A 72,089-nucleotide genomic window follows, 5' to 3' on the forward strand; every position below is an offset into this window, starting at 1 on the left:
TGTTTTTGTATTAATTTAAATACTTAACACTTTAAATAAAACATATTTGTATTTTTCATTTCTACTGCAATGTCATGACTCGAGAATAACAATAAAGTCTTATATATATATATATATATATTATATATATATATATATATATATATATTATACTATAAAACTATTCAAATTATTTGAGGTAAGAAATAAACTCTATAGGTTTTACAGTTATTGTGTTGTTTGATGTGCTGATAGGGATCTTCTCAATTACCTAGCTAGTTGTGAGTGTAAGCTTTTTAGTTTGGAGGGATTCCCCTGGTATAATAGCAGTGATTAATATACTTGTGATGTAATACAGATGACATAACCCCAGGAGACCGAATATATAAGGAAGTGAGGCTGGTCAGTGTCATCATTGATCTATTCTCATCATGAAGTGCCTGGTGAGTTAACAGTAGAAAGTATTCTCTTTTAGTAATAGATGTTTTTCGTAGTTAAAAATGTATTAACGAGTAAATACAGTCGTTATATTTAGGATTCAATCCAATCATATCGTCTAAATTTCTTCCGGTTTGTTGTTAGAACACAATAGAATGCAAAATGAATAACCTCAATCTGTGATACTAAACTGTATTTTATGAACGACTACAAGCTTAGGAATAATGAATTAACGATAGTTGTTTATGTGTTTATAACTTGACTGTAATATGTCGTCTGTATTTTGTTTACTTAAAGCTATGATAAAGATGTTTCTAAGTAGGATTGAACTACTGTGGAATTTTAATTACATGTTTTATATAAACTCTTATTTACGGTTATTTGTTTTATGAATTGGTATTACCTATCATTTTCATGATATTAGCTAACTAATTGGCAGGGTTTCGGTAATACAATAACATTTTAAAAATATTGATAGTTATGTTAAAATATGGTAAATAATAACGACGTCAAAACTTCAAATAATTGTGTTATAGGACACTAATTATTGTTTCTTAATTCAAGAATTTAGTCAAGTAAAGTTATGAAATAGTTCTTAAAATAACTAAATAAAGTAAAAATCGAACGTACCAGAAAGTAAAACGTTAATTTTATTTCTATAGACTTTTTCAAAAAGTTCAAGTTTTAAAATAATAAAAAAGATAGTAAAATGTGTATATAACATTATATTGCACTTTCAGATCCTTCTTGCCCTGGTTGCTGCGGCCTGCGCCGACCCCATCCTCCTGAACTATCCATATGAAGGAGCAAGCACCTACGTGCCTGAGACGAGGGCCGCTGTCATCCCTGCCGCTTACCAGTACAACTACCCCGTCTACGACTCCGTCTACAGGAGCTTCCCCTACCAAGTGGCGGCCAAGACCTACTACCCTGCCGCTGCCCCAGTTGTGACCCCTGAGGGTTACCTGGCTGACACCCCAGAGGTTGCCGCCGCTAAGGCTTTCCACTTCACCCAACACGTCAAGGCCCTAGCACGCAACTAAATGATTTGTTTACCTTTTTATCTTTTAAATATTGTTTGTTTGTTTATCAATTAAAACCCAATCTTGTTCCAACCCTGCACTGAGCTAAAAAGGCCTAGTTTTCAGGATTCGAATAAAATTGAGTTTGTCGTCTTTTTTACTTGAAAATAAAACAAAAACTAATAAAATACGTTTCCTTTTAGTTAACCTTCTTGGTCTTTTTTCTTTAAATTTGATCTTATTTTGTAACCACTGAAACACTGTTATACAAAGTTTTAAATCGGATATATTTATTCGATAACGTATAATTAAGGAATTAGTGTTCTTATATGAACTGCATAATGATTCAGTGTATAATTAAAATAGTAAGTATTGATCTTTAATTAATTTAAAATGTGTTTATTGTCGTAGGTATTTCTCTACGGGCAGTCCCCATTCTATTTCAATATTTGTCTAGTATAATTCACAGATAAAATCCTTGCTCTCGTGATGTTTTGTGAGCATTTTGAAGTGTAACACTTTATAATTAGATTTATTTGTATATGTTTTAAGGTTCTCCTTTTTAAAATACAGGGTGGAGCGCGGTAATTTGCTGATTTGGAAATGAAATAAAAAAATTATGAACCTTAGAAAAAATTATTTTTTATTTTAATTATATTGAACAGTAAGGGAATTTTTAAAATTACATGGTTTTAAAATCATTTATCTGGCAAATGTCGACCTTCGGCACCCACATACTGCTGCATACGTTTTCTGAAGTTTTCATTAACTCTAACAAGCATGTCGACTGGTATTCTGCCAATTTCTGCCTCAATATTGTTCCTTAGGTCTTCCAAGGTGTTGGGACGGTTGATATACACCTTCGACTTCAGGTAACCCCAAATGAAAAAATCGCATGGGGCTAAGTCTGGTGAACCTACCATGTTCTGGCCAGTTCACATCACCCCTCAAAGAGATAAGCCGTCCAGGAAACATTTGCCTCAAACAATTCATGGTAACGCTCGCTGTGTGTGCAGTGGCACCATCCTGTTGGAACCATGTATCCTCTAATTGCATTGCCTCAAGAGCCGGCTGAAAAAAATCCTGTATCATAGTCAAGTACCGTTCGGAGTTCACAGTTATGGCACGACTGTTATCCTGAAAAAATTAAGGGCCAATGATGCCTACTCGTGATATGGCGCACCACACAGTGACGCGGTCCGAATGCAGAGGTCTCTGGTGGACTTCTCTGGGGTTTGTTTCACTCCAGTAGCGCATGTTTTGCTTGTTGACACACCCACTGAGGTGAAAATGTGCCTCATCAGAAAAGAACACAATTGCGTCACGTGGTATAGTTGCAAGCATGTCTTCACAAGAAGTACGCTGTGTCAAATAGTGTGACAATTGATGGCCCACGCACATTTTATACGGGTGAAATCTCAGTTCATCATGAAGAATCCGGTGGAGAGAACGTCTTGAAATGCCAAGAGCAAGTGATTGCTTCCGAGCAGAGCGTTTTGGAGATTGCAGTACTGCTGCTCTAACTCTATCGATGTTTTCCGGTGTTGTAATCCTTCTCTGAGTTCCCCTTCGTACACATGACACATTCCCTGCTGTTCTGAATGCAGTTACCCAATTTACGATTGATTGCCGACCAGGAACACGTCCGCATGGGGGAACAGCGAATCGTAAACGAAAAGCACGCTGCACTGCAATGATCGAGTGGGCATTTGAAAAATACGCTTCAACACAAAAACGACCTCTCCTCTCGTGTCCACTGCATGATGGCAACTGGAACGCGGAGGAATACAAATCTCCCGTCAGCCACTATAAGCCACGACCACTCTCCCCTCTCTTTCGACCAACAGTGCCGCCACAGCCTGCAGTGCAAAAAAGCAAATTTTCGCGCTCCACCCTGTATTTATGAAAATCCATGAAAATGTTTCCATTACGTCTCTAGAAACAAATTTTCTATCATTATGTCGTAACTCCAAAATATATAATTAAATAAAATTAATGCAAATTGGAATTGCATATTTTACATTTTTTCACAACTCAGAATACACATAAGACCATTTAAATAAATAAATTTAAAACTTTAGGAGTACAAATAATTATCACATCACAATCAACTCTACAAATTGGAGATTACACATAGATTATCAACCCAGAATATGTACATATAATTGTACCGGTATAATAATTTTGTAATTAAATTAAATGGTAAATAAATATATATAAACCTCACCTTAATTACACTCAAATGAGATTTTCAAAATGACTACCATGTACCTCTTGACAAAAATAAAGCCTGGATTGAAAACTGCGTCTCACATTTTGGAACATTTCAGGTGTGATGAGGTAGCAGGCATCTTTGATCCTTGTCCTTAATTCATTGAGGTTTGCGGGCTTTGTGCTATAAATTCTACTTTTGAGTAAATCCCAGAAGAAAATATCCAGAAGTGAAAAGTCAAGTCGACCAATCTACCATAGCACCACGTCGACCTATCCATCTTTCCGGAAACATTTGGCCTCAAACTTTTTGGACAATCACATCGTAGTGTGGTGAAGCACCGTCCTTTTAAAATACAGGCTCGTAAGCACCTTGTAAGAACTCATTTATTGCTGGAGTAATGGCGTTTCGTAACATTTTTAAGTATTTAACACCAGTTACGTCACCATTAATAAAGAACGACCCAAAACTAAGTTCCGCATAAGTCTGCCCATACACTTATTTTTTGTGGCTGTTGCGTATGGCCTTCAACCATTTAGAGGGGGTTAACGTTTCCCAATAACGGCAGTTGTGCCGATTGAATGTTTTATGGAAAGAAAATAATGATTTATCACAAAAACATATATATGATATCAATTATCATTCTCTTCAATCTTGTGCCACATTTCCTCACAAAACTTCGGTCAGTATCGCCCTCAGTTAATTCCTAATTCAGGTGTACTTTGAATGGGTGGAACTTGTGATGATTTAACACCTTATGTACAGTATAATTTTGAAATTCCAACATCAAGCGTAGTGGAACGTATGAGTCATGTAGGTTTGGGGCATAATTTGCTAAAACTAAAAGTAAAAATTTGAACCTATTCTGTCGTAATAGCATTACGACTTGATTGTGGAGCATCTTTGATACTGAACTTTGTTGAGAAATTGTAAACTAAACTCCTAATGTATACCCTGAGTACTGTTTTTTTTTGCACAGCATTAAATAAACTGCTTCATGAACATTTCTCCTGGCTTCGCCATAACACAATATCATTTCTATTTTATCTTCATTTAACCGAGCCATGTTTATTATATACGAAATAACAATAAAACCTATAACAGTAACTAGACTGAATGCGTCTCACATAAAATAGTAATGTATATTGGCGTTGTTAATTGTTGTATCAGCTGATTCTTAGTATGATCCGACGTGACGACTTGCCTCTTTCCGGTTGTTTACATCTGTTTTGTTGTTCGATGCGGCGTTCCATTATTCTCTGGGTTTTTATTAGAATTTTTGTTCACTTTCTGTGTCGCAGTGTAAAACACTTGACAGTTTAATTCGTCAAAGTAAATTATTTAGGATGAAATAAATATGAACAATGGTATTGTAAAAACAATCTAATGGCCTCTTGACAGTTGAATTCAGTTGATTTAGTAGTTATTCTCCCGTAACAGTTGGCAACACCGCGCCACAACCAGGCTTACATTGGTATGACTCGCACTATAACTCGTTACCAATAAAATATAACTTAGCAAACCCAGCCATTGACAAAACACGATCTAGTGAATGCTACATTATTCATGATTGTTTTTTTTTCTGTTGTTTCTTGTAATAACTTATTTTATGATTTGGTGTTATAAGTTCTGAAAATAACTAGTGAGTGAATATTAAATCTGCCTTACAATAACATTAATTGTAACTGCGGGAATTTTATAAAATTTTTAACTTTAAATAGCCACGCAAACCTTAATGTGTTAAGGACAAGGACCTAAGATACCTGTTACCTCAACACCCCAGAAATATTTCAAACTGTGAGACGCAGATTTGAATCCAGGCTTTAATAAGAACATGGTAGTTATTTTGAGACTCTCATCTGAGTGAAATTGAGGTGAGATTCAAGATTTTTACCATTTAATTTCGTGACAAAGTTGTTCACAAGCAATAGGGGTTTATAAACCAATTCAAAATTTACTTAGCCACCAAATTTAATAGTGTAACATTAAATATCTCTAGTTTGTACCACTCTTCTTCTTTTTTAATAACTTTCAAAGGAGGTGTCATTGCTAATGGTTCGTATGTTATTATTTTGATTTAACCCCAAAATACCCCATTTCGGGAGGACGGGGAGTCAAAAGATTTCATACATCAAGAACTTCCTTATTTGGTCATATAACCACTCAACCTCCAAAGTATATTAATTCATCTTTATTGATAAGAATATTAATACGGCGTGGAGGGGTGGGAATTTTAAAACACCTTGTATATTATATCAAACCCGTAATTGCATACACCTTTTTTTAAACTTAAAGTTTGTGGGACAAACTTTTATTTCAAGATTAAGATAACTAACTAAACTCAAAACTCATTATCAAATTATATTGATACTGTAGTTGACATAATAAAACTGTCAATCAAGAAACAAAATCGACTGACCAAAAGTAGTGGCAGCTTACTTTTTCTACAGAACGAGGAGGAACTTTGAGGATTATTTAAGCTTAAGTAAATTACCAAACTAAAAAAATATTTAATTTTTCAATCAAATTACCGTTTTAATATATTGAAATATGGAGTTATGTAATAATTACAGGTTACATTATGTTAAGTATTTAACGTTGATCTCATTTTACTAGTGGGTTAATGACCTTCATAAGCATTCCAGCCTATGCTAAATCACGTAATATAGATACTTCTACATAATATGTTATATAATATGTTACATAATATATATATATATATATATATATATATATATATATATATATATATATATATATATATATTATATATATATATATTATATATATATAAATGCAAATTTGTCAATGTTTTAATGTATTCCTTAAATATATGCAAATTAACAATGTTTTAGTTATTGGTGTACGGAAATAAATGTAAAGACAAAGCCTTCACTCACTCATTTAGTTACTCACTCACTCATTTAATCAATCCACTAATTTTCTAACATCCAGATATCCCAGAAAGTTGAGATTTGACTCATGTATGCCTTATCAATAAAAAAACTAAAGTACTGTCGTAAAGATCAAACGCCAAAAGGTTGAAAAGGGGTTGAAATCCCTAAGAGAACTATGTTTCGTATTTCAACTTGCCGATGTCCTAAAACGACGAAATTTGAAACAAACAAGCTTCTTATGCTGCCAACAAAAAAATAAAGGTTTTCAACGAAGATCACCCACCCATTAGTGTTGAAATGCAGTTGCTACCCAAGAATAACTATGTTTGTTTTTAAAATACAATGATTAAATTTGACAAACAAGTGCCTTATCCTTTAAAAGGCAAAAACAATATTTTTCATGAAGAAAAACCATGAAAGAGTTTAGATTGCAGACTATTAGCAATTTAACCAGTAACAACAGGTTACAGACAACTGCAGTAACATCAATACAACATCTTGAAGAGCAATATAGCTCGATCCGTAGGTGTATTATTTCTAGTGATTTTAATGGTGGTGTTATTCCTAATTATCCATGAGGTAATTTCCATCCTTCCAGTTGACTATATGTTACCTTCTACAAGGTAAGGATAACGGTTCGTATAGAAGCTTTATTCTCCTTTATGCATATTAGTAACAAATACAATAGTTAATTGAGGTTACCGAATATTATATTGCAATTAATTATAAGTGGGATTAAGGTTTTCCACATTATAGGGGATGATTTATTAAGGATACCATTTGCTTGAAATCGGGTCATTGACCGTCCGACTGTGGGATAACTATTTATAATATAGAGGTTATTTGAGGTCAAAATAACTAAAGGGAGTCCGTCTATCTATGTGTCTGTTGCCAGATTCTGCAATAACTTTTGATAGAAAAGTCCTAGAGACCTGAAACTTATCCCTGTTTACCAAATTTGTCCCTGATCATTCGTTACTCTTTTGTATTTGCTGATTATTTATTTATATTGGTTTGAGAACTTAACGGCACCTGTTTTGTTATCATCGATTAGCCTTTATTGTGTTGTGTTTAACAGGTGAAAGTGGTTGTTCAGATTATCTAATATCATTAGTTCTGACTTCCGTAACCACTGGTTTTACCAGATTATGGGAATCCCTCTATTAAAACAAGATCGACTTGTACTTGACAATGTGGCCTTGGGTAAAGTTGTTTGAGTATATATATACCAGGGTAAAATAGTGTAGGATTATCTATCACTGGTCATCTCTCTCGACATGAAGTGCCTGGTGAGTTTTTCTCATCGTTTTAAAAATAATTAATTATTTTATTTGCATTTTGATTGATTAGAAAACAAAACTTTATATATTTTAATCAATACATTAATTTTATGTTACTTTTATTAAGTAGCTGAATATAATTATTTAATATAAGTAAAACATCATTTTTTTTGCAAACGTACAATTTAAACATACAGATTAGTGTCTACATTTATGTAGACCATACGTTCTATGTTATGGTTAAATGTTTAATATAATAAATTAAAATGAACCATCATACAATATTCTGTTAATGTATCAGAAAACAGGCGTGTATTTACGGTTTTCTTCACGTAATTAAGCCAGTTAAGAAGACACTGGTTTAAATTTTAAAATGAAGCTTATATAAAGAGGTCGAATTATACTTATCGAAAGATCGAACACGTTATTAATTGAAACGGTTCATGCAAATTTGTAAGATGTCTCACACTAGTATAGTTGGGAAAGTGTTTAATAAAATATTATGTGTGCCCTATGAAAAATAATACTGCATTTTGTGATGAAACAATAACATAAATTTCTTTTAAACCATCGATACCATTCGAATCAGTACCTTATAAAAGGTAAAAGTGAATTTTATCGTATTATGCACACAATGAGTTACATACCTAATAATCAAATTATCTAATGCAAAAAACTAACCAACGATTATTAATTTAAAAAAATTTTAATATAATATAATTTTACTATAACGCATTTCAATTGCTTTGAATCCAAATAACATTTCATACGCCACTTATTATTTTAGAGTATCCTTGCAGCTCACTGTGACCCATTATTGTAAAACATAAGGCATTATTTTTTTGGTAATACAGCAAATAAATTTTTGGAATCGGATATTTTTAAAGCGTTATAAACGAAACTGTTATAGCGTAATAAGTTTATTTACGACTTAAAACTTTTACCCCTCTTCATTATTGTTAATAATCTCCATTGCTAAAGTATTATAGTATAAATTCCAAGCTGTTACAGTGCCAGACCATTAAAATTAGTATATTTTTAATTTTAGATAAATTTTGGTATGAGTACTATGAAATAATGAATTGAGTATTTACAAATGTATTCTTCTGCGATTACAGATTCTGCTTGCCTTGGTAGCGGTGGCTTGCGCCGACCCTGTCCTGCTCAACTACCCCTATGTAGGAGCCAAAACCTACGTGCCACCAGCTATCCCTGAGGTCGCTGTGGCCGCTCCTCTGCGTGTCGACTACCCTGCCTACTCGCATGTCTACAGGACCCTCCCTTACTATGTCGCTCCCCAAGCGATCCCCGCTATCACCCCCGAGGGCTACTTAGTAGACACCCCTGAGGTTGCTGCTGCTAAGGCTCATCATTTCACAGAACACGTCAAGGCTCTGGCCCGCACTTAATTATTGAACGCTAAATCGCTGATTGCTACTTCTAAAAAGACTTTCGACTAAAAGTTCCGAATTTGTTAAAATTTTAAAATTATTATTGTTAACTAATGTTAGTTCCATTTCCCTTTTTTATACTTGTTGTTTGTTAAATGCCAATATATGTTTCCTCAACCATCATATTCTGCTTTTCCATCACCCTACATCAGCCCTGCTATGTATACAAGGTAGAAAAACGACACACAAATTTCAAGTGTATAACTACTATAATTTTCGAGATGTCCAGTGATCAGAATGAAAGACAGATAATCATGCAAAAAAGACATTTTTCCATCCATTTGAATAAGAAAAAAATTGTGTCAGCCTACTGAGTAATGAGCTTTAGTGTACCACAGAAAATCAAATGGTTGGACATCATTCTTCTCAATGTAGGAATGAAGTTTCACGTAATATTTAAAATCTACAGATAAATATTTCACGAGATATCTTTCAATTTGACACATTTAAATTATTCTTTATTAAGTTAGTTAGGGTTTATAATAGTGTACAAATAACAAAGGAGGCGATTTCTACAACACAAGATTACGCTAAAATCTTGTCACCGACTTTAATATTGACTTTGTTCTGTATTAGTTTTTTGCTAAACTCAACGAAAAAAATGTGAAAAATTCTCGTATGATTGTATTTAGTTTGCTTGAAAATTTATTTACCCTACAATTATTCGTTCCATTCATGGTTACCCATAACACCAATTTAAAAAATTATGGTTGCCTGTAAAGTCGGTTTTACGGGCGAAGATTTTACGTGACAACGTCTTTTTCTCGGTAGAATATTTATTGATATGAATATTATTAAATTGCACAATAGGAACAAGGAATTGAATGAAAATAAGAATTGCACAAATTTTAACTATAGAAATATATTTTGTTTACTAAAACATTGTACATAATTTGAAATTAATTAAAATTTGTTATTGTATATGGTAAAGTTGAATAAAACATTTACTAAAATTGGAATTTGAAATTCTTGCTAAACACAGTTAAATTCTAACTCCGCGCGTGTTTGACTAGCAATACGCGCTGTTTCTTCTCAATCGACTGAATTACGATTGATTGCAGAGTGATTTAAACTAATAATTTACTTAACACTATCAACATTTGTCAATAGTATGACATAACCTATAAACTCAGTTTCTCAACTTTTGTGTCAATCTAACAATTAATCAATCAATCATAGTTTACGATAATGATATATCAGTGTACAATTATTTACCTTTATTGTTGTAGTTGTTGTAAATGACGAATCTAAGCACTCCACATTTTCACGAATAAACATAGTTATCTGCTTTATCCCGTGCGGCGGACCCATTGGACGGGCATCGTAACGTTACCGGGCGTTACACTTTTTCATGAGTGACTCCGAGCAGCAACCTAATTTAAGACGTTGTCACGTCAAAATATTCACTGACGCTCAATCACATTCCATGGAGTGACTCGATGTTGCGTATGTACAATAAAATTTCACGCAAAATTTCTTGTATATACGTGAAATTATTTTCGAGATATCCTGCGGACAGACAAACAAAATACAATTATCCAGTCCCTAAAGTTATAGGTTACGCTAACGATTCAGCTAATAAATGTTTAAATTACAATTAAAAATAATTTAATTCCTGAAAAATAAAACTTGATATCTTCCAACAATATATTTACGTAAAACTTGATTTTAGAATATAATAAAATTTTAAAATTTACTGTCATCATCTAGAAGATAAAACATTGAAATATTGGTTCACATATACAAAAAAAATGGAGTATTGATTACTTTTAATTTGCACACTTATAACATATTATAATTTGCAATAAAATGCTGTAAACTGTTATGGTTACAAATAGTTCCAAACAAATATTAATTGTTAGTTTAGAGATATTAATGCAGGATTGAATGTTTATATTATATAAACATTAAATATTTCAAAAATTCCCTTAATTGTTGAATATAGAATGTTTATTATAATGTAATATTATGAAATATTTTAAATACACGTAAATTAAGGACGCTTTGTGTAATGACTTTGGTATAAGATATCTCAAGACATTCCAATAACTCTTGTAAAATTATATAAATACTATATCGACTGTACGTTACACTCGATAGTGTAATTATCGATATAGAAATTAATGTAACTAAATCAAAATGACCTACGAAGTAATAATTTAGATTGTTTAATGTACATCCATAAAAAATCAATCGTTAAAGTATATAGATTTTATTTTATTATAAATTATTATTAAAGTTTTATTATAAATTTAAAGTTAATTGTTTATTAAATGTGTAAGACTATATATCGACAAAAGAAAATATATACAGCTTTGACTTTCATTTATTAAACTGTTAACATAGATTAAAATTTAAAGCTGTATATATCTTTGGTATATTTTTAGAATAATAAACATTTCATCACATTCAACAATACAGTAAGTTTTGAAATTATAAATACATTTATAAAATGTATTAATATATGTATATATTTATTTAATTATTTAGAAGAAGAGTGTTTACAAAATTGTGCTACAAATTTCTTTGACTTATGTACTCATCATTTCAAACCAAGAACATCATATAAATATAGGTCGAGAAATGTCTCGATTAGCTACTAGCCGTTATACTTTATAGTCTATTTACTATAAAAATATTATTATAAAAATATTTATGCCAATGGAAATACATTAGGCAAATAGGATTCAAAATATAATATAAAAATGTTATAACTGTGTTATTATTATTCTTTATTACTATTAGTTATTATTATTATTCGTTATTATTCTTTATTACTAACAAATGGAGTTTATTGAAGATTTTTTAATGATTCATTTAATAAAGAACTAACCATAACGACGTGACTTCAAATAAAACCGCTATAAGTTTAGCTGTGTTCTAAAAAAAACGTACAGAAAGATGGTAACGATATTAGTTAGAGCACGTGATCATATTATTATGGAAGTCTTTGCTTAAAATGATATAAAGTAGAGTTTTATGCAATTTGGTTTTATAATATAAACTTCGCCTTCAGGGAGAATAATACTATAACCCTACAAAAACGGAAAGTTGATAGCGTCGTTTAAATTGAAGGGGTTGATTTAAGCTAGTCAATATTTTAATAAGTATTAATTATTAGGAACTGATGGAGAAAGAGTGTTACGTTCACAAAGATATACAAATAAAATTAAGAAATTAAAGATATTGACTCGGAGGATCAAAATGTTAAGTTCACAACGAAATACAAATAAAATTAAACTATGGAGACATGCGTAGAAGGAAGGACGGGTAAGACATGTGGTATAAGGGTTGCATTTTAGGATATATGCCAACTCACCGATGTTGATCTTGGTTCTTGCCTCGCTTAATTCGAGAGGAGCGGGGACTTCCACTCGGCTACGGCCTCTAGGGATGCAGTGGGATCCACGGAAGATCAAGTTACTTTCACTACGAATTTTCCCTGGCATCGGAGTCGGAACAAATGTAGAGCGGAACCAACGGACCATGTCGGGAGCAACGAGACACTATACAATGAATACGAGACAATAGAGAATATATATCCAAGACTGCATTACTTAGCCCGAGAGATAGAAAAGTTTGAGACTTTGGAATGACCGCGACCGGACCATATCTCCAGAACGGCTCCGACGATACAACTGAATGTTTGGGTGTCTATGGATGCTCCTGGACGGCAGACAGACATATAGATGGGAACACGCGGTCCGCAATGAGATAAGCTTAGATAAGCTTACCCGTATTGATTTTGGCATAAGAATACCCTAAACTAATTTAAAGATAGCAAGGAGTCTTATCACATGATATTTTACTTTAAGCGTTAGTCTATATGTTTTTTTTATACATATGTGTATTTTTATATGTTTTTGGAGTTAACAGTGGCGTATCTAGATATATTCTTTAAAGGGGAGGAGTTTCCAGGAGCACCGGGAATTCGGGTGCATTTAAAATAATCCAGTTTGTTAGGGGAGTTTAGGGGCCCTACGCGGGAAATGTTTGGAATACCATGTCCTAAAATCGTTATTTCATAGTAACTCTGAGCTAAAAAAGCAGGGAAAAGGTTACCTTATGTGTATAACGTTTACAGTAAAACCACTTTACCACCAATTGTTAGGAGGCTTATACAGGAATAATTCAAATCTTTCACAACAAATACAGTTTATATGGAGTATTTTACTAAACAAAATTGAATCAGAACTATAACAAAATTGTTACGTTTAAATCACAAATCAAGTTCAAAACTAAATATTGTTGTCTAATCTTGAAGCATAAAAAGTATAGATATCCGACTTTGAAATTTGACCTCAAGCTAATAGAGCTGTAGTAATGGGAGTTATATTAACATTTTACTTGTGTATTTCTACGTTTCGACATATAAAACTATTTATTAAGAATAACTCTCAGTTTTTATATCGATGACAACAACAAAATACCTGTTTTTAGGCGCTTTTCAATCAAATAGCAAATTTGAACATTCATAACTCGGAAACGTGAGATCCTATTAAAACCAAATGTTTATAAATTGTACAAGGAGGTGATCATGAAATTTTATAAAAGTAAGAAAACTAATTTTTATTAAATTATTGTCTTAACTTTTAATTTTGACTGGCGGTCGGCATTAGTTACGTTATGGAGATCTTAGTATATTCAATATCTTGATCGTATATTTGTGTACATCATTATTTAATTGTAATTTAATTTTTAATTAATTAATTTAATTTTTAACACAGTTTAAATTGAAGATCAACTGCTCGTTTTAACGCGCAAATTTCCAAACTAACCAGGCCGGTGTTGTCTCATAGTGACCACGAATAACAACAAACTGAAACAGTTCAGAACTACTCAGATCTTGGTACATATTCACTAATGTGATAACTGATCACATTGGAACCACTTTATCGGATACTTTGTACTGGGTTCTCGTCTGTACCAAGAATACCGGTAACCGCAAATAGAAAGTACGCGTAATAGGTTACTGTAGCAGATACTTTATACTGTTACTGTCTTTCCTGGTACAAAAAAATGGAATTGGAATTGTTTAGCAATGGTAGTAACTGCAAAACGTAACTGTAAAATTTTAGAAGTGCTATGTAACGTTTCGTTCTAAATCAGTACAAATACTTTTTGTATTCTGTTAATGGAAGTAGCGGGTACTGTTAGAAACCACAAGAAATAGTAAGAACTAACCTCGCTTTTTAAGTTGCTACCTGACGGTAAAGTTCAAATGTTGAGAGTTTTTAACAAAAAAAGATTTTATTTTCAATGCTGTGCATTTTGTAAATTAAATTAGTTATAGATTTTGAATGATATATTTCGTTATGATTAGTTTTTACAACATAAGTGTTATTTATACTCAAAAATAGATTATTATGAGATCGATTATTTTTAAATAAATTCTCTTGGGACGACAGGTCCCGTTCGTATCCTCCTTCGCGTCAGTTCTCAACAATGAACGCAATATTTCACATTGTTATCTTATATTCAGGTGTATATTTTGGTATTATTTCATTTTAAAATATATTATGTTAACGTTACATGGTACATATTTGAGGAACTATTTTGGTCCACACAGATGAAGCTGTTTGAATGCATGGACCTACCATATTGTGTATTTTGAATTAAATTCAAAATTATGTAAAATTTTATGTATAATTAAAATTTATGTGAAACAGAAGTCAACGATAAATTATTTACTTAGTTAAATGTACTGTACTTGCAAGTATTTCTAAACTAAGTAGATAAAACTTATCTAGAATATCCATTTAGGATTATTATTTTAAATTGCTGGATAACCTTCACCTCAAGTTGGGACATCCCAAGGTAATTGAGTTTTCTTGTAATTTTCTGCCTTCGGCAACATCTTCTTTACTCTTCCTTTAATCCTTATACAAATTTCCTCCGCATTAGACCCCAGAAAATATTTGTGTTTATCACTTGTGAGATCAGATAAGTAATATTTCGTGTATTCCACCTGAAAAACACAATATAATATTATTTTTTGGGTTTTAATTACCAAGGAATCATTTGTTTTTGTAAACCGAAAACATATTTGCTTTAAGTAAGACATTTATTATATTTTGGTAATTAGCTTGAGTACAATAATTAGAACATCTACATTGTTTTGTACCGATGTTCAGGAATTAAGTTTCTGGATATATGTCTATGTGTTCGCCCAATATACGGAAATCGATCTTAACTAGAGACTTGCAACTGTGCACGAAGCTTCATTTATATATGAGGTACATTTATACATGAAACTTCTTACGATTACGTTAAGCATTATCGAGTATTTTAATATTTTTATTACAGGTAACCATGACGTCAAAATGAAAAAAACAGCATAAACTAATTTGTAAGCAAACACAGAATACTTACATTAACACGTGTAGCCTAATTACACTTACAAATACAAATCTATAGTAACTTGTTGTATAGATTTTTATACACCAAAACTTAAAAAAACTTTTGAAATCAAATTTTAAAAAACTTAAAAACTAATGTAACATTTCGCAAGATATCACGAGAGAGACATCGTCTGTATACTTGAAATATTGCATGAAATTTAATTCATACATAGACAAGAATAAGCTCTATGAGGCGTATGTCCAACAATTGAATTTGGCTGATTGTCCAGTAGGTTGACACACTTTCTTTAATACTTGCCTAAATATTAAAAAATTTATATTTTTGTGTGACTGTCATCCTATCTGTCAATAATTAATTAAGCTTCAAACTTTAAATATTGCATTTAATCTCAGTAATGGATCTTACATGTCGTAATAGTGAATAACCATTTTGTAAAAACTTAGGTTAGACGCCTTTTAACTAGATAAGTTGTATCAAAAAATGAAAATAAAAGTTCTAAAGGACAAATAATAACCAGGAACAGCTATAAATTTAAATTTTTTAGTGCACTTCTACTACATACGCCTCTTGGTTGTCTTTAAAAAAAATTACATGATCGTTTTAGATGATAAATATTAAAAAATGATGTTATGTAGCACCCTTTGAGACAACGAACCATAAACCATTTTTGCCTTAGAATAAAAATCATTGCATTACAATTTTACTTTAAACTGTTTGTGATTGGGTATATTGTAACTATAATTGGTGTAATCGTTGTATAGAATAAATGGTAACACAAAAATGTTATTTTTAGACAGATAGGAGATGTGAACGCCAATAGCTTGGCGGTACAGAGGAGTGGTGCGGAATCTGACAGTGTGTGGAGAGTCCTAGAAGTGAAATTTTGTAAATGCTTAGAATTTACAGAGACAAAAAACTGTATATGATGGGAGATGGCTAAGGCTCAAACTTGCAAGAGGTGGGGGATCTGGTAGAGATAGGTAAATGGTAAAGGTCTTGGGATGTCAAAGATTGAGAAGTGCTAGATGCCAAAAGATTCTAAAGAAGATTCCAGAAGGCAAGTTTTTGTATGAAAAGGCATATGGTTTGAAGATAAGAGTCCACTAAAACCACAACTTGTCTAAGGGTGAGAGTTATTCAGATACCTAGCTTCAGAGCTAGGAGCTACTAAAGATCACGAAGGTTGGAAACCTCGCGAGACTGGAGGCTTCTAGAGTCTACGACCTAAAAGGGTTTGAGGGTTACCAAAGACAGGATGCTGCCAGGGCCGAGAGCTCTGAAAAGCTGCGATCTGCAGAGGAAGAGAGTTCTCAGAGGCAGACAATTTCCATTGTTTGAATGTTTCTAAAGGCTGTCAGAATACAGCAGGTCTTAGAGACTGAGAGCCTTTGGAATCTATTTGATTTTATCATCAGAAACCTGACAGAAGGTGGCAGGTCTCGGTAACCGGGTATTTAATTTTTAAGAGTAATCTCTATGAGAATTTATGTAGCTGTAGGTTCATGTATAACCTGCTGGTTCAGTGACGTAAGTTTTAATGAACCAGTCTTATAAACTGCAATGAAAATACATAAATCTTGTGGTAGGTGTCTGATAAGGCCATGATTCATTTTAGTTGTCTTTTCGGAATTCGGAACTATATCGTATACTATGAGATTATACAGTATACCAGTAACATTCAAAACCTACTTCAGTTTATGAGTAAACAAAAACAGGTATCAATGTAAAAGTACAGAATGTAAGGAAAATTATATTTAATTTTGGAAGGCTACTACTTACTTATAGGCTAGTTCCTGGAGATGTGAACGGAGGTGAAGGGTTGTAGGATTTTCCTTTTGTTAACTGAAAGATTTGTCACTTTCCTATCGGAGCTTTACTCAATAAATTAAACTTTTGCCTCTAAATTTAATATTTGTGTAACGCTAATGCAGTATGCATTTAAAAATTACATATAATAAAGTTTCAATTCATTTAAAAATTATGGTTTTTATTTAAAAAAAGAATATATATTTTAAATAGTACATTTCTTTCAATTGTTGATTTATTTCAAAATAAAATTGTTACGTTATTACTTATAAGATTATAAATCTGACACGAATGTCAAATAAATGTTTAAACGTAGTTTATAAAAAGAGCATGGGTGCCTCCTGTTTTGTTGAGATAAAGTAATGTTATGATGACATGAGAGTATTTAAGGAATTCGAGATCTCCGTTAGTCTAGAGTTGGGTAGTAAATATAATGTGTTGTTTGTTGTATTTACTTGTTTGTTTGGCCCAGAGGTGTGTCTTTGGCTGTAAACATTGTGTTGATCCCCTAGCTTGCCTGAAACAAGGAAATGGCTAGTATTCATTTTACTACGCGGTGCAGTAATTTATATGATATACAATACTACAAAAATTTATGTTCACCTCGGTGTTACAATTTTTGTATTCATTGATCGTTCCAACCATGGGTAAGGTATAATGCAAATATTTTCATTTCATTCATGTATTAGGAAAAAGTTTTCAACTGTACATTGATACCAATTAAAATGCATTTTGATTAGTCTACAAGTAATTACTTACTTATGTTACATAAAGTGGGTCTGTGATATTACTTATTACAACCCTAACCTCTACACGTTTAAATTTAAAATCTTTTTCTATAATGTCGTGCAATATTTAAGCTATTTCAAGTAATTGAGTTGCGTTTTAAATACTTCATCCGCCTAATATTTTGACACTAGGTTTTGATGTTACACAAGATAATTGATAATGCGGTCACCAATATAAAAAGCAAAATGCCGAAAGGAGTTATTTCCGATATTCAACAAACCATCTCAAAATCCAAATCATAAATTTTAATATTGCATCCACACAAGTAGTCAAGGTATTTTTATATTTTGTCTGAAATAACTAAATTTTATTGATTTGTGTAGTTACGTTTGATGCATGCATATTTCTAAACCTTTTTAATGTCTATCTAAATAATTAACTCAATGTTTTGTATTTGGAGATAGCTTTTTTACGGTGGTTACCTCCCATGCGTCCAACTAATTAAGGCGCTGACTTACCGATCCACCAAGGAACACTGTGTCCTTGGGCAGAAGCAAAGTAAATAACAAAGTGTACCTCTGGATCGCCTAGAGCCTTCGCTTACAACTAGTGGTGGTAATTACTTAGCTAATGCTAATTTCATGTTCAATAATAAAGTAAACTTAGTTTCTAGGATTGAGTTTAGGAAACAGAGCAAAAGTAATTCATACTCGTGATACCAATTCGATTTTCTCAAATAAACCTAAGTTTTAAAACTACATACAAACACACTAGAAGTACTTTGAATGAAAATAATCGATCCGTGTCTTGTTTGAATAGCATTCTTTTCATGGTGTCACAGCCTTTTTCTTGTTGACCTTTCACTGATCAAGTTTTTTTAACCGGATTATAGTCTTAACACACTAGAATATAACTTCAAATTGAAATAGATGTCGTAGCAAATATTTCACATTCACAAAACACTATAATTTCAAATTTCACAACAGTGACTTCTATCGTATTTCCAATCGCTGTTCAATGTTTCAATCACTACTGTGGTGTCTTAATAAACCATTCTTGAGATTTCCAATTGACTTAGCTGCCAATAAATAGGTTTGGTATGAAACTGGAATTGTTTTTTCTCATAATTAGGAAATTCCATTCCCATTACTGGACAAATTGATCTTTTTACCGAAGCAGCCGCTGAAGTCAACAACAACAGGTGTTGTCCTCAGGGTAGTAAGGTGCTGCCACTCACTCCTTCATAACACCAGGTCACCTGTCGTATATGTGTCAGAGTGCTATAATTTCATCACCCTTCTCTGTCCAAGCCCTGAAGCGATTGAAAGTGTGGTCACTTAGTTAAAGTTTCATGGATTGAAGGCAACTATTGGCTGAGCGTTAGCCAAGCCTATCACACGTGGGGCTGTAAGGGTTTCATTTTTGTCTACTTGCATGTTTTTACACACAATAACTCGAGAGCAAACTTATGGATTTGAAATGTTGCATAAAGCTTTATTTAATTTATGTATATAGGCAACATGATGGTACATGTCATTCCATGGAATTTGGGTGAGCATTAGAGAACATTTTTACATTTGTAATATGTATAAACATGGTATATAATATAAAAAATAAAAGACTGAGTATCATATTGAAATCTTAACGTGTGACGTATTACACATGTAGCTAAAGACTTGCAAATTTGGTGACATATGGTGTGGAGTACTCTGACTTTGATTTAGTTACTATAAAAAAAGAAATATGAAATATAAACTATTGGTGTGGTGCGTCTTTAAGAAACCATACAAAAAACGATAATACATAACAAATGAGAAGGATTAGCTTTGAATATTATAAGTACCTAAAGCTATATTTAGGTAAGAGATTTAAGCAAGTTGTATTGACCTGAAATGATTAATATTTTTGTTTATTTTTAACACCATGTGATAAAAGTTTATTTTTAACACATGGTTATATGTAATCGGTAGAGTGCAATTTATTACCACCAAGATACTGGCAGTGTTTAAAATTAGATAAAGACCTGAATTCATTTCTAAATACGAAAGTAGATTTGAAATTAGGAAACACGCTGTTTAAGGATACTAATAAGGACACATGTGTATGAAATCCATTAACTACAGTAAGCTACAACAACAAATGAATTGACTTCAGCAGACACATCTTAGCTCACATAAAACTATCCTGTATGTTGTTACCATGACATCCGTCAATGTTTAAAGTGGCAAATAGAGATATTGCTGATTTATAGTGTACTCAAAATTATGTAGTATTTTGGGATTCTGGCATAAAAACTAAAAACCATAACTTAGATTCAGGTAAAATAATAAATGGAATTTAAATTATTATTGATAAATATATTAATAATTGGTGTAAATTAAGGAATCTCTTACAAAAATAGTACTTGATTTTATTTTACAAATTAAGCATAAAGTTTGAATGATTTAGATTAAATAAACGTGATGCTTCAAAATGTAGAGGAAAGAAATTTTTCATATAGTTGATAGATTTAATCATTCCTTTTTATGCAGTAAGTAAAATGACCCATGAGTGATGAACAATACAACTTATGAATTATCACGTAGTGCTTTGTAGAAATACCTCTAATAACATTGATCCTTAATCAATTAAATTTAGATTTGAAGAGATGGTTTTTGTGGTGGAATCTGGGTATTAGCAACTGGCCAATGTGGTAAAAATAGTAGGTTTTGTAATTAGGCCTCAAAATTACATATTATGAAACAATGAGAATGTCTTTTACCTAGATTACAATACATAGTGTAAAAATATATAGTGCCTATAAAATGATTGAAATAGTTAGTTTGAGCTTCATGCAAAAATAAATCCAGATTGCAGGTGTCAAGTCTGGGACAGCGTCAAACTTCAAACGTTGCAAATAAGAGGAAGGTGAACTGGAGCTAAATTCAATATTTCCGCTGAATCAATCCTTCCCGCCATATATACGTTATGTGTAGAAACCTCGGATGATCCACCGTGCTTTTGGATCGTGTCTAAATAAGTTAGTGCACTCAGTTGTGCACCTAATTGGACAATGATGATACCTCCTCAACTATATTACACTAAAGTTTCTCGAAGATAACGAATAAATGAAATAGTGTCTTTATTTATCAGGCTATTTGATCAAAAATTTTCGAGTATTGGGTTCTTACTTCAATTAAACTGCTTCAAGAATTACAAATACTAAATTATTAATATCAATATAAAAACAAATAATATATATAATTGAAAAAAGTAACTACTCTGTGTTTAACTAATATAGTAAATCAATTTTGTATTTCGTAACAAGTTTTCTTAATGTAGAAACCTATGTAGCAAAACATAAAGCGATCCTATTTTTTTTTTTTTTTTTTTTTTTTTTCATTTTCAGTTTCCTTTTATACGAGTTTATATAAATTGCATAACCTACAGTCAAACTTGGATCGCTTCCCAAATTGTTAGTCGAGATTTTAAATAGAATGGTCGCTAAACAAGGTACGAGTACGCCATATCATGATATGGCACATGTGCCAGAATTCCCTAAGCTTACATGCGAAATGTCAAGTCAATAGATTATTTCATTCTTAAGATATCCTCTGGACAGACAAAAGGAACAACATTTTTAAATCCCCCCTGCAGACAAGAGGGCAATAGGTGATAGGCTTTAATGACGCTCAACCTTCTTCCATGGCTGGTCAGGCACCGTCATAAACGTCCATAAGATTTTATTTTGTATTTATTTATTTATTATAAGCTTCACATAGGTTTATAATTTTCAACATAGCTAAAGATAAACATATTAATTGCCAATGTATAAAAATAAACTAATAAACTAAACTAAAGCAATCATGAAATAGTTACATTTCTCCAAAGCTTAGTAAGCTTAGTCTAAAAATTCAATAATTAGTACTTTTAGAAAACTGTTATTCATTAAGGTATTCATCAACTGATTTTTGAGAGCTGAATAGTAAGGACCCTGGTCGAATAGTTTTAATCGATGTATGGGGTATTGTAAGGGTTGATTTCTGATGTTATGATGGTGTAATACTTGATATTTTTGAAAAGATTTGTTATTAGTTTTTAATAGTAATAGGGTTTCTAGAATATACAGACATGGTAAAGTGAGAATGTTATGGTTTTTAAAAAGTGGTTTGCAGGATTGTTTCTTTTTAAGTTTGAACATGATTCTAATGATGTATTTCTGAGTTTTAAAAATTTGTTTTGATAAAACCGAATTTACCCAAAATACCACCTCATACCTTAGATGCGAGTAAACATAACCATAGTAAACTGATTTCACAGTATCTAAAATAGTCACATGAAAGATAGTTCTCAATGCGAAACAGGCTGAATGTAACTTCTTTTCTATAAAGGACTGTATGTTCTTTCCATGATATTGAATTATCCACAACTAAACCCAGAAATTTACATGACGATGTTACTTTAATATTAGTTAGGTTAAAATTAATATACGTGTTTGCCGATTGGAGTGTTGAGAATATTAATAATTGGCTTTTATTTTCATTGAGCAGTAGCCCGTTTGCTGAGAACCACTGTCCTGCTTCGTCAGTTGCTTGATTAATTTTATTCTCTAAATCATCAAGAGATTTTGTTTTCAGCAAACAGAACTACAGATGATGTAGTTAGGTTGTGTGAATAATCGTTCACGTAAATGAGAAATAGTAGTGGACCCAGCACTGAGCCCTGGGGAACGCCAAGATCATTGAGTTGCCACTGGGAAGAAAACTTGACAGAAGAGTTTTTTTTTTTAATTGTAACCTTTTTTTCCTATTTGATAAATATGAAGATAATAAACTGTGAACTAAGCTTCTTAAACCATAAAATTCTAATTTCTTTAACAATATACTGTGTTTAACACAGTAAAAAGCCTTTGAAAGGTCTCAGAAAAGAGATGCAGTGTGATGTTTTATGACAATTTAACATAACATTGTGTCAATAGTTAATATGCTATCGGTGGATACCATTTTAAAATTTATGGTATGTATAATTATATAATATATAATTTTACAGGTTAGTTTGAGAACTATTTATAATTTTTAACTGAAGGTTGATTAATAATTTATTCAATCTACTATTTTGTTGTTGCCATCATGGTTACACATAAGACTAATGTAAAAATATTAGCTAACGCCCAATCCAATGGAGTGAAATGCACCAGTATTGATCTCAAACTCAATTATTTTATAACAATATAGCCTGAAGAAAAATGTTTAGTCATATCATAAAATAGTTTGATTCATATCAGTAATATCATGCAAACAGTCAGACGGATAAGTTAGAAATGAAATGAAAGCTCTTCAAGTGGTAGGCTTAGTACATACTCAGCTAACAAATGTTATTTATATCAGTGAATCAAGTGTATCAATGAAACAATATTTAATCTGTACATTTAATGCATTATAGCTAAATAATGGAGATTCTTTATAAATTAGATAAATTACAATTTATCACCATGTGAATTTACATTCTACTTCAAAAATGTACATCAGCTTCTCCGGTTAAAATGAAATGTTTCAAGGTATTCCTAATAAACTTTAATAAATTTTAATATTTTCAAAGTTTTATTTTAATAAGACCTTTTTGTTATAAAATTTTTATTAGATCGTAGTCAGTAAAACAATTAATAAAACAGCATTCCACTATATTATGAAATATTATAGCTCTTGTAAATATAAATTGTTTAAGTTATTGGGAATAATTTTTTTAGTAACCCAAAACTTTATACACAGTAAAAACTACGTAAATATATGTTTAATTCTTTGTGTGGTAATATTGTCATATATATTAACATTTTATTGTGAGAATCTAAAGATTAATCCTTTGTATTATATTATAAAATAATAAGTAGTGTTGCCAAACGAAATAAACCACCTGACTTTGCTTAAAGTCTTTCAGGTTATCAAATCAAACTAATCAAATAAATATTTATTCCTATGGATCATTATCTACAATCAATATAATACTGTATAGCAAAAAAAATATTAAATTAAAACAGCTGCAAAATATATTCATAAAATAAACAAAAACACTTTAAAACAGTGGAAAAGTTGTCATATTTAAAAATGTTTACAGGTTACGATGTTTTTATCATTACGATGGTATTTTAAGTCCTTTAGTAGTGGAAATGTTTTAAATCTTGTAAATAACATTTGTTTAATTTATTTCGAGTAGTCTAGTTAGTTTCATAAAATTTATACAAAACTTATTAAAACTACATAGATACATACTTAATATTTTATTCCATACTTTAGACTTTTTATTCCATGAAGATATAACACTCTGTGTTGTTACCGAATAAAAATGTTGTGTTGACCGGCACGTAAAGATGAAGAACTTCGGAAAATCCAAGGAATGCCAAGTTACGATGGCCCTAGGACGTAACCTTGGCGTAGACATGAAGACTATATAAACAAACATACAGAGGGTAACTCTCAGTACTGAGCTTGTACCTCCCTCACTCTCACATCATGAAGTGCCTGGTGAGTTTATACAGTTTTACCATCATTCTTAAAATCATTATAAAGTAATATTTTTTGTGTTAGTTAGTTCCATTTTTCTTCATTATTTTTAAATGAACTATTTCTAATTCTTTTTATTTTTAAATAGCTTAATAGTGTCATTAAAAGATACTTAAAATTTGGTGATTTGTTTTCCGTACAATTTATTAAATTACTTATTGCAAATACTATATATTAATATTACATTAAATATAGTTGCTATTTTTCATCATTAATCATTGCAGTGCATAATAAACGTTTACTCTTAGAATTTGATTGAAGAATCAACTTTCTTACATTTAAATTAATAGTAAAATATATTGAACAATTGAATTCAACAAAGTTTTGAAAGGAAACTTATTCTCTCGGTCTGATCAAACAAATTTATGAATGGAATAAATTAAAGATATTACACTAACCGAATTTGATTCAAATTTAACGCTAACTCACTTTACCTTTGCATATCTTTTCTAACTAATATCGATAATATTGTTGTAAAATTCCACCATATCTTCAAGCTAAAGTATAAAATTCATATATATAAATGATTATACAGTTCTTAAATATCTTTATATAGTATGTACAATGGATGCAAAAATACGAGGTCTACCCATGATATAACCAAAATATCGTTCAGGATTGATAAATATTACAAATAATACCTAGTATTTATATTCCATTACTTTCAATAAAATCTTTACATGATCGTATATTTGATCGCCTTGCTTATCTCCTATCACTCGGTTATTTAATTAAATTAGAAATCATTTTGATAACTTTCACATTCATTAAAACAAAGTCTGCATTTTTAGAATATTTTCGAAACATTATTACCTATGAGAACTAAACACAATCCCTAGTAAAATGGTTTATTTCAAATGGTCCCAGAGTGTGTGTTTTATTAAATAATTAAACATATTATATATTTATTCTGATGAAACCATTTTCAATACCATATTATAAAAGTTTTTAACTACAGTTAATTCATTCACTGGTCTTTTCGAATATATTTCCACGCAGGCATGAAATCCACGTGCACAAATATTGCTGGATAGCAATAGTCGTATATTAAAAATCAAACACTCCTTTTCATATTATCATAGCCAACCATGACCGTCTCCTTCATCTTGCCATTTGCGTATTACAGAAGCTGTTTACATTCAAGGATTGAGAATGAATTTATATTTATAAAATACAACATCTAACATATCAATTTAATTTCCCAGATTCTCCTAGCTCTGGCTGCACTAGCTCGCGGTGACGGTCTCCACTTTGTGCCTACAGTCACTTCAGAAGGTTTCGTTGCGGACACACCAGAGGTCGCTGCTGCTAGAGCTGCGCACTTGGCCGAGCATGCCAGGGTTGCAGCTGCCCCGTCCGCGTTCAACTACGCTGAATACTACAAGTTCTACCCTCAGTACGTGGTGGCAGCCCCAGCAGCTCCCGTCACTTCCGAAGGTTTCATTGCCGACGCTGCTGACGTAGCCGCTGCAAAAGCCGCCCACTACGAGGAGTACGCCAAGGCCGTCGCTGCCGCCGGGCTATCTCCTGACCATCTCTACCACGAGTACCACAACACCTTCAGGACAAGTCCTTTCTACAAGAGCGTCATCGCAGCTGTCCCTTCCTCCGTTATAGTCACTCCTGAGGGATACCTCGCCGACACCCCTGAGGTCGCTGCCGCCAAACAAGCCCACTTCGCTGAGTACGCCAAGTTGGTCGCCAGATCATGATTTTTACGCCTCTAGTTGTAGATAAATCAAATAGCTTTCTGTTCACGCACACTTTTGCGAATGATGGTCCGTCACGCTTCATATTTATTTTGTCCATTTGTACGAATTTATATTTATAGTAAAACTTTATTGTTAAAATAAAAGTACTCACAAAATATATTGTTAAAGTTTTATCTAAAGATATTTCATACCGACATTTGATTCTAAGTCTAAAAGTTTTAATTAAATTTTGAAATGACCTGAATTGCCATCATGTAATATGGTCATATACGCAGACAACATAAAATACTGCAGCTTGCTACTGGAATCGCAAACTCAATAGTGACAAAAATTAATCGCAGTCGGTGTTTATTACGTCATTCATTTCTTATATCAGTCCTTCCTTTTATCTTTTCTTCCTAAATTATATACTAATTTTCCATTGGGTGAGATAATTCTATAATTTAATTTTTCTTTACCCAATTAAATGCACATTGATCGCTATGTCCAATTGACTCACCGAATTTTGTGTTACGTTGTAGACATAAGCAGTTATTTATATTAGTAACAAAACAATATGTGATCTTCAATTGGGGGCTGAAATTAAGTTAAATTTAAATAAATATCTGAGTTCCGAAAATATGTATTACAATACTTACAGTATTGCCTATTATATTAAACGTCTTAAGTAATAGTTGTGCTTAAGCTCAAATGTGTGCTAATTACATGTTAAAACCCTTTTCTCTGTACATATTCGAACTCTCGTGAGACATTCCACACAGTTGATCAAAAGTAAGGTTTGGCAACCACATTTAAAAAAGGATTACACGTGTTATGCTTCACTTCAATATCATCAGATTCTATTAAATTTTGATAGAATTTTCGATTTGATTTTCATTTCCAACATATAATTCAAAAATATAAAATTACAATAACATATTACCATAAAACCGCTAAAGCAGAATGTGCAAGGATATTTATGTCATTTTAAAATAATATAAATTAAAATTTAAAGAAATATACCCCATTATATGTTTGGATAAGTATTGAAATTTTCATTTCCTTATAATTATTTTGTAACCAATACGTGTTTATTTCAAAGTGCATGTAACTGTTTAAATATTAAAATATTCTGTACGTGGTCTAACCATATATTTAATTTTCTCTACATAATTGATCTCATATTTAATACGTATATGTTATAAGAACATTCTTCAACGTTTTAGTGCATGAAGAAATAATATATCTTACTTTGCAGGTAGACTTCTCCGAAATAACATATATATTTTTATATTTTATTCAGTTATAGCGAAATGTACGTCACGTTATGGAAAAGTATTTATTACATACAACTATATAGCAGTGGCTTACAATAAACAAATACAAAGATATCTACAGTAGTATAAATATAGTGTTTAATAAACAACAATAAACGACGACAAGAATATAAATTATTACAATTGTAATTGAAATTTTGAAAAGGAAGAAAATCATTAAAATTTAAAACCATTAATTTATAATTACGGGATCTACACGTAGAAATATTTTCTGTATTAAAATTAAATCAAATTTATAGACAGCACAGAAAATTTTAATTGTTGGGTTCATGTAATATCACTAAAACAGAATAATACACCAAATACTACAAACATTATAATATAAGTGATCAATTTCAGAATCTTTACTAATTACAGAAAAGATATCACACCGCCTCTTCAAGACTGTAGAAGGCGATTTTTGAAAGATAGTCTTAGCTTCCTCTTGAAAATCGACGAGCTTTGGGAAGTTTTAAAATTACATGGTATATTGTTAAATTATTTACGACCAAGATCAAAATTATTTTTTGAAACTCAAACAATTCAGGAAAAATACGATTTATTTCTGGTGTAATATGTGTAATTGAGACTTTTAAAGTATTTTAAATTATTGATTGACGAAATTTATAGTGCGATTAATTATTACAAATTGTCAAGACTTGTGCTCCCTTCAACAATCACTAGATTCCAGTCTCCAGACAATAATTCTAAGAGATAAAGTACAAACATCCTCGCCATGTTCGACAGGGTCATGAAAACCCAACACATAGTTATAAGTGTCATTAAGAAAAAATACTGGAATAAACAAGTTTGAGAGCTTCTCGGGAACTAATAGAAACTTGACTCTCACTACATAAATTGAAGAACTGTTTTTTCACAGACTATCTATGTGAAATTCCCATGTGAGATGATTACGTTGAATATAAAGGCTAAGAAATTTCACAATAGGGGATTTTTGAAGAGTATCATTCGTAATATAAATATATTAATAATTATAACATCGATTTAGAGGTGGACAGAACATAACAGTTTGTGTTTTGTTCATATTAAAAAACGATTTTTCTTTTTTACTATTCGAGCAGTAAAGGAGAATAGCAAATTACAGCTTGGATCATTGCAGATGAGGTCTTATAGGAAAAGAGTAGGGTTGTGTAGTCGACAAACAACATAATAGATGAATCACTGAAGAAAACCGACGGTCCTACGGTGCATGGTGAGTCATTGACCAAGAGGAGGAACAAATATTTGGTCCAGTACTGAACCCAGAGAGACAAGTGTTTTTACACGAAGAAATACAGATTAAAATATCTCACGATTCTGGAAAATTTCTCACGACGTATTGTAACCGGTCGGAAAGGTATAAAGATATCTATTTAAATGCTACGTCTCTGATTTAGTACTGGATTTAAACTGGATTTCGACGACAATATTTTGAAGTAATTATTTTTTTTTTATCTGTAACGCTTTATTCTATTAGCTTTAAACCTTCTATAATCTTAAATATTGATACTCTAAAACGAAACATCCAAAGGCAGATTACGGAAGAATAATAACTTATACAACAATCAAACTAATTAACTCTAAGGAAATATTTTGAATGATTGTAAAATAATATCATTCGTTTACTACATTGGTCTATAATTGTGCTACGACAACAACTAAACCACAAAGAAAAAGTTAGAATACTTTTTAAGTAGTTTGCAAATACCTGTGAGATCTGTATTATATTATTTCGGAGGTCAGAAGCTTTATGATATGTACAATATTATTTTCAATTGTACCACTCTGTAAGTAGGGCTCCTTCTTCATGGACAAGATTATTTTAAAAGTATTTACTTTGGAAGAATATGAACTATAAGTTAAAGTAAATGGCATGAGCTACTAAATTAGCACAAAAAGTATTAACACGTTATCTTTTGATATATTTTAATGAAGTTTAACAATCAAGATGAATAAATAATTTAAAATTGTGGACAACTGCCCTGCTATAATAGATGACACAAATTCGTGATGAATCTTCTTGGAATAATCTAATTAACAGTCTTTCTCTCTCTCTAAAGGTAAGCGGTTAAGGAGACCTTAACCCATTTCAAGCCCTGGCGACCACCTTGGCGTACTCAGCAAAGTGGGCTTGTTTGGCAGCAGCAACCTCAGGTGTATCGGCAATGAAACCCTCAGTGTTGACAACCACGGGGGCGGGGGCGGGTGCGTTCTTGTAGAAAGGACTTGTCCTGAAGCTGTTGTGGTACTCCTGGTAGAGATAGTCAGGAGACAGCCCGGCGGCAGCGATGACCTTGGCGTGCTCCGCGTAGTGGGCGGACTTGGCAGCGACTACGTCAGGAGTATCGGCTAAGAAACCCTCAGGAGTGACGGGGGCTGCCGAGGATCCCACCAGGTACTGAGGGTAGAACTTATAATATTCGGCGTAATCAAACAAGGGTGAAACTCCGGCAGCAGCCCTCGTGTACTCGGCCAAGTGGGCTTCTCTGGCAGCGGCGACCTCTGGTGTGTCAGCAATGAAACCTGCCGACGTTACTGTAGGTACGTAGTGGAGACTGTCTCCATGGGCTAGGGCAGCCAGGGCGATGAGAATCTGAGGAATGGGAGTTGTATGTTAGTGACATTTATGTTTAGATCAATGAAATAATATATATTTCTACATATTAAATTTATATAATTCTTCTACATTGTATGAAAATACTTATTTCGTTAGAATTAGCAGTATTACATAGCAAGGTACTTGGTACTTGGCTAGGTATAGTGGATTGGTCTAGCTCTACGTTCTATAGATCGTTTTTTCCGAACGTAAACTCTTAGTGAATAGGCTAGTATTTATAATACTACTCTATATTGTATATTAATTTAGGTTTCCTCAAATATAATTCTTTGATTCTAAAGCACATTTTTGTATTTCGTAAATGACACTAGCTAACACCAAAGTACGTTTTGGTGCTCGTTTTTTCGAAGTTTATTATAGCTTCTATTAATAACTTATAAATAACATTATTTTGAGAGTAAAATTTTCAGTCACTTTGTAAATTAAATGATTCTTTAATAGTACTTATTGCAACATAAATATACGATAAGTGGAGCCCTGATATTGGCCCTCAAAACCATTAATGCATATATTTGAGATAACAGGAATTTTATAACCTATTCGGTTGTTGTTTGTTAAAGTTATTATAATTAATCTGACGATCTAGATGTATTTAACTTAAATGCCAACGTCACGTGAATTGCTAAGAGATTCATTATTTATTTGATAGTGTATATGTAGAGATTTATTTATAACATAATCTGTATTTTTTTAGAAATTCTGCAATCTAGAAGGCTACATCAATAACACATATTTTCTGTACATTTTCATAAACATTAATAGTTTAAATAACAAATACCTTGTCAATGGAAAGCTTTAAGTATTTGTTATGCAAATATTAGTAATAAATTGAAAATAAATTACACCAATTAGTTTTGTTATTGTATAATAAACTGGACAGGAAAAAGTAACGGTATTACTTTTAAAGCTATAGTATATAGCGTACTATAGCCCGTAATGTAGCCATGTGGAAAAATGTAGTATCTAGAGTATTGAATCCTTCATGTGAGTCTCTCACATACTATTAAATGTTTTAAAACGTTTTAATATATTATTGGTAAATTTAGCATTCTTCTTCTTTTCACCTACATTAATTTAACATGCGAGTTGAGCGCAATTCTAAGTCCAGATAGTAAAAGTCTATATTTAGTGCCATTTTTTTAGGTCATACAAATACATATGCCATATTGATATTTATATCAGTTGTCTATGAAAAGCTTTTATCAATAAGTTGTACAGAGTTTCACAAAATGAGTCTAAAATAATTTTTAGAGAAAGTTTTACAGTAAGTAAATAGGTTCTCCACAAAAATGAAATTTCTTTGAGATAATTACCATGTAGCATATTAAAATAAACTTTAGTATACTAATTAATAAATAGAAAGTTACAACCAATGTAATAGGATACATATAACCTTACACTTCACAGGCTTATACTACCAAGCATTTATTCCGAAAATAGCAATTAATTTCGCTTTCACCAACACTATTATTACACATGATTACATTTATAAACTTTAGATTAAACCACCAAAACCACGGATTTTGGAACACTCTGTTCTTAATTTTATCTTAATATTTTTAATCTTCTTTAAAACTTTCAGTTTAGTATAAAAAAATTTAGTTCAATAAATATATGATAAAGTTCTAACACAAACAATTTGAGACATCTGATATGGAACACTCTGTATTGTACTTGAAACCTGGTAATGTTCGCTCGGCGTGCCGTATTCGATGTTTTGACGCGTGGAGCGCAGAAATGTACGCTGCATACTTAAAAGCTGGTTTATTTTCAATAAGATAAAGTTTTTCAAACATCGCAGACACTATTGTTATATTTTGAAGTACTACATTTATTCTGGGATTTGTAACTAAACTTAAAAAGTGCTAAGTGCCTCGGCGATCAGTTACGAGGATAATTAGTAATACTTCTTTGAATTTTAATTGCATATATACGTCATCCATAATGAATCACCATATTATTTTAATTAAGCCATTAGTATGTCTTTGGTGAAAATCGGGTAGTTATTTTATCTCTTTAAGACTTCAAAATTTTCAATGCTGTGGGTCTAGATATGATATACTCTTGTTATTTACTTCTAAATGGTGTTTATATAAGGATACTTCTCATTTAATGATAAAAATTGCAAAACGACCCATTTTAGTATACAAAATTCTGTTATTGGCATTTTCAAATTCGGCATGTGTTATATAATGATTTTTAAATAGATTATATAGCCTAATATTCTACACATGAAACTCGTTTTAATTAATCATAGTTAGTAACTTATCCCTTACCTGAATCAAAGAGCATTTAAATGATAACATATATGTACTTAAAGACACTTATATATATGCATAGTTAATATTTTCTTATAATTCATATGCTCTTTGACATTCAGGTAAGGGATAAGGTATGGATATATCGAGTATAATCTGATAAACCCTATTACAATTCACGTATAAAAATGATTACATTAATATTTAAAACTGTCCTTGTATTTAGAGCAACTATCTGAAATGGATGCTATTGAAACACTTTTATCGTATCAATAACAATAAATACTTAAAAGCTGTACATAATTAATAGCGATTTACCAATTAAATATTTTTATCAGGTTTTTATAATGTTATATTTTGTAAATCTTTTTACAAATTTAAATATAACCTTTGTTTGATTATATTTATGAATTTTTCACCGTTAAGCAATGGTTTGTTTGGTCTACTTATGTACAATTACAAAAATTTAATATTTCTGTTACAAAGTTATAACACTTTACAACGTGGTATTACAACCTAATCATTAAATACTTCAAATCATTTACTGTGATAAAAAAACTTGACACAACTCACCAGAAGCCTCATGATATTAGAGGTAGCACGAACTATGTACTGTAGTGTGTACATATATATATAGGCATAGAATATACTGGCGTCATAACAAGGTCATAACCTAATCTTTCGCTCAGGGGGATACGCTAGTTACTAGCATCACACAGGTACTTGTGTATCTACTGCATTATTAAAGAAAGATATTGTGTGTCAAGTTAGTGCTATCTGAAATGTCTTGGAAAAAAATTGGCCTCTCCAAAAATACTACTCATAGTAACTACAATAATGGAACCACCAAATTGAATGATCATGTTTTACATTTTGATCATATATTGAAGCAGTAATACTGAATCCTTGTTCTTATGTTGTTTTATATACTTTAAAACTGTAATTATTGTTTTGGAGAATTAAAATTTCTCTTGTATTACTTTCACACTTCTAAACTAGTGTATAGGCTATACAGTTTAAAGCGATTTTATGAATACTCCATAAAGTGTTCAAATTCACATAAAAAATGAATAATTTAGGCTTTTTTGATAAAGTGTACAGAAACAGCGTGCATAGAGCTCGAAAGTTAGAGCGAATTTCTTAAATTGTGTGCACTTGTAAAATAAGTTACAAATTAAGTACGAGTATATTATAAAATTATTATAACTAGGGGCTTACTATGTTATATATGCATATATATATATATATATATATATATATATATATATTTAATTCGATACATAAAATATAAGGAAAGTCACAAAAATAACACAAGCGCAATGTCCGAAAGAGATGATTAATATTAAGATCATTTTACAGTTGTCTAGTTTATTTGATTAGAGCTAACGAAATCTAAAGTATTTTCTAATTTGTTATCTGTAACGTTTTTGCTGGCTTATCACTAACATGATATGGTTTATTTTACGTATCTTGACAACAATGTAGGTTATAATGTCATAAAACACCTGTTTCCCAGTGCTTCAAATATAATTTCAAAATAATGCAAAACTACAGATCTTCATGCGTTTTTCCAACATAAATTACGCCTGAATTCGACACTCAGCATTTGATTAGTGTGTAAGGTAAACTATCACAGAAAGTTGCCCCCAATGAAGATAAAAAGTTCGTCTACAAAATGTTTGACTTTAACAAGTTTCTAGATTATGGACTAATTTTCTCCCATCGTTCTTTACACGAGGCCATATCAATGACACGGTTAAAATGTGCATGTACTGAGATATTTCCTTTTATAGGTTTAATACAGAAATAATAAAAGTACAATCTAATATTTATATGTTTGACAATGAATGTTAAAATTTGAGTTTATAGTATACAATCTTTTTCATTACACCATGTATTATCTTATATATATAAAAATCTTGAGTCACGATGTATGTTGCCAATAAACTCCAAAACGACTGAACCAATTTCAATCAAATTTCACATGTATCCGTAATTTAGTATAACTTAGAAGATATTATAGTTATTATCTGAATTATTCGCTTATGTCGTGAATATAAACGAATACAATGAAGAAAAGTTTTCAAAGCGCCTGCACATTATAACCTGCAATTACGAGATAGATACGTATATTAAACAGTGAAACACTATTTGAAGGCGCTAAGTTATGATGTATAATTGTCTAAACTAAATTTTTGGTTGAACTTAAAGGTTGAGTGGTAGACCACTTTGTAATAAAATACATTATGCATGTACAATACATTTTTGACATATTTTCTTGATCGTGACATCAAGGTAAAATCTACATCGGGGTTGGAAATATAATTTACTTCAACCAGAAATGCTCATACGCGGGCAAAACTTACGAAAAGCGTGCGAAGCCGCGGGAAACAGCTAGTACTAGTATATATTTTTAGGATTGCGATTCTATATTTAAGAAGTAATTGTTTAAAACTGTACTATTATTTAAAAACCAAGTTTAAATTAATATTATAGAAGATTGTAGACATAGATATTGCAAATTATTGGCATTTGTTGATGACTGTGAGATATCGTTATTACATATTAACACGTGGTAGCCTTTCTCGTTGTTAGTATTGTACGGACATTGCTCGTTTATAAAATGCTACTCAGTACGAAGCACTAAATGTATTGTACGGACATTGCTCGTTTATAAAATGCTACTCAGTACGAAGCACTAAATGTATTGTACGGACATTGCTCGTTTATAAAATGCTACTCAGTACGAAGCACTAAATGTATTGTACGGACATTGCTCGTTTATAAAATGCTACTCAGTACGAAGCACTAAATGTATTGTACGGACATTGCTCGTTTATAAAATGCTACTCAGTACGAAGCACTAAATGTATTGTACGGACATTGCTCGTTTATAAAATGCTACTCAGTACGAAGCACTAAATGTATTGTACGGACATTGCTCGTTTATAAAATGCTACTCAGTACGAAGCACTAAATGTATTGTACGGACATTGCTCGTTTATAAAATGCTACTCAGTACGAAGCACTAAATGTATTGTACGGACATTGCTCGTTTATAAAATGCTACTCAGTACGAAGCACTACATTTTATATGTGGTTTAAGTTTGGTCATCAGAGATTTCATATATCTGAGCATGTTTTTTACTGCTCTCAGTGTAGTTCGTTTCTGGTAATGACGGGAACTAAGCTAGGTCGATGATGCAGCTCAATCATGCCCCAAAGCGTTTCAATATTAATTATTCTGTTATATAACAGAAACCAATCTGGGAGCTGTCCTATTGAAGACTCGAACCTTCCGCCAACAACTTACTCCCTTAATTCTCCTGTATTCGACTGCAATAGTTTTTAAATTACTCCTATGTTTGGGTGTCTGAACATCCAAAACGTTTTCATCATACCCTGCGAAAACGGGTTTACCGATTCCATTGAGGAGTAATTAATAATTTCTCTACGATGTGGGGATATATGTTGAGATTCTGGCTTCTTAAGTAACTTTTTTCATCAGCGCCTACATAAAATTGAATAATTGACAGCTCCGTCTTCTCAGGACCATATCACCTCCTAAAATTCAGTACTTGTGTAATGACACTTTTGACGTAATCTTTCTTATATCAGACAACTTCACTTACAATCTTTTGATTAGATGATAGTTATCATCGCTAACATTTTATTTGCTAGCGTTTTTTAATCTAGTCACATGAAACCACTGATGACATTTTTAAGATCTTTATCAAGCGCCTTATATATGCGGTCATAACCAATTAATACAAGCTTTGTGGACGATAGCTGTTCAAAAAATATCACTTTTAATAATTATCTTATCGATAATAATACTATCGATGATATAATTATACAACTATATTATTTTACGAACACACGATTGGATATGATTGGACCAGTGTAAGGTTGAAATATAATGGCACACCTGAACCTTTGTACACTACAGAGTGTTATTTCTAAATACTACTAAACTATTGTTACAACATTATTTGTACTAATATGAAATCTTAAAAAACCCCATCGTGTGTATGTATATATATATATATATATATATATATATATATATATATATATATATATATATATATATATATATATGTATATATATACATACACGTCGTCTTTTTTTTAGGTAAAACTTAAACATACGAGAAACCAAAATAATAAAAGATTTACTGATGTATATGCCGTATATAAAATGAAATCTGTGTTCATTCCCGTGTTTTCTCAGTTCCTACTATTAGCTGTAAAACTCTCCCATTGTGTGTACATAACAATGGCGCAAAATAAACTGTTAAATTGAACCACTTTCATTACTGCTGAAACTTTCTATATAAACTCAAACTGCGCGGCATATTGAATTTGTTTATTGACCAATTTGTTAACTATGAAAACAAAAATAAAACTTATTTCACTGAATATCATAGAAACAAAAAAGTTATGATCATATTTATGGAACATAATCCAAATTTAACCAACAGTATACAGCTTTTAACTCAAATTTAACAAAGACGCAGAAACACTATATTTAGATTAAGATTTTGGTTTTATATTTAGCCACATGTATGGTGTAATAATAATCACTCGTAAAGTTTATTTCAATTAACTTTAATTATTACGAAACTATTAAGAAATAATAAAAATAAGTATAAATATTTATATTAATTTATTACTTAAACACAACGTAGAATGTGTTTTAATACTACTTATTATTTTTGTTACTTTCCTTAGATTCCTGATAAGGAGAGCACATATGAGTTTTCTTCAATTTTTGTTTCATAACGGTGTCTAATTATCATTTAAAACATCCACTTTTACTTAATGGTAATTAGATCAAAATTTGTGTTGACATTTCCTTTCAGTGCTGAACCTGATAGCAAAAAAACACTTATATCTCACCACACAAACGTAGGCTATAAATCCAAGTATGATTGTATTAGTTATATAATGATTTGGAAATGATTGAAATAGGATTGAAACAAATTGAAAATAAAACCGTCGATAAGTAAACAAACAGTGGTTAGCTATTAATATATACCACATTATGATTCAAGTATTGATCAGTTTCTTCCATTTACAGACAGCTGAGAGGGGAAATCCCCTTAACTCCGAGAATACCGGAGCCCTGCAGCTCTGGGGAATTGTGAGTAAGGACCTTGGCTGATATTGATTTTCTTTAAATATCTTTTATATGTACTAGAGTCACATCACGCGCCTACAGTGTCTACATCATGAAGTGCCTGGTAAGCATCTTACTATATGATTTGTAATAAAACTTGTACGTTAATTCATATAAAACAGCTTTTTTGTTTATTTAAAACTAGAAAGAAATCGGGCTTACTTTATTTACATTAATAAAATTTAAAGGTGTGTTTAATAAATTATAAAAATTTTAGGAAAACCTTCGAGATAAATTTTAGTTAAATTGCACAACATCTAAACATATTGAAGACATACTTATGTAAGCCGTACATGTACTTGTTTAAACAGTTAGTGATTTAATCTTAGATCTATGGACGCCGTTTGGAGTATAATAGGAGAAATCTATGACATTTAGTACAACCATATATCTAGAAATACCGTTAATACGTTGAACGTAAGGTTTATATAAATATTTTTATTTGATAGCTGAGCGTCAGCGATGCCCATAACTTGAAGTATTTAAAACATTTTATTTCTGTCTGTCCATACGATATCTGGAAAACAAACTGACGACATTGTGCAAAGGCTTCATTTCTAAATGAGAAACGCTAACTTCGATCGTGGTGTATGGCAATTAGCGATTTTTTTACTTCTTTCAGCTTCTTATTTATGTGATCTTTATTGATTTAAAACAAATTCGAAACAATACAAGGATTTTTAGAAAATATAGATGCATTCATCATTAAGTTACTAAGTAGAAAGTGGAGATTTTGAAATACATAAATGTGTAAATTGAGAAAATCAAGTTTCATTACACTCTTTTATGTAAACCCTTATATATAATCTGTAAGCTAAGGGTAATGTCGATGACGTCATTCTTGAGGTGGACGAATCCACCAAGATCCTAGGATTACACTTTGACAAATACTTGACCTGAAACTACCATATTGGCAGTGTGTCTACAAGAGTTGCTTCTGGTATATTTGTTTTTCGTCAAATTTTCTTCACCTTGCGTAGCCGAAAAATACAATTAAGGGCCTATTTTGGACTTATTTACGCTTACTTATCCTATAGTTTTAGACTGTGTGTTAATTGTGTCAATGCAAACCTTTATAGAGCTTTTGCTTCCAGAAAAAGCAATTCGTATTAGGCTATTGACCTTTCCATGCTCGAACTTGCTTGAGACTGCCCTTTACTGTCGTTTCAAGTGTACCTACCAAGTGTACACAGGGCAGAGTAATGCACCAATACGAGATAAGAGCGAGAAACTATATCCTTAGCGTCCCAGCACCGTACTACTACTTTTGAACACCTGCCAAAATACTCAATATACTTCCTGAAGGCCTAATATCAGAAAATATCTCTCCAGATTTATAGCTCTTTTGAGATGGTATTAATATTTATCAGGTGGCTTCTGAATTCTACGGAATAAACCATTGATAACGGTTAGGTCAACACCAGGGGTGTTTATTGTTAAATTGTATTGGAGAATAACAGAAAGATCATTATTTTTTGTATAGCTTTAGAAAGTATGAATGTGTGAATAAATGTGTTAGAACTAGTAATATTTTAAAGCTTAATAGATAATAAGGAATGATGTTTTTTGATAAATGGTTATAAATTATCTGATGCAGTAAAAGACATTTCATTTCTTATCATCAATTTTATGAAATAAAATTAAAATTGTATTGTAACTAACTGCAAAATTGTTCACAGATTGTTCTCGCCCTAGTCGCTGTAGCCCACAGTGACGTTATAATACCACTTAATTATTTCACCCCCACTATCACTTCAGATGGCTACTTGGCTGACACCCCTGAAGTGGCAGCAGCCAAAGCTGCTCACCTTACAGAGCTAGCCAAGGCTAGTGTTGCTTCAGGACCTGCCCCTAACACCGGTAACGACCTACCGTTCCATCAGCAAGCCCTTCCACTAGTTACATCAGAGATCATTGCGAAGGCCACTCCCTTGAACGAGTACGTACCTCCTGTTGTTGTACCTGCCTTCAACTATCCTCAATACTACAAGCTCAACCCTCAGTACCTAGTGGGGAGCTCTGCTGTCACTCCTGAGGGTTTCTTGGTTGACACATCTGAAGTAGCCGCTGCCAAATCTGCCCACTACGCGGAACACGCCAATGCCATCGCTGCCGCCGGGCTGTCTCCTGACCACCTCTACCAGGAGTACCACAACACCTTCAGGACGAGCCAGTTCTACCAAGATGCCATCTCTGCACCCGTCGCCACCCCTGTCACTACCCCTATAAAATCTTCTGTACCAGCTGATGTGCTGGTTACTCCTGAAGGTTTCATCGCTGAAACTCCAGAAGTTGCAGAGGCAAAGCGAGCCCACTTAGCTGAATTTGCCAAAACGCTCAAGAGAGCTTAAAGATTAGCATTGACACGTAAAGCTTTACTCCCTACAATGTGAAAAGGTCATTATGGATCTTATTGATTTATATTCCACTTTGTAAATAATAAACTATGTATTCTGTGTAATAAGCTAATTACATTGTACCAGTATAATGTAAATAATAAAATTTTATTTGACAGTAGTAGTGTTTGAAAAATACTTAGTATTAATAGTAGGTATCCTTTAATGATGAGCCTGAAGACATATCCCAAATAAATTCAGTTTATTATAGTAATTTATTACTCCTAAAGTATAGATAAACAACGTACTTTCGATAAAACGCTTCGCTGTGTATAATATCTTCAAACCCAATAATATAGATTTACTATTCCAATTTACTTAACATGGTATTTTATATGATTGGGATAAAACTATATAGATATAGATAAAAATAAAGGAACCTGGAAGAACTCAAATCAGGTGACATTCATATATTACAATGAAATCTTAGAAAGATTTAGGGAAGTGGAAGTACTATAGTATGAGATTGTCCTAAAGAAGGACCAGCTGGTAATCCTTTAGGACCGTCATGGTAAAATGTACAAATAAAGGAAGCTAGAAACAAAACAGCCAATTATGTTGGGGTTAGGTACAGGTAAGTTGGGAGTTCATGTATCTAGGAGTTAAACTCACCTGAAACAGTCATGTGAAATACATAAATAGCCTACCTCAGACTACACTGACAATGGTGTAAGGCTCATTAGTATGATGGCCAAAAGCTCTAAAGGTGATTGACGTTAAAAGTATTTCAAGGGTCCAATGGTTATCTTGCATGGAGAAAAGGGGCTCCATGATACGCACAGTGGCTGCTTATAGTCTTCAGTGCAATTGGAAACTGTCATTCTCACCATACTAGCAAGCACTCCAAGATCTCTGTCATTCTAAAACTGGATATTCTAGAGATGATGTCTGATAGAGTGTCAAAGTTTATGGACTTTAGAAAACCATTTCAAGTCAATATTGTTGAAAGAGATAAATGGTGAAATGGAGAGCCTGCCATATAAAGAAGGCCCTAACCTGGTGCACGGAAGAGTTGGAGACTTTGAAGGGCACTGGGGTAGGTTTTTGGTGAGCCAGACCTAAAGCCAGCTTTAGCTTTAACCTAGGCAAACTGGCAACGGATTATTCAGTCTAAAGGCATTGCCCTTGACGAATATTCGAGAATTAATTTGAAAAGAGCCTATATAGGAAAACCATATACATTAACTCGGATAGCAGGGCTGTTCTTCAGCCTATGATCAACTATGACTGCATATCAAAGACAGATTGGGAATGCTATAATTATGTTCATTAAATCACTGGCGAAAACTAATACAGTTATTTTACCGTGGGTGCAAGAACACAGAAGAATTATAGGTAATGAGGGGACAGATAATTGCGCTAACTTAGGAGACAATTGCTCTCTTATTGGTCCTGAAGCAGCGTGTGGAGTTTCCTATAGCTTCGTATGGTGTTTAATGCACCGAAACATTGAGAATGGACTGGGGAAACGTCCAAGCAAAGCAGTTGCTCAATGGACCATCAAGGAATATTACAGCAGATTCTCTTAAAATAAGTATAACGTAGATCCGCAAGATAACTGGTTTTATTACAAGACATTTAATAATCCGAAGGCACCTGACCAGGAAACCCTGGAAAATGTGAAGAGACTGACAAATCGGTTGGGAACAACATATATGAATGTCCGTCGTTACAGAGCAAACTCTCAGATCCCTTGATTTACTTAGGCACTGAGGAGGCATTGGAGCAGGTAAGCATAATACAGAGGATATCACGGTACTGTAAAAGTCTGGGATTTTACACAGCTTAAACTTGGAAGAGTGTGCATAAGCCGGATAGCTGAGAGGCAATTACCAGGTTCAGGAACCTATCCCTCTGTTTCGCGCAGGTGAACCGATATGTTCCCCCTGACATTATATTATTTTATATTTGGTTTGTGGTGTAACCGAAATGAACCATCCTCTAAGATTTCAGAGACTGTAAGTAAAATAAACTGTATTTCATTAGTCTACAAACTGAGCATGGAATATATCATTCTAGTTCTTTATTATTTTGTATACTTAAATGAATATATTTGTTCATATTATTTGGATGATTGGTTTCTTGTATATTTTAGTTAATTTTTTTGTATCTTTTGTTGACCTAAAATGGATTTTCAAATGTATATGAATATATTTATGCAAATCTTTTGTTTTGTACAAGTCAAACGCTATACAAAGTGATGAAATTTATAATTTTTCTAAGAAACAGTAGCAAGCCTTAAATTATAACGAAGTGTTATGGTATTAGAAGATAATAATCAGTAAATATAATAATACTCATTAAGTTATTCCTATGACTCCCCATGTTTCAACGATAACAGTGTTGATTTCTTTGCCCACCCTTCCATCCCAGTTAGTTTTGAATTGTGCGTTTTATTGTTATATTTCATTGTATTTAATTTAACAGATAGTATTTCATTTATAAAAGGTAAGCTATCCATAATATTGTAGCTCATATAAACCAGTGTTTCCTTTTTTTAGTAACCTATTTTTACCTCCTTAATGGCTTTTTCAATTATACATCAGATGCCACTTGCTATTTCATTTATACAAAGTAGTATAAGTTTTTATAAACAAGGAAATGTGTATTAAAAATATAAACAAAATAGCTATGTTTATATTTTAATACTTTTTCCTTCATTTGCAAATCATCACAAAATAGTACTGAAGAAAACGTTCCCTGTCGGTATAAAACGGATTTGGCCCTTAATAGACACAATCATTATTAAAAGAAAGATAAATTCATCATGAAATAATATAAGTTGAGAATATGAAACTATATTTTAAGTTTAGTGTCTATTTTCGGACAATGATAAACAATATAAAAAAATAGATAGATGATTTCCAATGGCTGCACCGTTATGTAACAAGATTCTATCGTACTGGTACAAAACAACAATTTTCTTAGAGTATATTATGAATATTGAAATATATTTATTTGTAGATTAAGTTCGGGGGGGGGGACTGACTGATTTTCTTTGAAGTCATGTAAAATACAAGTTAATATAATTGTTATAGTCAACTGTTGCACCTGTCTCAAGTAATTCACCACAATAGAGTATTATACTGTATTGTGTATATAAATATATATTTATAACAATGTTGTGTATAAAATGTGTAATTATTTACAAAACTATTAGCTATCAAGTATAAATACGTCAGTTTTATTTAATATGCATCGAGACTGTGCAAGCATAAGGAGGGAAATCTATTCTAGCTATTCAAAACTGAACTCAGTAACTATTGTTGAACTTCCAACTTGGTTTCAGTTGTGTCCTTCGGAGACCACTCACTAAAATGAGTAAACATGTTGAAAAAGAATCAGGGGCAGTTAATTTCTCTCAAATAACATTATAGATCTCCATCTCAAATCCCAATGGTACTCTTGCTTTTGTCATGAAATCTAGGCAAAATGTCCTGTTGATGTGGAAATTATTGGCTTTAAATAATGTAATATTTGAAATTTATGGATAAATTTAACTGTGGCATAGTTTTTCAATGTGTTTGGACTTCTTTCATAGACTGGAAAGTTCATATCTGAGGTAACTTTAGGAATGGTTATTGGTTATTATGGTATGGAAATTATCGGAAGGGGTTTTAGAGATTTTTTAATAGTGTCCTGAGCTCTAATGAGTGTATGGTTGTAATTATAGATATTACTTATATAAAATTTGACTGATCCAAGAAATACACATACTTCATGAACTTTATATCTGATAATCCCCTGTTAGAAGTACTGGAAGACTGGATAACCCCCTTTCATGGTCTGGAGTATAGAAATGATTGAAGTGTTGTTATGAGATTTACGACAATTATTGTCACTCATTTCATTATTATTTTGAGATTTTCTGTAAAAAGTAAAAGGTTCAATTGTATTTATCAAACTACCGCAAATTGAGCTGCTATGCTGCATCGGTAATGAATGTGTTGCTTTAAGTTGCGTTGCCTAAAGGTGTGTTACCAGAAGTCCACCAAACTTGTATTCAGAGGTGGACTCATATCTTCTGAACGGATGTTCATAATTACAAATTACTTACAAGTATTAGAAACTACTCACTAAATAATTACTAGACAATCTATAAGCAATTATATTAAACGATAATATCGAATCATGTACAGTATTTTACTTCCCAACCCCTAACCTTTTTTGCTCACTGATTAACTAAATATGTCTAAAATAATTTTGTCATGTTATATCTGGTGTAAACTCTATATGTTTTGGGACGCACAGTTGTTAGCGTCACCTACAGAAAATACTACTAATATTCTGAGCCAGTCAATCATTGTTAACACAAAAAAGTAATTTATGAAAAAATAGTGTCGTTCTGATTGTTTGTTTTGGTAGGATTTATATTATTAATAAAATCCGGTGTGTCTCTACCTCCTACGAAGTGCTCAAAACCTCGGATAAGTTTTGGTCTTGTTTCAGTTTCCGGTAATCGCTGCCAAAAGCTTAATGCTATAAAAGGTCAAATGTCACATGATTTGTCAAACTACATAACATTTGCTAAAATTTCAACTGACTTCTTCAAGCTATATAGCTTTGTGAGAGCAGGGCCATGTCTTCCCCTTTGAGCTTGAATTTCAATTGCGAACAGTGATTGACCTGCACACTTTTTCACATAAATAATTCTAATACTTTTAATTCCTCCCCCTTTTCTCTTCTAATTTAGTTTGATTATTCCTTTCCTTTTTGGCTTGTCTGAAGATAGACGACGCACTTTCTTCAAGGCAGTTCAGAAACAATACAGTATTTTAGGTAAAAAATAAATAGCTAGGTTAAAAAGAGGATTACCAGATTTGCATAGGGCTAAGTGAGGTTAGGTAAGCTATTTACTAATTATTGTGCCTTTGTGTAAAAAAAATTGTCAATGGTTGTATCTACTTACTTGTGCTTCAATTCTTCTTTCAGCCACGTATTCTTTTATTTTCACTTGCTGCCTTGTTTTTCTTAAAGTATTACCTTATTATCATCTAGATTCACTATATTATACCGATTCCAGTTCAGCGTCATAATAATGTGATAAATACACTGCTTGAGCCATCTACACAATAAACATTAATTCAAAAGCATTTTTACATTATTGGGTCACTTTATATGTGAATTTTTATCATCAAAGCGTTTGTTAGAAGTTTAGTTATTTTAAAATACTGTCCATAACGTTCAATTGTAACATATAAATACCATACAATCATTGCTAAATCAGATATGACACTTAGTATGTCAAGCGGTGTATTTGGGTAAACAAAGTTAGGATCAATCGCAAACATCAGGTAGTATCACTTGTATCGTGTTCGCTGGGTGCTAGGCTTTATAACATAAACAACAACACTGCCATTACTACCTCGTTGTTTACAGGTTCCGTCAAACTTCACAATATAAAATTCCTGCTTCGTCTCTGTCCTTTATCAATAGATAAACTATAACATCCAATAATTTCAATTAAACTATAAGGGCATTCAAGTGTTTATTATTTTCCATATATTTGAGTAAAATAACCTATTGAGACTTTTCTGCCTCCTCTGTATCACTCCATGGGTTAAATTTCATATCTATCTGACTGTTTATTCATATAACTGTCTCTCTATACGGACGATATCTCGAAAACGAATTGACTAATAGACTTTAAATTTTGTAAGAAGGTTTATACATTCATTAAAAACGCTGAGTTCGATTTTGATGCATGCTACTCCTTAGGTTTTGGGTGAGCGTTAGAAACATTCTTAACACTAGTCCTATGGCTATTCATGATAGCAACAAGGAAAACCATAATTAAATAAATTGGTATATAAACTGAATCCAGTCATTTGAGACTACAATATCATGCTTTTACTCATAGATCTAAAAGAAATAAAATAGAAAACATGGTGAAAGATATGATTTCCGCGCTATCTTGCTTTTTAGTAACCATCTTACCTCGTCGGTAATATCATTATTTGAATACTGCTATGATACCTAAGTTAATTAAGGAAAATAGGAATGCATAATTTGACAAGATATCTAGAGAGTTTCTATCATTTGACTGTATTCAACTTCATTTATATATACGCAAGAATTTCATTGAAGGCTATGACTCCGTATACTGACTTTATTTTATTTGATATTGATTTTATATTTCGTGCCGGAGGGAATTTAAAAATCATTTTATGATCTGATATGTTTCTAATTGTCCGCAGGATATCTTTAAAATGAAATGGGCTATAAATCTTATTGCTTGCCTGCTGCATTGGCAAAGCTTTTACGCTATATGTGGAATGTTATACTCATAATTTGTTATTTTTATATTTTAAGAGGAAAAATTTTTGATTTTATAAACAGGAGTTAGGTGATTTTTGCTTCGTTGTAGAGAATATTAGCTGCTCACTTCATTGTACAACCGAAAGCTGCTACTAACACCCGCCTACCTAAGAAAGATATTGGAAAGTCTCATTCAATGGTAGATTGTTGTAGACCTAAATAAGTATTATCGTACAATTTTGAAAATATTAGCCTCTTTAATGTATTTATGTATAATGTATTTTATACATACTGATTATTTTGTTTTAATGTATACCCAATCTTTTTAAATCTGGACGCACAATAAAATGTTTAAAATGGTTTTGAGAAAAATAATCCATGAGACAGAAGAAACTGTGATTATATACATTTTTATTTGGTCTAAAAATCTCTTACAAGTTCTGGAACTTCTTATATATGAACTGTTAAAATGGGGTGGTTTATCACTCTGTGGTTATAATATGTAAAGGTATTTTTGAACTTTGATAAAGTGGTTAATTTTATTAAACGTGTATCTGTAAATGTATTACAAATTTTCTATTGATTGCCTAGGAATAACAATTTATTTTTGTGTTATTAAAGCTAAATTAAAGCTCCTATTTTTTACGTGAAAACAAAATGGTTTGTAAAAGACAGGCACTAATACTTAAACAAGCGGTATTTAGTGACACACCGTGTTACGTATCCCTGTAAGTAAGTGTGAAAATTAATTCGAAAAATAAAAGAAAATTAAGTTAAGAAAAGAAAAAAAGTAAGGAGAATATTAAAAGTTATTTATACGAATTAGTTAATTTCCATATTTAAATAATTTATTATTTAAAATTACTAAACTGTAGACACATTATGTATAAGACAAAAATACATGTCCATTCTAGTTTCAACGCAAATTATACAGATTACATAAATGAGTTTATTACTAGAGGACATTTTTAAATCTACAGAACGGAAAGTCCTCTATCAGATAAATACCTGAGCGTTGCTGCAGGGTGAGGTCAGGACCTTGACAGTGCCTGTTATAAATATATATATTCTAGGGTATACTCTGTCACTGCCTAGCTGCCCTCAACATGAAGTGTTTGGTAAGAAAAAACACTTTATTAAAAATAACATATTAGTATATTTTTTCAGGCTATTTTATGAAATATGATACTTTTTTAGATTAAAATTATTTATAATTTATTTCTTTATTGTTTCCTCTAGAAAATTTGATAAAAATATTAAAATATTGAACAAGAAGACTTCTAAATGTAATAAATATGTTTTCGTACAAATTAATACTTATTTTTGTACAAAGTACCTTTTTTTGTGAATAGAAAAAAATGTAATAAGTAGTTTTATTAATTATTATTTCCTGTTCAAATTAAACATTGATCAAATACAAGATAACTCCGCTATATTACAAGACAAGCACTATATTTTATGAATACTTGTCAATATTTTACTTCCAAAAGGCTACATTTCAGTATGTCATTTAAAAGTATCTGAAAATGGTGTATAAGGATGGTTTTGAATCAGATTTATACTTCACTAATCAAAGAGATATTTGTGAATTTATACTTCAATTACTTTGTTTTTTATATACAAAACATTTCTTAAACATTTTTAAAGTTTTATTAATATATATATAACGTGTTTCACTCATATTATGTCAGAAACATCTTTCAACTTAAAGTACAACACCTTCAAGTAGGCTAAAACAGGCTCAAATTCGCCATAAATTGTAAGAATTATTTTTACGTTACAATATGAATCCTAGCGTTCTAAATACTGTCATAAATTGTTTTAAATGTATTTTTATCTTATATATGCCTATTAGAACCTACATACCTCTAGTTCGAAAAATATGGTTCTATAAAAAATAATGAGAGATTATGAACAAGATAACAAACGTAATAGCTAATATATTTAAATACAGTTTTACATAACAATGGTATTAAGTATCGAATAAGTTGTTTATACTGCCACCTAATTGGGAAAATTATAAGCTTTTGTATATTTCCATCTCGACTACTGTACAATACAAAGCATGGCAACAAGTTTATTCAAACTAAACATTTTCTTTCATTCTGCATTATCTTTTTTAAATTTTTACGCAGATTTAATAAAATAACAAAAATGGTTCATGTCATAATCAACCAAAGAAGAGCAAAACAGTTACAGTAGTTTCTTATGTTTTCCATTGTTTTCTGTTCCAAATAGGCAGTAATATAAACCTGGAAAGTATTCAATAACTTACATATCATTATTATTCCTCAATGTTAATGCTAACATCAACACGGTAACAAATGCACAATAAATTACATATAAACGTGGTGTTTGCACAGGGAGAAACTCTTCGAGGTATTGACATGTACTTTTAATTGCAATATATTGCATTCCTATATTCTAACAAGGGCAGTAGTGGTTTAACTCTTTGGATCGTAAGTAAAACAACCAGTGTTACTTGTCAATGTCAACATGAACTGGAAAACTTTAATATATTGACACTACTTCATTTGCAAATTTATTACGTAGGTGAAGGTTTTCTTCCTAAGCAATACGCTCTTACAAGTATCCTTTCATTATAGGATGACCAGTCAGCACTAAATGTGCAATTTAAATAATGCCAAGAATTTTATGTTGGTATCAAAATGTAAATTTTTTAAAGACAAACTAATGATAGTTAGCATTTCCTCATTCGAGACTGTGAGTGATAATTTTTGTTGGAATTTAAGTTTTTAATATCTATTAAGTTTTACCGTTCTTTTTAATAATTTAAGGGCGAAGAGATGTAGACATCCCATTTATTAAGGCCGACCATCGTTCACTTTATGACATATTTGTATTTTATAGTTGATCAAATGTTCAAACTTTTTTACCGTGTGATAGTAATACATTTTCAATCGCTTTCATATTAAAAGAGTTGAAACAACGATTTGCAGATGCTGCGTCTACATGGCTATTGATTGACATCAAATAAATACCACGTAAATCAATTTCTCTGCTACTTTATAAAGTAGGCAAAACACGAAATACATTAAACTACCGAAGAAATGTTTACATAGCTTGTTTTAAAAAGCTATAAAGTAAACTAAGTAGCTATATGCTTATATTATTTAATTATTAAGCATAATTTAGAAGCAAATACAACTGTGGTATACGTTAGAGAACATAAATTGTTAATACAGCCAAATATGTTCTCAATTTTTATTTATGTCCCAAAAGACTTACGAAATGCAATGTACGTGATTCAGTGAAATAGTCTTAGTTAATAACTTGTCACACTGCTCAGAGTATATGCAAATTTGCGTTTGTGACTATTTAGTGCATAAATTGTTAGAATATTTATCTCCTGAATTATTTAAAATTATGTTGACACTTTGAATTAAACACAAAATTTTTAAATTAAGTAAAACACTCGTCTTACATAATTATTTACGGATTTAAGGATTTACGTCCGATAGATTAGATTTATTTTAATCATTGTAACATACACAAGGCTTTTAAACATATCGCTTCTGTTTTAAGATCGCTCTCACCCTCCTGGTCGCAGTGAAGGCCGATGGCAGCATACCCGATGCGGCATATTCCCTGCAGTATAGACTAGCCCAGGAGTCAAGCTACAATGGGCCTGCAGCCAACATCATCGTCACTCCTCAGGGATTCTTGGCTGACACTCCTGAAGTCGCTGCTCTCAAGAGCGCTCATTTAGCAGAGAAAATGAAACTTTACCTAGCTGCTGAACCAAATCGTGCATCAAACTACAACCCTGTCCAACATACAGGCTTCCATTCTCCCCAGACCAACACACCTAATGAGGCATATTCCCTGAAGTACAGACTATCCCAGCAGTCAAGCTACAACGGACCTCCAGCCAACATCATCGTCACTCCTCAGGGATTCTTGGCCGACACGCCAGAAGTTGCAGCTATCAAAAACGCCCACTTAGCGGAGCATAAGAAACTGAATGTCGGTGCTCAACCAACGTTTGGTATTAACTACAACCCTGTGCAACACAGTAGCTTCCAAGATCCTCATGCCCACATCATCGTCACCCGTGAGGGATTCTTGGCCGACACTCCAGAAGTAGAAGCTTTAAAAAATGCTCATTTAGCCGAGCACAATAAACTGAAGGGCGTTGCACAGTCAAATTTTGGAACCAATTACAACCCTGTACAATACAATAGCTTCCAAGGACCTCAGGCCAACATCATCGTCACCCCTGAGGGATTCTTGGCTGACACTCCAGAGGTTGCAGCCACTAAGAACGCTCATTTGGCTGAACACTATAAACTCGCCACCGGTGCTGGAGTTCCAGGACCCAATGTTTTCAGCCAGATCAGATACTAGGCCCAACTCTTATCCTCAGGAGAGTTCAATAAACTAATTACCTCGCATTAGAAGGTTTTTATAGTTCTGCTGAGATTTTTGGTGCAAGCAGATCACCGAGAAACTGAAATAAGTTGAGGCTGTTACTCAAAAATATCAAACCTTTCATAGTCATCTATCTGCAACCAATAGATTATTGTTCAGTTAACAACAATAATAATATGTATATATATGAATGTATATAGTAATTGAAATAAATTGTCTAATTTTATAAATTATTTTGTCCCTAAATCTTTCCGAGTATACAATAAAAGGTTACATATTATTCATACATTCTTACTTCGGACAGTAAAGAACATGAGTGGTACATTTTTTTTTTAATATGGTTTCTATTGTAAGCGGTATATTTAATTTATTTCATTTTGTTTTCTCAAATGCCAAAATGAAATAGGTCGTTTGCCGATAATGATATTATATAGTATTAATCTATATAACAGTATCAACAGCCCGTTATATTTACTGGATGAAGTATCTTTATAAGAACAACGCATCGGAGTTTTCATATGTTTAATAATATTTATCAGCTTGTGTTAATTGTACTTAGCAATAGATGTAAGATTTGTTAATAATGTAGTTTAATTAAGTACTTTAAAACCTGCAGTCTATCCAGTGGTATATTGTTCATGGTCCACAGTCCAAACAAAAACAATAGAATACCACACAAATTTTTGATAAATATAACAAAAACTAATGTTCAATGCGTACTCGCTTGTAAATATAACAAAATAATGGGGACAAAAACCAATTTAACATGTAAAAACACAAAACAAAAATTTTCAGAAAACCTAATGAAAATGTTTCCTAATAAAGGAAATGATCACAAATCGCGCTAGTTTTGGTAGAAGTTGAAATGGGAGAGTATCAAAGGGTTAAAATGTAAAATAATGATTTGTTAATGATTTTCTTAACTTGACACCTAAACCCAACGAGACACGTAAATAAATTATACATTGTGTATCAAGCTAATCAGATACAAACCCTTATAATTATGATCAGCTAGGAGCCTATAAATAATCGCTAGCAAATCAGTGGTGAATTTCCGTCTCTAGGCCTATATATAGGCTCTGACAACAATATAAATATCAATTAAGAATCTGACTGATGATTTTATATATATTAGGCTAGGAAAATATAATTCAAGAACGAAGAACTCGGTATCAGTCATAATACTGACTACGTAATCCTGATAATTACTGCTCCAATATTATATTATATATAATATTCCTCGTTAATATTTAGTTTAGGTCCAGTTCACCTTGCTGTTAATGCATGGAAATCTGACTCTATCATAGACGTGACTACTGGAATCTAGAGCCATGTTGGTCCGAAGAGATAAAAAACGCAACGACGAAGAAGTTCAAAATGAATACTCATCGTTTCGATATCAGAGACACTTAGACAACAAAATATAGTGTAATCTAAGTGGAGAGGGATGCTCAGTACCTCATCAGATATAAAATTGAGTGAATTGTGTTTTTTAAGGCACGATCAAAACACAAACGCAAGGTCGAGTAAGCGAGATTTATACAAATAACGTAGCTAAGGTGGGAAGGGTTAATTCATGATGAATGTTGAGTTTAGTTCCAGTTTACATCTTCCCCGTATTGCAGCGTCTGGGATCTAGCTTTGTAACTTTTGACGCTGGAACTAGAGTCATGTTTGTTAGAAGAGATCCAAAAACCGTCAGCGACGGAGAATTTCAAAATGAACTCTTTACGTCGTTTAGGCATAAGAGTTTACTTACTTTAAGACGCTGCACTAAGAGGCAGGTGCACTGGAGCAAAATTCAACATTCACATTGAATCAACCCTTCCAACAAAAATTACGTAACATTACTTGTTTGATCAAATGGAGTAAATAGAATTAAACACTTTGGAAACCCCAATATCAACTAAACATTAGAGACGTCTAATCAAAAGGAAAATTTTAATATACGAGAATGAAGAAATTAAAAATATCAGTTCCTGTGAAGTAGGTGCGCCATATAACTTTCTTAAGACTTAATATTTTTGTTAATTTGTTATATTTTTATTTATAGTAGTTAAACAATGTATTACAGCTATCGCTTGTTAATTCGTGATTAGAATAATTTATACTAACCTTTAATTGATCTAATCATTTCTCTGAAAGAGTTTATCACTTACCAAAACTACGACAGAAAAATGATATCAGAATAAAACACGGGTTAATAAAAACAAATTTAAAGTTAGGAATTAAGGATTGCACATAGAACTTTGTACTACGTTGGACTGAAATGACTTGTATTAACATGAAATCAATTTAAAATATGAAATGCTTTTACTTTTTGTTTTAAACATTTTAAAAATAAATATGCAGCGTATTAACGAAAATATTTGTAATGATTTTGTAGAGAAATTATTTTACAATCATGTAAATCACATAACAAATAAGGTCTTCAACACATTGTGCCGCATAGCTTAACAAGGAAACACTAATACTGATAAAGCCCAGAAAAATGTTAAAACATTATGTATACCTTGAACCTACCATGTCTTTTATAAAGAGCGAGGAACACTTTACGTATATTATCTCACCTAGCATCTCCATTTATATCTCTTAAATTATGGTATCAAAAATAAGATCTACAAACTCTCCGTATTCTAATTTTATGAAGGTTTTCCCGCAAGGCCTAAAAAAACATGGAAAGAGCATTTGAAGAGTGTATTATTTGTGTAAAGATTAAATTATCATTAACTAACTGGCTTCAATGATGTTGTAAGGTTATCATAACAGTTATTTTGTCAGGGCATGACAAAACAACTAACAGACATTCTCCGTTCTAGCTCTAATGAGCTAGGATTTCTCTTACACATTCATTTTTTGAGCCAAACTGGCCTCTGAATACCTAATTATCATCCAAAAATTTGCTTTTAACAAATCGGGTTGTTTTCTCATTGACATTATAGGATTTTACATAAAGGAGACAGGCCCGTTTGACACCCTGCCAGCGCCCTAGACACAAAGTCAGTCAGTCAGCCAGCCACTGTGACTGTGGGGGGTTGTCCCCCCACGTCTTTCTAAGTCTCTGCCGATTTGGCTTTTACTTAGTATATGCAAGGGTCAAACCCTTAGTAGCTTTCCCTACTTTTCAGTAACGAAGAGTTGCGCCCCTTTTTATACCCCTGCCAGCTGACTACGCCCTCCCACCCATCCTTTACATTTGAAGTATTTGTATTATTTATAGTATTTGTTTAATCACATTTTCTTTGGATTATTTTTGGTTTGTTGGCTTACCACTAGACTGACCACGTTTTGGGTCCACAGCAGCAATAAACCATTAATCTTTTCATCAACCATCGATGATCTAATTTCTGACTTTACTCTTTTCAAAGCTGAAAAGCTACGTTCAGCTGTGCAGTTCGTCACAAGTAAGGTTAGAAATATCCTGAGAGCGACCTCCAAATTGGGGAACGTGTTCTCCAATCCGTTTGATTTGATGCAGGCGTACATATCTTTGATCTTAGAAAGGTTCTCCAAGACCATGCATTGTTTGAAATGGTTACATTCCTGGGCAAAGTTTTGCCCAACAATATCGTTCTTCTATACTTCCCCTAACAGTTTAGCTTCACAAGCCACCTCTTTGGAATTTTTCTCTTCTAGATTTTGTAAGATCTTAAATCTTATGTCGAGATTTTATTGACCTCCTTTCTTTTATTGAGCTGTGAAGCTATGTTGTCAACAATGGCAATAAACATCTCCATCTTTCTCGAGGAGATGTTTCTTCCATGCTTCTGTCCTTCTTTTCATCGGGCAATAGCTTTCTTTTTCTTACTTTGTCATATACAGCTTCTTCTTTTTCTGCAAGTTTCAATGCTTTGTACTCGATATCATCAAATAAATCTCTCTTTTACCTCAAAAACAAGGATAGTGTTTCAAGTTCCTTTGTAGAACCAAATAGGTCTAAATCTTTATTTTGAAGAGTCAAACTTGTTACTTGTTTTATCAACTGTCTCGAGAATTTCGTCCCAGATCACAGTTGATAATGTGGTTTGGAAATTTCCAAGTAATTTTAGAAACTCAGCGGCTGTGCATTGTGTTTATAGTTTCTGAGTAACGGATTTATTTAGCTCTTCAAGAGCATCTATTCATTCATGTTGACTTATTGTTAAAGCTCGAAGAGCGTCTACCCTAGCAGACCTTCTTGTGTCACTCAGGTTTTACCTTTCTCTAATCTTTTTTTGATTTCCCTTCGTAACTCTTTTCAATGTGACTTTTTAAGATGTTCCACCTGTAAGTGGATGCCAAGAAAAAAGCATACAGCCCTTGTACGAATGTAAAAAATATTGTGTGTTATCTGACATGCGTTATCGGCAGCAAAACACCCAGCAAGATTTAGTGCATGAGCTGCACATGGTACATAGTCAGCAAGATCATTTTTGCTGTTAATCCTTGCCTGAAGACCTGAGTATATGACCGACATGTTTGATGCATTGTCGTAAGTTTGTCCACGACAGTTATCGAAATCCAGCTCAAGTTTCTCAATTAAACTGAGGGTTGCTTATTCCAAACTTCCAGATTTGTGGCATACACTTGGTAAAAGTGGTATCAGGCGTTCGTTGGCGCAAGCGTTGGGCCAATGAAACATACCGCAGTACTACAGTCAATTGGTCTGTGTGTGACTCGTCAGGCGTGAAGTCTACGAATAGCGAGCTTGCTTGATTTCATTTAAGATTTGTTTCAGTACTTCTTTGCTCATAATCTCAATAAATTCACTGCAAATGTTAGACGAAAGGTATAATACACTATCTTTGCCTTTGTTACCATGTGTTGCTATGTGTTTTGCGAGAAATAGATCAAATTCACTTATCAGCTCAAGACAGCCTATAAAAAGTCCGTTTGATGATTATGCGTGCAGATACAACCACGGCAATGTGTTTTTCCATTTTTTGCGCCCCCCCCCCAAAATGCCAATTGCCTAGCGCCCTAGGCGCGTGCCTACCGTCCCTATTCGGTAAAAAGGGCCTAAAAGGATAATATTGGAATTTGGCGTTGACAATAAGCATATTAGTTTTATTTTGAATTTGCCACCTCTCGTGGCAACCGAAATTGAAGTCTGCTATTTAAAGACCTAATTCAAGAAGCGAGTAAAACAAAACGCAGGCAACTGCGGTTGTAAGATATCACAGACAAACATTTATAAGCTCATTTATAAAGTTAAAAAATTATTATAAACTAAAATGGTAATTATTTTAACTCTTTTTGGATAAGGATTACTAAAACCTATTACTAGAGAGCTGTGGGGTGTCTGAGGGTGGAGTATTTCAGTCTGTAAGCACGATATCAAAAAGAAATTATCTAGACTGATCATAGACCTGAAAGTTTGCGTGATGCACCTTCATTTATACATAATAATTACCAAATTGTATGATGGTGTAATTCAGTCCATGGGATTTTGCTAATCGCTAACAAAGCCGAGGGGCTGGAAAACTTTCATTTCTGTCCGTAAAAATGATATTTCGAGAAAGAACTTGTCTAGCATAAGTTTTGCATAAGGTTCTAAAGTTTTGCATTGTTAATGAGAATATCGCATTTCATGTTGATGTATTTCGCTTCATTGGAATTGATTGGGCGTTAGCAAACATTTTTACATCGCTATTCTGCTTATTTAGTATAGCAACAATAAAATGGGAAAATAAATCAATGTTGTAAAGAAACTGTGTATAATCTAATGATTAATTTTAACATGTTGCATGGTAACACATGTTCTTATTAATAAACCTGAAATATTAATATATTTGCACTACGCTTGTATTAATAGTTACACTTAACCTCATTGAAGCCTGCTTCACAATATTTTTTGTAGTTCAAATTTTTCAGTTTGATATTAAAATTGGGAAGAATCAGTGAATTTGAACCACAGTCTACCTATAACTAGATCATAAATGAGCAGCTTTTACTAAACCTGAATGTACTTTATTTAATAAGTCCAAGTACTATTATAGTTACGGCTATCAGTTGTATTGAGTCAGTATTTGACATATAAATACATTGTTATGCTCTGATATATGTCACAAGCTTTTCAAATGAAATGAACAGAAAACTATGTTTCTATTTATTTACTGCAAGTATATATTTTATTTTACTTCTAACTTCTAAGGAAACTATTCAAATATACCATTTAATATATAATAGCACAACACCTTCTTCTTTCATTTTATCGAGGTCATATCACTTAAAATGTTATTTAATGCCCTTTTTATATATTCCTGTCAAGACATATACATTTTTATAGATTTGTTCGTGTATAAAAGTAGAATAAATACTAAATTACTAAATATGTTTATATCTAAACCATTTTTAACTATTGAGACCAATAACGAAGATAATAACAAGAAAAAATTTAAAAAAAATTAAAATAACAACTTATCTTTAACGTTGCTGAAATAGTAAAGAAAAACTATAATTTACCAATTTAAACAACCATATCCACACTATCTGTCAACAAGTAGGATAGATTACCATCACAGGATAAAGGACGCGCTCTCTCATATTAGAATCAAGGACACTTCATTAGATATTTTAAAAATAATGATCTTGTATAACCTGTAGAATACTATTGTGTGATTTGATTTTTTTTACTGGAGCATATAAATGGCCGTTTTGTGTTCATTTTTTCATATGGCTTAGGTCTTATAAAAGTAATCCATCTTTAAAATTAAAATTGAAATGTTATCAACATAAAACAAATTAACAGGTAAAAGGGAACATATTTTTACCTATTAAAAATAAAAATTATGTATATACGTCAATAAACCTCATGTTAATTTTAATTTAATGTATACTTTATCTTTAGTTCAGTGACTTAAACTAAAATTATGTTCACAATAATTGTTAAATAATGTTTAATAACTTGAAAAAGGATTAGCTTAGACGCAGTACACCACATATTCATTTGTTTTTATCAATGAAATGAAGTGACTTAAACTAAAATTATGTTCACAATAATTGTTAAATAATGTTTAATAACTTGAAAAAGGATTAGCTTAGACACAGTACACCACATATTCATTTGTTTTTATCAATGAAATGAAGTGACTTAAACTAAAATTATGTTCACAATAATTGTTAAATAATGTTTAATAACTTGAAAAAGGATTAGCTTAGACGCAGTACACCACATATTCATTTGTTTTTATCAATGAAATGAAGTGACTTAAACTAAAATTATGTTCACAATAATTGTTAAATAATGTTTAATATCTTGAAAAAGGATTAGCTTAGACGCAGTACACCACATATTCATTTGTTTTTATCAATGAAATGAAGCGACTTAAACTAAAATTATGTTCACAATAATTGTTAAATAATGTTTAATAACTTGAAAAAGGATTAGCTTAGACGCAGTACACCACATATTCATTTGTTTTAATCAATGAAATTAATTGACTTAAACTAAAATTATGTTCACAATAATTGTTAAATAATGTTTAATAACTTGAAAAAGGATTAGCTTAGACGCAGTACACCACATATTCATTTGTTTTAATCAATGAAATTAATTGACTTAAACTAAAATTATGTTCACAATAATTGTTAAATAATGTTTAATAACTTGAAAAAGGATTAGCTTAGACGCAGTACACCACATATTCATTTGTTTTAATCAATGAAATTAATTGACTTAAACTAAAATTATGTTCACAATAATTGTTAAATAATGTTTAATAACTTGAAAAAGGATTAGCTTAGACGCAGTACACCACATATTCATTTGTTTTAATCAATGAAATTAATTGACTTAAACTAAAATTATGTTCACAATAATTGTTAAATAATGTTTAATAACTTGAAAAAGGATTAGCTTAGACGCAGTACACCACATATTCATTTGTTTTAATCAATGAAATTAATTGACTTAAACTAAAATTATGTTCACAATAATTGTTAAATAATGTTTAATAACTTGAAAAAGGATTAGCTTAGACGCAGTACACCACATATTCATTTGTTTTCATCAATGGAATTAAGTGGACTCAGTAACTCTACTTATGTAGGAGTACTCTATTACAGACAACTTTAGTAGTGCTTCCTTTTTTTGATCGCTTTGCGGTACCAGCAAATTAGTAGATATTAAAATAATATCTAAATAGGCTTACAGCATTGAACAAATTTCTAAACTTACAATCATTTGATAAAGCGGCAACCAATTCGTTGTATAATGCACATGCCTATTTCAACAACAATAATTACCTGACTGTTTTGAAGAGATTGCATAAGTTCATAGATTTTGTTAGCTTGCTACTCCTTTCCTATGTAAAAACTGCACATAGCATATAACACTAAACCTTTAATGGGAAAAGCACTCTCGTCCTAGCCAACCAGAGAAGTCTCATTTAAACAGATAGTAACTTGTTTATGCCTCATAAAGACAGGAAAAATAAAAAGACACACATTAATACGCCATAAAGAAGTAATGAAGAGTTGCAGTAAACAAAATTGAGCATTTATAAATAAACTTCGCAATTAGAGTACTCATGAATCATAGGGTTCATGAATAGGAACCAAACCTGCCTTTTCGTATTGTCTTACCTGACTATAGATAATTAAAGGATTTGGGCACGTTAAGTATTTCTTTTACTTATAAGAGTACTAGGAGAATTAAATAATTACTGTCAATTACTGCTCTAATGTTAAAATTAATTTAATTCTTATACCTATTTTTAAAGTAATCGCTGGTTTATATTAATTCTTTAATTATATTCATCTGTAAATTGATAATTTCATAAAGTATAGCCAAAACATTGAGAGTATTCTCTAATCTCGTATGAAAATGTGATCTTCATAATCATTTGTAAAGAACTCATTTGACAAATAGCATTTAATATTAAATTGTAAGGAATTTTGAAAATCATACATATTAAGGATTCATGGCAAGTTTGTATGTACCTACAATTTTTTTACAACCATAGGAATTTATTTATGAACAAACAGTTTTCCATGAGGTTTCTGAACGCCTTCAATTTTTTTGTATTCGGGACAAACCTTCCTTGGTATATATATCGTATGGGGGACAAAGGCAGCTATCCATAAATAAATAAATTAAAAATTACAATTATTAAAAAGTACGTAAGAACAAAGTTCTTGAGTCATAAATTGAGAATAATATTAAGATCTCCCCTCACAAAGGTAAATACAAATTACTGAGCTAGTTTAGAGACCCATCCTCTAAACCACTTAGACCAGCCAGACCACCAGAAAACAGTCGCAAAGGGCCGTTGTTTACAATGTGCTCCATTGTAGCTGGACCGTCACTCTTGTGATCTCCCAGTTATGGCAGCTATCGAAGACCTTCCTTGGTACAGCTTAACTATGAAACTAATTGGATTACATACTTTCACTTCAGTGAGTCATCCACTAACATGCCTTTTCATTCGATTCACTTACCTTTAGCAGTAAACATACAAGGGATCATAACATGGATTCAATTTCATAGTCGGTTTTCCAACCGCAGAAATTAAAATTTTGTGGAAGCACGAAAATAACAACTGAAACTCAATTTCAGATTCCTATTTAGATTCCCATTAAAGAAACATATTCAGGTATGTTGGGATGTCCAACGGGGATTTATTTGAATACACAAAGTCGTTGACAAACAGAAATAGCGTTGACGCTAATTAGTTGGTTTGTTGTGATCTTACACAATGAGAATCCCCACCACGATCACTACCACAAGAGAACCCTAGGGTGAGACCTTGACTACGGTTATTTATAAGACAGAAGAAAGAGACAAGAAGACTGTTAATCTCTATTCACATCATGAGGTTCATGGTGAGTAATTTTAAATATTTAACATTTTGTAGGATCCAAATTAAACAAGGTTCAAACTAAGTTTAAATTGTTCTTTTAAGTTTTTATTTACAAAATAGTTTCTTCGTTTTTAATTGAAAACATAATGGTATTTACAAAGTACTAATGTTTATGAAGTTTCACTACATTATATGATTTAAACCTTTAAAATAATTAATGTGTTAACTTATAAATAAATGAAAATGTATGCTCATCATTTAAGTTATCCTTCCATTTACAAAATATATCTGTAATATTTTTTTAAATTTTATTTTTGTAAAAATCTTCTAATCAAGAGACCATTTAATCAGATCTATATTAAATCTGCTGATGAAATTAAATTCTGGAAAATGTTTGCACAACATATATTTTCCATGTAACTTTGACAGAATTCCATTTTCTATAACGAATTACGAACTCCAGACAACGAAACCAAAAACTTGAATTATTTTACGGTAATTTGAATAAGGTGTTTTTGCAATCCAACTCTATAATGAAGTGATACTTCTTCTTTTTATTTTTACAGCTAAATAATTTTTTCAATAAAATAGACCAGAAACGCAAACAAAACTCTTTCTAATGCTACATTCTACCATGTTACTTCAACTCCTACCATGAAATAAGGTCAGATTAATATCTGCTCATTATTATGAAAGGCAACACGATTAGATTCAACGCTAGCCTTTTTAATCTAGTTTCAAAATAAAGAAGTATTTGTGTACCTACTTTAATTTGTGATTACATACTATTACTGTTATTAGTGCTTGATCTTTTTTTTTTTTTTTTTTTGTAAATCTTTCATTTCAACTATAGTAAAATTTATTTTACAACTTTAATCATGTCATTTCATAGTTAACTCTCAGAAGAATCGATTCGAATTTGTTACAAAGTTTTGTTTGATTTTAAATGTGTGCAGTTAAACATTACACGTAGAATAAGCTTGATTTCGAAAGAGAAATTAATTATAAATGATAAAATATCTTACGAACTGCTTCTTACATTTTTATATAGAAACAATGCAAGTATTTTCGTGTTTATTACTCACAATTCAGAAACTTGACAAATTTAGAGATAAATAAACTCCCTCTCACCTCATGTAGTTATTATCAGAAATGTATTAGTTTTTGTATTACTACTTTGTTTGCACACAAAATTTGATATTTACCTGAATTTATTTGGTCTTCTATTTCCAAACCGCACCACGTACCAAAGTTTTATTTTTAGTAGAAGACAATAACTGTATGTATTGATGTGCCCCGTTATGATCTTTATACAAGTATAAACTTAGTTGCTTGAGGCATTTAGTTATAGGTTAGACCCTTTTTACATTTATACATATAAACATATACAAGAGAGAGAAGAGAGAGAGAGAGAGAGAGAGAGAGAGAGAGAGAGAGAGACCAAGCAGTGTTTTATAAGAAGAAAATAAAGTATTTTAACAGTGTTTTATTTATTGTTTAATTTATGGAATTACATTATGTTCCCCTACTGCTTGATTTTGGGAAAATTAATAGAACCAAAAAGGCTATTCATGTTAAAAGCATCCAGTTTTAATTTTTCTGGTTCTCGCCATGTGAAAATGTGTTTTACATTCACATTTTTATACTGAAGCAGGCCATTCTGAACAAGGCCAAAAATTCTCACGATTTTAATTGTGTTAACAATGTTTTGACGCAAAGTGAACACGTGGATACTGAGGACATCGGCCGTTTAACCAGAAAACTAAGACAAACTCTAGCTACATAGCGATTATTTTTTGGGATTTTGTTTTAATACTAGGCATGCGTACGTCACACTACGTGTAACGTAACATACTTCGCTGAGGTTACATGTAGAAATTTAATTTGGCAATATTGCACATTTGTGGTACTATATCATATATTAAAATGTCATATGAATTTAGTAAGTCAGCTTACAAACTTTTTTGGGGATTTTGGTCTCATAAGATCAATGTAAAAATGTTCACTAACACTTGGTCAAATCCCAAGGAGTATCATCACCATCATCGATTGTTGCTTATATAGAAAAAGCTTAATACAAATTTGATGTCCTTCGCGGAGCTATAATCACGTGAACTTCCCCAATCAAGTCCTGGATGGCTAAAAGTCACAATAAACATCTCTCCTTACCCAGTGACGCTGCTGATAAACCAAACAATTAAATTATCAATTTGCACTGTTCTTGATATTTCGTGCAGTCAGGCACACTGAAAAGAAATTCGCCTACTCAAATGATAATCATTGTTAATGCGGATTATTTAACTTTTAGAACTGAGGATTTTTCTTCTCCTGATGTAAATGTAACGGAAATATTTGAATGCTGTTATCCAGGTATTCCTCGTTGTCGCCGTCTTGGCTGTGACTTCAGCCCGTTCTGACGACGACGTCACACACCAGTCTCTCCCTACGCTCTCAGAAATCGATACTGCTGATACTCATTCTGGAATATTTCCCAATGTGGATACTGCAGAGATCGCCGCTGCCAAGGTAGTTCTCTATGATGAGGTGAAGAAGACTGCAGAATCTCTTAATGCTGGACCTGAATACCTGTATGACTTTTACCATAATCTCTTCCAGTCCCACCCAGAGTATGACCCCAGCTCAAAGAAAACAACCAATTAATTCTCTGGGCTCTGTTGTTTCCGCTAGGAACTAAGAACTCATATTAGTTTTAGTACATACCAAAAAGGATAAGATCAGTTGCACATTGTTATTCTGTTTAGCAGAAGATTAACTTTGATATAAAAAAAGACTTGTTATTGATTAACATTTAGTAGATGTTTAGTTGTTGCTTTATTTATACCCAAAAATGAAATGAATGCGTAGTTATTTTATAAAGAATCCTCCGTCCTATCAGCATAACAACACAACAGTGTGTATAAATTCATAAAATAGGCAATAATTTTTATCAAAAACCAATCTATAATAATCTTAACTATATAGTTATTATATAGTTTCCTACCAATAAACTTCTTAACAACTGAAAAACATAAAGAACATCAGATAAGGTAAAATATGAAAAGATTTGAATAAAAAATAACAGTGCTGCCCATTTCAAAACCGTTCACCGAAATCCACATATTGAGATAAGTCTAACTGCCAAACGATCCATTATTAATTAATACAAAATTTATGAAACTCATCATAACGAAACTATTTTTATTTCCAGCATCACTAGAGTAAAGCAACCCTTTATAAAAGTAACAGAGATCTGAGTTCCATTATCAAAATTTCAATATTTTTAAAGTTAATATCGTCTTTCATTTGGGTTATTACACCAAGAATTGGTGCTTCGAATCTAATTATTGTATTTGGACAGTAGTTACTTGATATTTTTAGCTATGGGCGAATTCATAAATTAATTTATTTGTTTAAAACATCTTTCGCCACAAAAGTTAATATTATTTTACTGACTGTATTGATAAGGTAGGACACTCTGTAAGGAGTAAAATCTAATAACCAAGTACTAAGATTAGGTTTATATTATTTTTTAACTATTAAGGAAACAATTTTCATCCGGTTTAGTCAAATTCAAATATATGAGATTTGTATTTGGTTGGCTTTTGCTCTGTCGTACCTCTACCATGCGATCTTTTTTAACATATTCTAAAATCGTGTTATATCGCTAGATGTACATAACTAGTTTCATGTGTATGTAAATGTAAAAAGTATCAGTATTAACTTTTGAGTTCTGTATTTGTAACAGAATGCGTATTTTACGTCTCTGTATATCCTGTTCTCATTTTAATTTAACAATGTATTAATATAAAATACCTCTACGTCACAATCTATATGATCCTTTTTGCCAGAATTCTGCATTTAAGTTATATCTATTAATATAACACAGATACAGTCTCTAGTGGTGACGATCAAGCCTGGTTAACTCTCTTGTACATGCACATAAAACAGCGCTTAGGCCATATAACGCTTGACATTTATATTGCTTGCATTAATATCAACCATAAATTAAACTACCTTCACACTGCATCTTATATCTCTTCACTTAGCTTGGATGTTTAACATCTCCAACAGGGCCATCGACAGATTCAGGTTTCTACAAACGGCACCAATCAGTTATGGATATTAGCAGATAACTCTACGGCGTATCTACAACCCATCAATCATGCTGCTGAAATATATTTAAAATATCGGTCTTGAATATTTTTAAATTTGACATATTCAAGGCTTACACTATTTTCTTCACACAATTACACACTTAGTTGGCCTAGATTTGAATCCCTTGTTACAGGGTGTCAAGTGAACTTGAACTTACTGCTTCAACATCACTTTACATATCACTTATAACATTACTATTTTTGAATCTTTAAGGGGATCCGCCACTATCTCAGACTCTTTTTTTTTGACTTTTTAGGTGTTTAAACTTTTTGTATTATTGAATAGGACTTGATAAGGAGGATTTATGCATTGAAACCAAAAACTCAACAATTAATTTTGTTTTTATGAAGCTTTTCAAACATTTTTACAAAATGTTTAGTTTTTATTTATTCTAAATAACTTTTTGATTTACAAACCTATGTTTAAAGTTGGATATCAGTTTGTTTCTTACACTACCAAGAATATTCTTGTGTATGGTCAACTTGGTAACTTAAAAAATAACTTACAAATGAAATATTTTATAAAATTATAATAAAATCCTTCAGTTTTCTAATTTTATTTTTGTTCTCCTAATTTTATAGAATTATTGCTTGTATTACATTGCCTATCTATCACACACATTTTATGCATAGTGTAAAGGTACTACGGTAAAAATTTGACAGCTATTATATCTTAGTAATAAAGTTATTCAAACTTACGTGAAGCAAGTTCCTCTAAATCTAAGTTTTGAGAAAACGGCCGTAAAAGTTAACATTTGTTTTTAGTGACTTTAAAACTCTCCTGCACCATATGTAACACCCTCCACTTTATTTTCTTCCTCTCTCAGCTGGGCACTTTTCAATAGTTTCCTGTACTTCTTGTACTTTTCTGTGTCTCTTTCTTTCCGAAGGCGAAGACGATGGAGTCCGTCTTTTGGGCAAGTCGCACTGTATTACTCCCCGGTGAAATACCAGCCTTAGAAAAGAGCTTGGTCATTGTAATGGCATGTCCCTCATTGTACAAGCAAATGCCCTCTGCCACCAAGGCATCAAGCTTCCTTTTGGCAGTAAAAATTGTTTTTGGAGATTTACTCCATATAACTCCATGTAGGGACTCGTTTCCGTTTGGAGTTTTTCCTGAGGAGCATCTTTTAAGAAGATCATCTGTAGACAAACGGTTATACAAAGGCAAAATATGTTTGTACACAGTTTCATTTAGTGTTGTTTTTATACAGTCCTTGTGTTTTCTTACTGTTGCGCCTTTTGCAATGTTTCTTTGAAAGAAACACCAACTATTATCGCCTGTAGGACACATGTGGTGAAAAGGAGTGACATCGGTGGAGCGACAATAGTCCGAAGTAGAAAAAATAGCTTCTTTCATCGCTTTTGGGTCTTACAGATTGTTTGTAACAGCATTCCTATAGTACTGTGTAACCTTGTCAATCGTTGAACCTTTCACACTGCCATAGGCCTTGCCTCCGAGAGTTATTTTCTTTTTGGCGCAGTCCCTGACCAAGTTCCGCAAACCTGTGCCCAACCGTTTTGCTATTTGGTTGACACACTCCTGTTTTTAAATATTTACATCTTCTCCATATACTTTCAAGGAAGTCCAGTGGTAATGTGTTTTTGAGTCTCCGTCTGACACAACGCTTGTGTACCGGAATCCAACATCCTGAGATCGCTGCCAAAGACGTTCTGCGGCCTCGGACTCCATAGCAGGAGATGAACCTTCAAAGTTTGCTTGACATGTGATCCAGTGATCTAATAACCACTCTTCATATTCCTCTGAATTTTCATCTAATTCACTCTTTTTCATCTGGCACAAACGACAGTACTTTGATATTACCTCATAGTCAATTACGCAGACTACTCCATACTTTGATGTAAACCCCCCCTTCTACCACGATCCGTCGTAGCTAACAGTAATGTCTAGGGTCTTTTGTTCATGTAGTGCATGTAAAAGGTTATCAGAGTACACTTTAGCCACTTCTATACGAGCATTTTTCAGCGAGCTCTGAACGTGCTCCTTTGCAAAGTCTACAACTAGGCTAACTTGTTTGTCGTAAGATGAGTGATTAATGCAGGGCATATTTAGACCCATGCTAAATGTTTGCAGGCCCATTTGTCCTTTCCCTAATGATATAAATGTTCTTTTCATTCGTCTGTTAATGTTATATGGAGGCCTGGTTTTTACCGTGTCATCAACAATTTTTTTGAAGTTTCAAAACTTGTTTTTGGGTTGCATGACAGACAGTGTACAATTATCTCTTTGGCAAACCCCTTTTCTATAGTAGGTATGACCTTAGAATTTACATCAAAACAAAACTTACAAGGCATTTCTTCTAAGAAGTTTCCAAGAAGAGCAAGATCTATTAGGCAGTAGACAGGTGTGTTTTCATTGGAAAGTTCAATCTGAGGTTTGTATGAAGAAACTAGTTCAAAACCTGTAGGTTTTTTCTTACTGGGGTATTTTCCTCACAACAATCAGTTTGCTCTTGTGGAACTGGTAGGCCTATCTCAAGCCTAGGCCTACTTCTGTCAATACACATTGCTTCATTGCTTGGTCCTGGCCTAACATTGTCATAATCAATCTACGGCATTGATTGGATTTCGACATTTGGAATACCAAAAGAAGTGTTTTTATTTCCTACATCACTATTTTTATAAGCATCCCATGTTTTAGAAACTGACTTTCTGTTCAAATTGCTTCTGATTTTCTTGGCTAATTTTACTCTTCCCATATTTACTTACCATATGAGCACAAAGTAAGCAAAAAAGGTATGCCTAGCCTAAGTCAAAAAACTAAAGCACCACTCACAAATTCACTGAATAAAAACTATATAAACTTTAGTTATTAGCTATTAAACTATAGCTGTTATTAGTTGTCACACTGTTTACTAAACATAACCTCCAATAACAATAAACAATGATTATAAACTAAAGAAGCGACCAGCAGTGATGCAACTTTTGATTCACAAATTGTTAACCACTCTTTATTATTTGTATGTAAAATACGTAATGTATACATAAACACATGAATATTTTTATTGTTTTGTGAAAATGTACTTTATACTTTGTTACTATGGTTCTATTTCATCAAAATACATTGACAGTAAAGAAAATAATAATAATAATAAGTGATAAATACACCAAACGTGATTGAAAAACTGTTTAAAACAGAGAGGTGCTCTGTTTTAGTTAAAAAATACATTAAAAATTTTCATATTGAGTTAAAATTTCACCCAGATGTTCAAAACTATATACTTAACCAAAAAAATCCAATTTTTGGAAAAAGTTTAAAAAATTACAAAATCTGTAAAAAGATAGTGGCGGATTCCCTTAAATTAAATTACTGCTATTGTAACGCTCAAAGATGAAATTTAAATCCTATTCTAGACGTTAAGTGTATTTGATAGAAATTATTGCTGTTTTACATTGGGGTTTATATCAATTAAATACATCTTAAATTATTGTTTTCTTCAGTCATATAACAATGGATTTATTAAATTATATACGATTTGGCATACGCTTACGTTGACGATTTCTTTAACTCCATCAACTATAAATATATTTAAATCCAGTTTTCGTCAGCAAAAATATTTATAACTCATATTAAGAAATTGATTGAAAATACATGTGTTCTCCGTATTACATTACATAACTCTTGTTAACTAATGCTTTAGAATGGTAAGCTGGCAAGCTCCCTCTGAACAACTAAATCTTTGTTTGTTAACTAATATTCACTTTCAAATTTAAACACCTTAATCTACCATACTTAAGTATTCAACAATATCAATAAATTTTAGTGTTATTTTCCCACCAACGCCTTTACACATTAAAACATTTATATACATGTATATACAAACAAATAAATGAACCGTTATAGTTTGTAATTTTTATTTCTAAAATGATAAATTTAAAATGTCCCTATATGTGATTATTAATTGGCTCACCTTTCGTTTATTCTCTCGGTATGGATTGTTTCTCTAAAATCATGTGAGTTAGAGAAATGCCTTTATAAATTGACCTACGGTAGGAATAAATGTAAAAGTTATATAGATTTCATGTTTTTATCAAACAGGTATTTTAACGAGTCCAGTGCCTTTGTCCTATGTCAGGTTTGACACATTTTACCGGACCTTATGGGCTACAGACCTGTGAGATAATCTGATCAAATTAAGGATAGAACACGCAATCACTGGGGGCGGACTGGAGCCAGAAGAGAGAAACACGTGATCAAATCCATGTTGGGTTAGCGAGAACACCGTAGCGATTTATTTTGGAACAAAAAAGTTTGATTTTTGAGAGAAATGGGCGATAATAAAGCTAATATTGCGGTATCTCCATCACTGTCTTCGCCTTGCCTTGATATTTTCGGTTCAATTTCGATACTTAATTTTTTCACGCCAATACTAACGTTCCGGACGTCTTGGTTTCTATGCTGAACGAGGCCATCCTGGACCATTTCGCGCAGGAACCCGTAATCAAGTTCCAAAATTCGAACCTCTCTTTTTCAAAGCGCAACGAGATGTATAACCCGGAGACGTTAAACTTTTGAATAAATTTATCATGAATGAATCGTGGACTATCTTAGTATCGTTAATGCAAGTGGAGGATGGTTAAAACGTATTTCCTTAGTGTTTAAGTTTTTATTTAAATGTCACTTTTCAAAGATCGTTCTCAAAAAGGGTAACGACATGATTACGCAGGATATTCTCGTGTCAAGAGAAAAGCTGAAAGCTTATTACGCAATTTACTTCAAATCTCAAATTGCAGAATATTTAATTTAACTATCGATACTTGAAACAAAAGCACCGCAAACAAATAAATTATTCCTAGGCACGAGACATTGGGAATTAATTAAAACTATTGTAAAACTTTTCCAAAAGCGCTTTTAACATTATAAAAAACAACACAAAATTCAGAATGATTATACATCCTAAGTTCTGAAACTTAGCATTCAAAAAGTGTTACTTAATTATCTTACAGTGGCAAGTAAATTTAATAACTTTTCACCTGACTAACCAAATTTTATAACTTAGACAGTTTTTGTGAGCAGCCATTGGTAAGACCAGTCACTTTAATGGTCCTTCTTCCAGTGAATGAAATGGAGGTGGCCCGTATCATCAAACCAAAAAAATCCTGTGACATTACGGCATGACACAACTCACAAAATTGATTAATCTTTCGTTTGCACAAAGCGTCTTCCCATTTTTGTTGTAGACAGCCAAAGTGACGCCCATTAAAAATAAGATCATTTCAGCTCAATCAGCTATCGTCTAATTTTAATTCTTCCTTCGTTTATAAAATGTTTGAAAACGATTTCCAAGCACAGTGGGAAATTTGTTAATCGATTCGTTCAATAACCTGACCAGTTTGAGTTCATGAAACACGAATAGACTATTGCTACTCTATAAGACTCAATTCACAATATTGTCTGTATGGGCGGACTCGGGGCCACGCGTCACAAGTATAGTCGACTGAAGACGGATACGCTGGGCCGGCCCGAATCTGACTTGTGGGCGGGTGTCCATTTGATCGCGTGCATTTTGATCGTGTATAATAGGCCAGTCTGGGCCTGACTTCAATCAATCAATCAATGTTTATTGCAGAAACATGATACACATTTATAACAACCGTCAATATCAAAGTATCAGAGCTAAAATTTTGTACATTCTCACCACATTAGGATCACTTTTCAGACATGCACTTCAACTTTCATCCATTGCCAATTTTGCACCAACATCGCTGAAGTCATTTTCCTTATTGGGTGATCTCCCAGTCAAATGCCAAAAACTCTGTAATATTATAAAAATCTTGCGCAGCTAAAATGCGTTTCAAACAAGTTTTGAGCACTTTGGATGTTACTGCACTCTTTCTCCCAGGGCAGCTCATTGATGAAGAGAATACCTGCTTCTAAGGGTAGATGTTCGTAAACTACCGTTCTGTGTCTGCCAGTTCGGTAGTTTCCCCTGCCTCTGGTATCATACGAATGAACGTCTTGGCCAGTAGTCATGGCAAATTTAGACATATAGAACAGAGTGTTTCGAAAATGTAGAGACTTGGCAGAGTCAACAGCTGCACTTTCTTGAACGTTTATCTACAAGACTCTCTGAAATTCAAACGAGCGATTATTCGATTATTTCTTAATAGCACTACGTAGGTAAGGTGGGGATAAACCAAGCCAGAATACGCCGTCTTCAGAACCCGAGTCGGGCATTACTTGGCTAATGACCTCAAAACATAAATACCTGAGGATAATTTGGTGCAAAAATGGTCAACATATGACTTGTGGTCGGGTGTCCATTTGATCGCATGCATTTTGATAGTGTATAAGTAGGCTAGTCCGGACTGGACTGAACCGGACTGGCCGCAGTGAGCTGGTGTCCATTTGATTGCGTGTATCTTGATTTCACTAAAAGGCCGGGACGGGCTGGTCCGGTGGCAGTGGATGCCGTGCTTCAGGCAACTGCAGCACAGGTTCCCGTGATGATCGTGGTTTATGTTCTGTTGGATGAAACTGAATCTACCAAATATCTTGGTCTTTACTGAAGGCCTAACAAATTGAAAGCATATGCTCAAAGATTGCTTTCGCCACTCCACATACTTGCAAAATGATGGTTCATCGTTGTATAAGACATGGATTATTATAGTTTGACACGTCCACATTTATCATACGGTTTGACATTATGAGGCATATGTTCTAAATACAAACTTGAAACTGTTTTTTTTTTATTTTTTTTATTTTTATTTTTTTTTTTTTTTTTGAGGTGACTACGTTGAAGGGTTAATGATGAGCCACTTTGAAGAATATGCTTTAAAATTATAACTTATAGTCAATTTAAAACCGCAATTTTATGTCAAAAAGATAAAAAAACCTTATTAATTAAAAATTTCAAAGTAATATTTATAAAAGTACTGACGCATGTAATGCAATTTGAAGATTGTTTATGCAATTGTTATTATTTTTACTATGCTCTTGTGAAATTAGCGTACTGGTAAAGTATATATGACTTTTGATTGAATGTATTTATAGAAAAGACAGCGATAAGGTAGTGCAAACACAACATTTTAAAGTAGTGTCATGGAAAAATATAAATAAATGATAAATGATACGCGTTTTTTCACTCTGTAGCTCTATGCTCCACTACGCTTTTAAGCACTACGCTGGGCTTCGACCGCCCCACTGAGTTTGACCTGATCACTACAACATTGGCCTGCTCCACTCCTATATTACCTCTACGCTGCGCTCCGATCCGCACCACTGTAATTGTATGAACCGATCACTACAACATTGACTTGCACCACTCCAATTTTGACCGCTCGCTGCGCTATGATCCGCCCCGCTGTA

At 32.2% G+C, this 72,089-nt stretch overlaps 2 protein-coding genes across 2 annotated transcripts; one reads left to right on the plus strand and one right to left on the minus strand.

The window, feature by feature from the left end:
• Positions 1-29,809: 29,809 nt before the first annotated feature.
• Positions 29,810-33,180, minus strand: LOC124361094 (cuticle protein 2-like). The gene is made up of 2 exons (XM_046815129.1): positions 33,169-33,180; positions 29,810-30,313 (listed from the first exon to the last, which is right to left on the minus strand). The coding sequence occupies exons 1-2, from the start codon at positions 33,178-33,180 to the stop codon at positions 29,810-29,812; spliced, it is 516 nt and encodes a 171-aa protein (XP_046671085.1).
• A 7,956-nt stretch (positions 33,181-41,136) lies between these two features.
• On the plus strand, positions 41,137-50,799 carry LOC124361095 (cuticle protein 18.7-like). Its single transcript, XM_046815130.1, has 2 exons — positions 41,137-41,220; positions 49,978-50,799. Exons 1-2 carry the CDS (start codon positions 41,137-41,139, stop codon positions 50,797-50,799), a joined length of 906 nt encoding a protein of 301 aa, XP_046671086.1.
• The last annotated feature ends 21,290 nt before the right edge of the window (positions 50,800-72,089 follow it).

This window comes from Homalodisca vitripennis, chromosome 4, assembly GCF_021130785.1.
Source record: "Homalodisca vitripennis isolate AUS2020 chromosome 4, UT_GWSS_2.1, whole genome shotgun sequence".
In the NCBI taxonomy this organism is placed as follows: domain Eukaryota; kingdom Metazoa; phylum Arthropoda; class Insecta; order Hemiptera; family Cicadellidae; genus Homalodisca; species Homalodisca vitripennis.

What these genes read in the sequence shown, in the direction of transcription:
- LOC124361095 (XM_046815130.1), top strand. Translation starts at nt 41,137, where the DNA reads ATGGAGAGCCTGCCATATAAAGAAGGCCCTAACCTGGTGCACGGAAGA. An exon ending in GGCACTGGGGTAGGTTTTTG is followed by an intron (nt 41,221 to 49,977) that starts GTGAGCCAGACC and finishes TTCTGTTTTAAG; the next exon opens with ATCGCTCTCACCCTCCTGGT.